Source organism: Cavia porcellus, unplaced genomic scaffold (assembly GCF_034190915.1).
Source record: "Cavia porcellus strain 051 isolate PalLab524CR breed Dunkin Hartley unplaced genomic scaffold, mCavPor4.1 scaffold_7, whole genome shotgun sequence".
NCBI lineage: Eukaryota > Metazoa > Chordata > Mammalia > Rodentia > Caviidae > Cavia > Cavia porcellus.
In genome coordinates, this window is record NW_026947490.1 from 17,567,946 (window position 1) to 17,637,441 (window position 69,496).

At 51.9% G+C, this 69,496-nt stretch overlaps 2 protein-coding genes across 4 annotated transcripts; both read left to right on the forward strand.

The window, feature by feature from the left end:
- Positions 1-2,367: 2,367 nt before the first annotated feature.
- On the forward strand, positions 2,368-42,906 carry Pak4 (p21 (RAC1) activated kinase 4). 3 transcript variants are annotated; one of them, XM_003467256.5, is made up of 10 exons: positions 2,368-2,540; positions 32,785-32,858; positions 33,482-33,712; positions 36,626-37,084; positions 37,198-37,635; positions 38,708-38,841; positions 39,131-39,257; positions 40,247-40,372; positions 41,374-41,508; positions 41,976-42,906. In XM_003467256.5, the coding sequence occupies exons 3-10, from the start codon at positions 33,509-33,511 to the stop codon at positions 42,129-42,131; spliced, it is 1,779 nt and encodes a 592-aa protein (XP_003467304.1). In that variant the 5' UTR covers positions 2,368-2,540; positions 32,785-32,858; positions 33,482-33,508; the 3' UTR covers positions 42,132-42,906. The 3 variants fall into 3 exon arrangements, with proteins under 3 accessions (XP_003467304.1, XP_013005366.1, XP_013005365.1); XM_013149911.3 differs by lacking the exon at positions 2,368-2,540 and adding an exon at positions 2,643-2,805; XM_013149912.3 differs by lacking the exon at positions 36,626-37,084.
- A 9,350-nt stretch (positions 42,907-52,256) lies between these two features.
- Nccrp1 (NCCRP1, F-box associated domain containing) lies at positions 52,257-54,978 on the forward strand. The gene is made up of 6 exons (XM_003467160.4): positions 52,257-52,609; positions 52,744-52,806; positions 52,887-52,938; positions 53,670-53,765; positions 54,289-54,427; positions 54,519-54,978. The coding sequence occupies exons 1-6, from the start codon at positions 52,321-52,323 to the stop codon at positions 54,657-54,659; spliced, it is 780 nt and encodes a 259-aa protein (XP_003467208.2). The 5' UTR covers positions 52,257-52,320; the 3' UTR covers positions 54,660-54,978.
- Positions 54,979-69,496: the final 14,518 nt, after the last annotated feature.

A 69,496-nucleotide genomic window follows, 5' to 3' on the forward strand; every position in this document is an offset into this window, starting at 1 on the left:
AGTTCTGTTCAATGATCCAATAAAACTCTGTGATATCATTTTCTATCTTATACACTTAAATATACATGCAGTTATATAGTACAGAGCACTTTCTTTTCCTCTCTTTTGTACAATGACTATTACACATTTTGGGTTTCATTGCTCCCATGGTTCTTATTACTTTTTTGGAAGAGAGTAAAACCAAATGTGACATAACAGAACAGAATCGGTCAAGTCAAAAGGGTGGACATAATAGATAATGTGAAAACATAATACAAGGTGATCAACAATGGTTACCATAATGCCTCCCGCTATCTCTAATAGAATTGCCTATATTGTTAGTTACAATACAATTGAACAAAACTGTAAAGAATAAAACCGACAAAACCAAAACATTGGAGACATTGTAGGTCTTCAAAAATAGATAAAAGTCAATGAGAATGGGCATTATAATGAATCTCATTATCTTCACAGCTGATGCCTAAATTTTCGAACCTGATACTATCCAGCAAAACAGAATGGGGGAACATCAGTTAAAAACCACATGGTGAGAGTAATACAGGGCTTTAAATTGAGGTAATGGAAAGTCAAAGTGGGTTACTATAATATATCCTGCTATTTTTTTCCTATTAAGATGTCATTTTGAGATAGAGACTTTCAACAATGAAATCGAGTGTGCAGTAGATGTTGATGCTGAGTTATGCAGTATGTTATGAGTGACGTCACTTGATGTCACTGGCATTGGCCAATGGTTGTGTTTTACTGTATTCTAAACATGTGTGGCATAAGTAATTGGATGATTTCAAAGAAAATAACAAGTGAAAAATATCACAGAAATTCTCTTAGAGGATTGGGACTGGAGCTCGTAAGAGATCATTTACAGCAAGGAAAAACAAAATGTTTCTGCCAAGGATACTAGACAAAAATATTGTGGCACACACTGGTGAGCTGACAGGTGAACAGCCAGGAGCAGCATCACAAAGACCTATTACAACAGGAAAACCAAAAAGATACCAACTGCGCCCTACAAGAAAGTACAGGAAAACAAAACATATGTCCTATCCATGTGTGTGATTCTTGTGCATGGAACATGCAGTTGTCGTGTGTGAAGACTGCCTTGGGGGTGACAGTTGAAGCAAAGCTTATTTTTGTAGTTGAGCTCTATTGGTATTTTCATAGTACATACATGAATTTATTTCTGATGCTATTGTTTAGGTTCTGTAAGGAAGTATACAGCTGATGTGAAAATTTTGACATCTGTTCTAAACACACAGCATGGGGCTGGGGATTTAGCTCAGCGGCATAAGCGCCTGCCTTGCAAGCAGGCAGTCGTGAGTTCCATCCCCAGTACCGATGAAAAGGAAAAAGACAAAAAAAAAAAAAAAAAAAAAAAAAAAAGAAAGAAAAAAGAAGAACTAAACACACAGCACATACTAAGAATTTAATAATTTATCTTTTGATTTTTTACGTTCCTGTTACTTACACACTATATAAGAACCTCCTGAAAAAACGGCAAGACCACTGAGATGTCAAGTATGTCTTACAAAGAGAACAGTAAAGCAAAAGACATGCTGTCAGTGTAAGTGTTGTGTGTGTATGGAGCACGCTGTTCTCATGTGTGCAGACTGCCTCAATTGTGATAATTGAAGTAAAGAATTTTTTTTCTTGTAAAGTGCTCTTGGTATTTCCATTGTAGTTCATATGACAATAATTCTGATGTTCTTTTTTAGACTTTGTACACCAAAAACCAGTCAATGTTGAAATTTTTTAAAATAAATAATATTAAAAACTCAATTTTTATTTTAGTGACTTTTCCCCTGTTAAGTACTTATTAATATAAGTCAGAATTAAAATTAATAATTCATCAAAGAAATCAGTCTTATGCTCTGAGAGCTGCAAACCTACTAAAAAGATTAAGGTCAAATAATATCAGGCTCCCAGGCTCAGATCTATCATGATTCTAAACTCAGCTACTTCTTGTGATCATAAAGTAGCTACTCTTCCCGCTTGAGCCTCAGTTTATCTCCAAAATGGATATTAATAGTTCAACAGAATTATGTTAAGTATCCAGCTAATGCAAGTAAAGCGCTTAGCCACGTGCGTGGAAGTGCTTAAGAACTGTTAGGGCCATTATAACCCATTACTGTTTTCCACCCCTTAACTCCTTTCGAGAGAATATGTGACAAGAAAGCAGTCTTTTTCCGTTTAAAAATCGGAGCGGACCTGGAGTCAGTTTCCCTGCACCTTTTCCAAATTTTCCAATCCCCGCTTGGCCTTTTAGGCCCGAGGTCTCTGATTGGACAATGTGCACCAATCGGGGGCTGAAGTGGGTGCTGCATGGAGTTTAGCTCCGCCCCTGCGCAGGTCCAGCCCGCTGCCTGGTCGGCGCCGTTGCTATGGGGACTGGTGGTGAAGGGGGAAAGCCCCGGATGTTCGTTGGGGATTCAACATGGCGGCGGCGGTAGCCGCTGTGGCAGCGGTGCAAGAGAGCTGAGGGCGGCGTGAGGGAGCGGAATTCCGGGCCGAATAGCTAGGCTGTGAGCTTCTGCGGCGCCGAGCTGGTAGGTTAGGCGGTCTGGCCAGGGGTTTCGGGTAGTCGGAGCTTGGTGGGAGAGTGATCACGCGGAAGGGGGCGGGGCCGCAGGGGTCAAAGTTTGGGCTTGGAGGGAAGGGTCTCCGCGGGGTCGGGGGTCAACCTGAGGAGAGGAAGGAACAGAAGATCTCTGAGATCAAACTAGCGAAGGGCATGCACGGTTTGAAATTTGAAATATGGATCCGTTTCGAAGGGATCGAAATGCGTCTCAAAGTAGAAGGGACGGACACAAAGTTAGTAATTTGAGAGGAGGGTGCGCCTGTAGTCAGAGTCAGAGGTCACTACCACGGTGGCGGGGGATTGGAAGTTTAAAGGCAGCAACCAGAGGAACAATGAGTTTTAGGTTGGGGGGCGTCTTGTGAGGGATCAAAGGTGGGGCGTGGCGCGAGGATAATGAGTTCACTGTCCGACGTCCCGGTGTTCTGAGGGACCGAGCTAACCCAGAGAGGCCATATTGCGGGAGAGGAGGGACTGGGGCATCTAGAATAGTGTCCTTCCTGGTGGTGGGAGAAGAGCAGCCCCTTTCCACAAGTAATGATGAAGTAGCGAACACTCAGGAAGCTCTGACCTTGTGCTAGACCTCCTCGCGGCGTCGCCGCTTTACATCTGTACTCATTTAGTCCGCCCCATAACCTTGTGGCGTCTTAACCTGTTACTAAGAAGTTAGGTGACTTGCCCTAGTCATGGGGCAGGAATTCCCACTCTGGAGTTCTGCCCCAGAGTCCTCCTTCCTTTGACTTCCTGCCTCTCAGGTTAATGTTTAATGAGCGTTCACGCCACTTTGCCCCCTGTGCCTGGTCTTGTTTGACTATGCCCTAATATTGGGAAATGAGTGCGAGGGATAAACCCACTTCCCAGAGTCGGAAAAGCCAGGTTCAGAGACCTTTTGCTACGGACGGAAGCAGATTCAAAACTGGGTCTGGATGATTCCAGAGCTCCTGCCCCCAGCTGCCACATAGTCTGCTTCCCAGTAGGTCTGTTCCTGGAAGCAGGGCCAGCCCCAGCCGCTCCCTGGGCAGGAACAGAGTGTCTGTTTGGCCTCCATGGAAGGGTGTGATCTGGGAGTGGTGGTTCCTGTGGGCCAGTGGGAGTGGGATGTTGGTGGGTGGCCCAGCACCCAGTGAATCTTGATGGGCTTCAGCAGGAAAGGCTGACCCTGTGCAAACTTGCTCTGTTCTTAAAAACCCCTGTCCCACTTTGATCTCTAGTAGCTCCTAGCTCCTTTCCTGCTGCTCTCCTGGTACCTCCCAAACTTTTCACCTCTAGACTTAAGCCTCTTTCCTGGCTTTGACCTTCCTGTCCCCTCTGCCTGGAACCTTTTCCCAACCTGCCCCCTCTTACTCATGTGTCACTGTCAGCCAGATCTGGACCACCCTGGTCCTCAATGCCACCAGGTACCCTCTGCCCCTCTCTTGGCCTCCCAGTGCTGCACTCTGTTCTGGGGTGCATGTTTGCTGTTGTCTGCCTCCTCTGCTATAAAGTGGGTGCTCCTGGAGTGTTGCCCAGCTGCAGGGAACGCTGTGTTGATAGTGTGTGACTGACTGTTGGGCACAGTGCTGGGTGCTGGGACTGCAGCATGAGACAAGATCCACAGATCTCCAACCAGTGCAATATAGCACCATCTCTACAAGTAGTGATGGGGGCTGGGTAGTGCACAGTGTCTTGGGCCTGGCTGAGGTCTATGCACCTGGGAAAGCCCCTTGAGAAAGGGCTCAAGGATGAGTGAGGGGAATGGGAAGGAGCTATGTGTGTAGAGCCCCTGGGAGTGATGGTAAGAGGGACAAAGGTGGGATCTTGGAGGCAGCATGTTGCCTGTGTGGTCAGGGTAAGAGCCTCAGAGGCTCAGCCTGAGGGGAGGGACAAGTGGGAGAAGGGGAGGGATGAGAAACTATTTGTGTGTGCTTCAGTTTTCTCCTCTGCAGAATGGGCATAGTGACAGTGGCTGCCCTGCAGAATTGCCATTAGGACATAGCATAGAGTGTTTAGTCCAAAGCCTGGCATATAGTAGGTGCTGTGTAAGCATTAGTCTTGTTGCCACTGTAGCCACCACCCCGGCTGGAAAGGCCTCTCCCCATTTGCCTCCTGGCTGCTCCACAGCTGCCCCGCCCCTGCCTGGCCCAGCAAGGTCCCAGAGCCGGCACACTGCCAGGGAACCCTGTGAGGCTGCCCAGGCTCTGAGTCGCACGATGTCAGCTTGGCACCCATATGGAAGTAATAGAGCATTGCCACTAGAAACCCATGTTTAGGTCCTTGCCTTGTCACTTACCAGCCTGGGACTTTGGTCAAGTACTTTCTAATTTGTCAGTTTTGTCTGATATATTTTAGGCTATTGATAAAGGTAGAACTTTGAGTATCACAGAACTTGGAGACATCCAACATGAGACCTAGGTCAGACCTCACTGTGGATGTGGTTAAATAAAGGCCTAGGGGCTTGTTTCTTCCCTCTCCTGCCTTCCCTCCTGTCTCCCCTGGCAGCCTGGGTTTGGCGGTCAGCATTGCCACAGCTTTTATTTCCCTTGAATGTATTCACAAACAATAGAGCGAAAGTTCTGTACGCTGGCTGCACCCTGCAGTTACCTGGAGAGCAGCAGAGTCTGCTGGGCCCAGGCCCGCCTCCGTGATTAGGAGCTAGACTCCCTTGGTCTGACCAGGGCTGGCCTTGGAACTGCTTGGGGGAGGCTGTCATAGCCAGCTAGGGCAACTACTGTCGTGTCACAGTGCCTGGAAACACTGTCACCATAAACATGTTTTTCTGTAGCTTGCTTCTTTTGTTCCCATTAAAGTCTAGAACAGGTCATTTGTTTTCTGTGTTGTTGGGATTTTTCTCTTTTGAGATTGTATCATACAGGAGTTATCCATTCCCTTTAGGTTGTCATTTGGATAGTTTCCTATAATGGTGCCACAGTAAGCATTCTAGAGTGTGTTCCTGTGTACTATGGTCAGAGTCGTTCTTGGGCAGCTGCCTTGTAGTAGCTGTGCTGGGACTCACAGCTTTCCCAGATGCTGCAAAATTGCTCTCCAAAGTGGTTCACATATGCTTCTCAGTGGCACTTTGAAGCTTCCCTCCCTCTTTGACCTGCTATGGGCAGTGCGTGACCCTAGCTGAAGTGATTTATTCAACCATGAGGAGGCAGGCTTTAGGGAGCACTCCATGTCAGCAGTCTAGATGGGAAGTAGTCTAGGTAGGGAGAGATTCACATGACTGTCTTAACAGTGCTTGACACCACTAAGTGCCATATTATAGGAAGAGGCAGCTGGTGAGGGCTTTGACCTTTACCTTCCAGGCATGCAGGACAGTAACTACAGCTTTGAGTCAACCCTCCTTGTTTTGTGGAATGATGTTTAACATTTGGCCGAGACTGACTTGACCCTCCTTGGGAAGGAGGACAGAGAAGGCAAGAGGTTGGACATCACCTGTTACACTCTGCCTGTGCATGTTGGTCCCAGTGGTGACCAGCACAGCCCCCAGCAGGCCACAGATCTGCTGTCTCTAGACAACAACAGAGAGGTGAAGGCAGGGGCTGTAGAAATCCATGGAAGGCCCCAACAGGGACTTTCTGGGAAAAGGGACATCCAATTGGTTAGAAAGACAGTCTCTAGCCAGGCCTAGAAAGGAGGTAGAAAAAAGAAAACAGGCAGGGCAAAGGCCCTGTGGTCCAGGTGAGGTTGGGACGTTCTAAGACCATCTTAGCTGCTGGTATGGCTGAGCAGGACCTGATTGTCTTTGAGGGGAGGATAGGGGACACAAAGCAGGGCTAATGGATGGAGGTGAAGAATGTGGGTTTTGGTCTTTGTGTAACAGGGAATCTTTGTAGGTCTGGAGCAACATCTGGTTTCCCACTGTGAAGATCGCCCAGGCTGCTGTGGGAGGGACAAGTCATGGGGCTTGGCCACAGGGAGCCTTGGGGAGGCTGCTCTGACAGTCCCTGTGGAGGAGGGTGGATAGGATGGTGGTATGGTAGTAGAAAAGGACCTGTGTGCCAGCTGAAATTATACCTGTATTTAACTCATATGATCCTCATGACAGCCTGTGAGTTAAGTACTTACTATTACATCCACTTTAGAGGTGAGAGAGGGAGACCCAGAGTGTTACATGGTTTGCACAGGGGCACACAGCAGGCAAGCGGCAGAAGTGGGATTTGAACCCTGGCCTTCGGCTCCAGAGTCACTGCTCATTGTGGCCACACTTCAGTGACTTGGAAGTAGCTTTGACAGATAAGGCCCATTCCTGTCCCCTTGGCTTTTTCCTGGGCTCATTTTTAGATAGAAGCTCCCTGTTGTTTGATCAGTCTCTGGGCACTGCACCCTCTGCCATTTCTTGTGCGTGACCTCACCCCACCTTGGCCTGCTGATCCATGATGAGCTAGACTTCCTGGCCAGACACCCGTCAGGGGTATCCCCAGCAGCTGTTTCTCCCATCTCCTAAGCAGGTGGCCACAGATACTGCCAGCAGGAAGTTGTCCCCGTCCAAGTCACGGCTGGGGAAATGGGACCTTTCCCGCCCCAGCCACTCATCCGGGGCCAGGGCTCATTGTCTGCCAGATGCCTTGGCCCACAGGAGATTTGAAGGGGGCCAAGGGAGGTCAGAAGGGAAACTCTCCCAGGTCCCCGGGGAGCCAGGTGTGGCAAAAGTGACAGAAACCTTCACTCCTTGCAGCTGGTCTCTGTGCCCTCTGATCCTACCTTGCCCCTCCCCAGGAACTGGAGGGATCTTAAAATCTTTCTGCCAGTGCAGTCTACCCCTCCCCCAAAACAGGAGCCCCCTGGTGGCTCGGCCACTTGCAGAAGAGGTGTTTGCAGCTCCCCTGGGTGCAGAGGGAGGATTTGAAAGGATCACACATGTAAAAGCACTTTTCCCAGTGCACGGGGTACAGGTAAGCCCTGGGAGAGCTCTTGCTAAGCACTGAACTTAATGGCTTTAACAGTTACATCCTGTCACCCTGTCCTTGGGCCCCGAGTGGAGCTGCAGTACCAGGCTCCCAATATGCCCTGTGCATTGTGGCCATGTGTGCCTTTTGAGTATCATCATCAGGCACTGCTCACAGACCCTGAGGACCAGGTGCTGTTGGCCTCATTTCTTTTCCCTTGCATTCTCATTTAAAGAAGGCACATTTCGCTGCATGCGCATCGATCACCTTGTCCCCTACATAATCACTGAAAAACTGCACCTCACCTAGAGGATCTAGAGCAGTGAGGCAGTCCCTCCTCCAGCTGTCGGTGTCTTTCCCAGAGACAGAGTGGTTTCCCCTGGTTCTTCTCTTTCTCTTGCTGTGCTGGTTCCTGAAGGTGTGCTCCCTGCCTTTTGTTTTCACTTATGCAGAACTAACTTTCATGGTCCTGTCCATCCTGCCCTTTGCATTTTCACATCAAAGTTCTGGTTCCAGACAGAGCCTGTCCTTGTCCTCCAGTGTCCCATGGAGTGTGTGCCCCGCTGACCCTCTTCACTGCAGGCAGCACCGGTCTTTCCCTGCTGTGAACAGGGCTGTGCTAGGTGTCAGTGCAGCCTGGGACACCTCTAGAAGTGGACGTGTGGGTCTGAGATGGGCGCCCCTTAGTGCTGCCGACCTTAGTGCTGCCAACTGCTGCCGACAGGTGCCAACCAGCCCGACAGGGTGGCTGTTTACACTCTCACCTCATCATCTTAGGGTAATGTGGAACTTTGTGAATTTTTCCAGTCCTCACTGTTCTGATTTTAGGTTGTTGAAAGCCATCTGAGTGTTCTTTTAAAAAATTATTATTTATTTTTTTTTTTTTAAATCTGAGCATTCTTTTCTGGGAGTTGTCAATACCTAATAATTTTCTTTGCTTGAGTAGGGGAAACTGAAGCACATAACCTGACAGCCAGGAAATAACAGATCTGAGCTTCAAACCTAGGCCTTCCTGGTTGTAGTCTGGAGCTTTAATCCGTATGGAATAGAGGTGGAGACTGTAGGTTGTGGGGCCAGCTTTGTCACTTACTCACAGTTGTGGTCACAGACAAGTCCCTTTACCTGTCTGAATCTTGATGTCTTTGTCTGTACAATTGGAATAATAATGGTGCCTCCTCGTAGGGTTACTTTGAGGATATAAGTTCATATTTAGCAGGCAGAATATGTGATGTCAAAGATCATTAGCTGCTGGCTTCAATACTTAAAGTATTATTATTCTCAGTTACTAATATTGGCAGGCACTGTCCTAAGTGCTTTCTTTGAACTAACTTTCAAGTCCTTCTCATGAACCCCCAGGATACAGGTGTCATTGTTATCTCCTTTAAATAGGGGAGGCAATTTAGAACCTGGGAGATTTTACCTACCTGGGGTTACAGAGCAGACAGGCTGGATTTGTACTCAGGTGGTCTGGCTGCTAACCTTGTTGGCCCCTCCCTCTGCCCCTTAACTAGGAAGGCTCTCCCTCTGTCACTTCCGGCCAGGCCACATCCCCTGTAGTGTCCTCCTTCCAGGAAGCTTGCAGTAGAGCTGTGAGCGTGGCAGGTGGGGTCATGGGCAAGGTCTCACACAGGGAGTCTGCCAGTTCCTCCCTGTGCCCAGCCCTGGAGACTCCTGATAAAGCAGCATTGTGTGCAGTTTCGAGCTTGCTTCCTCAGTCGGGTTTCACCACTCCCACATAACACAAAGTGGCCTGCCATCCTGAGCCAGGGAGATGCCAGGGTCTCCCTCCCCTGCACCCCCCAGTCTGCAGTCAGGACTGGGCATGGGGAGAAAGTAGGACCCTGTGTGCTGCTGAATCCTCTGCAGGCTCATCCCCCAGGTGAGGACCCCCAGCAGCTACCTGTAGGAAGACCTTTTAGGACCCCTTCCTGCTGCCCGCAGGGCCTCTAGCCCCTGTAGCTCTTCCCTACAGATCTTCCACAGTAGCTTGGCCCTGGGTTATTTGATACAAACGCTGTATGTATATACTTACGTGTATGTATACATATGTATGTGTGTATGTGGTATCTTTATAATTCTATTTTTTAAAGAACTTTTAATAACTGTAGAAAAGGGCATAAAGTGCCCACATGAATATAACAAAAAATTGTGAAGTAGACAAACACTTCACCCCCCACCTGGGGGAAGACAGAACGTGATACCCTGGAGGCTTCTGTGCTCCCTTCTTCCCTCCTGACTGTGACCTCAGTGGTGATGACTCTGACCTTGCTGGCCTTCAGCTTCTTGCTCCCTGGTAACTTTTACCTCTAGGTGTGCACATCAGAGCTACAGAATGCCATTTTCTATCTTGCCTGCCTTTGAACTTCACATAATGGAATCTTCCAGGAATCAGTCTGTCCACCTCTAGTTTCTTTCATCCTGGGTTCCTGTAGTCCCTTTGGGTGGTTGCATGTATCTGCTCTTACTGTGTCCTTGGGTGTGTAGCACCTGTTTCTCTCTCTCCTACTGCACTGGTGTGATAGTCCCGTGTTGGTGTCTGTCATGTCCCTTGCTGTGTACACATTTGCCCAAGGTGCACCCCTAGAAGTACATTGCTGGGCAGGGCAGGCAGACCCACCAGTCATGCTCCCAAAGTGGCAGAGCCATGTGTGCCCAGTAGCCATGGCTAAGTCTGCAGTTTTCCACATCCTCAGCAGCAGTTGGGATTGTAGGCTCATTTTTATTCTTTTCTCCTGCAAAAGTACTCTGTTGGTTATTGTCAGGGTGTCCTTCCCGTTGCCGTCTCTGCCCCAGGCTTCTGTGCATTCCAGTACTCACTGCTCCGGTGACGAGCAGTTACATGATTAGTCCTTGCTGGGCCTGTGCTGGGATCCGGGCTGGTGGGGGGAGACCCAAACATCGGCAGCCTGTTCTGAGCTGTATCCAGTAGGGGAAGCACACCTTCACCAAGGAGTGACACAGAGCCAGGGAAAGGAAAAGAGCTTTTTGACTCCCAAGCCCCATTTTCCTAAGGGTTCCTATCTCAGTAACAGGCATCCCTTCCTTTTGCTCGAGCAAGAGGCCTTGTCTTCACTCTTCCTTTGCTCTCCTCTGTACTGCAGACCTCAGACACTGTTGCTGTACCTTCTGAATCCCTGGTGCCTGGCACTTTTCTTCATTATCACCTCCTAGTCAGGTCACCTTCCTCTCCTTCACACATGTCCTCTGTCTGCCTGCATCACTTTTCCAGGGACATTCCAGGCTGGGTCTTACCTCAGGGCCTTTGTTGTTACTGCTGTCTGTGCTGGCATTGCTGCCCATCCCTCCATTCAGGGAAGTTTGCTGATTGTCCCCCTCCCAACAGGACCCCTTACCTCTCCCATCCCACCGCTGTCATTTTCTGGCCTGCAGTAATATAGCTGTTTACAGTACATGGTGATTTGCTGGGCTGTTGGTTTATGGTGCCTCCTTTCCCTAGCATAACTTCACAGGGTTGGGAGTAGGAGTGGAAGGACAGGGCCATCACTGTGTCTCTTGCTGTGTTCCCATGGTTTGGTGAGCCATAATTTCTTCAGCAACTGACTGTGACAGCTGAGGGTCATTGCCATCGTGTCAAATGGGGAACCTGTTGTGAGCAGAGGCAGGCAGGCTTTCCCGAGAAGGAAGTGCCATGTGAAGGATGAACTGGCCTAGCTAGCTAAAGTGGGGATAGAGGATATGGGCACTTGAGAGCCAGAGCAGCTGCCCAAGCAAGAGTACACAGGCAGGAGAGCATAGGGAGCCTTTGAGGAAGTAAAGGAACACTGGAGGTCAGGCCTCAGTTGGTCTGGATTCAAATCTTGACAGCCACTCCAGGCTCTGCAAGCCTCAGTATCTTCCTGTTTACACTGAGGCTCGTCAGCTGGCCTAGGAGTTCTGTTTCTTTGTTATCCATGATGCCTGGTATATAAATATAAAGGGAATTGTTTATTTTTTTTTTCCAACAAAGACCTGCTGGCCTGTCTTGACCTCACCAGGGGACACAGTAAGCAGACTTGGTTGCTACCCAGTGAAGTCTGTCTCCTGGTCTTTGCCTGTCCAAGGCTCACCTATTAGAGGCTGAAGGCCTGATGTGACCCTGGACATGGGGCATCCTCTTGAGGCTGACTAGTAGGGGAACTGACTGAGGTGTGCACTGTGGCCCTGTGCCCTTCGCAGTGCTCCCAGGTTGCAGCCCAGCCTTTCCTGAAGCCTCATCTGACCCTTTTCCCAGATGTGGAGGTGAATGTGGCACCAGATTGAGTCCATGGTACCAAGCAGCTCTGTGGTATCCTCCTATGGAAGCGGCGTTTCCCTGGGCTGGTGGAGCAGCTGTCTGGGTTCGTTGAAACTCTTCTCCCAAGGGCCTGATTGAGGTCACTTGACCAAGTTTCCTTTGAGCTGTCTACCTTTTTGATTTCTTATTTCTGAGTTAAATTCTGGATTCCAGGTAAAGCGTTTGCTTCTAAGGCAGTGCACTTACTTTCCAAGGTGGCTTGTCTTTTCACTTTTTATACTGTGTCCTTTGTTGGACAGAAGTGCTTAATTTTACCCATTTATTGTTCATTTTGTTTGTAGTTTAGCTTTTCAGATTTGGCTTTTAGTGTTGGTGTATGGGTGTGTATACAAGATCAGCATCCACAGCATATTGTCCACAGGGACCCCGTTACCCAGGCATCACTGAGTAAGACAGTCTGACTTTCCCCACCCGTCGTGTCTCTCCTTCGCAGGGCTGTTCCTGGGCACTTTCTTGTTTCCTGGGCTATTTGTTCCCATCACTACCATTGTCCTCTTTCTTTAGTCTCTGTCTAGATTACAGTGAGCACAAGCCCTCCCGCACTTCTTCTTACAGTGTCTTCCTGGCCATTCTTGAGGGCGGTTTGTCAGTCAGTGTCTATATACACATGTGCATTCGCGCACACGAGGCTCCAAATCCATGAAGGTGGTGTGCTTCCCTACTGCCCTCTTCCTCAGTGCCCCTAGTGAACTGTCATCCTTCATCCACCTCTGGTTGGATTTATTCTGAGGTACTTCATGACATGGCAGGAGTCTGTGCCCTCCACTGCCACCAGGTGTGGCTCCCTGGGTTTGTCTTGCAGGGAGAGTAGGGGTGCACCTACCCCATTCCCTGCCTTTTCCCTGGTACCAACGTTAGGCCCTGGCAGAGGGTGGGCAGGGTGCCCAGAGAGGAGACTATAATTTTCCTAAATGATTTCAAGGGCTAATTAAAGATTTTCCTTGACTAATCAGCTTCTGGTTTAATTATCAAGACACAGGCTCAGGGATGTGAGAAGCAGCCCTACTGGGGTCTCCTAAAAGTGTGGCAGGAAGGAGCCTGGGGCAACAGGAGCTGCGGATACCCTAGTACCCTCTAGCAGGTCAGCAAGGTCACCATCCTTGTGAGAACTGAGGTGGAGAACAACAGGTGGGTTTGAGGTTAGAGTAGGACCTTTTCCTGCTGTAGACGTTTCCCTGGCTCCTATTGCCAGGGAAGGGGTCCAGGCCCTAGACATCCCCACCAATGGCCTGAACAGCCCCCATCTCCCTTTGCACTTGCCTGCAGCCCTCTGGCCACTGCTTAGCAGTCTCATGGCATTCCTCGTGGGTCCATTAGGCCCTCTCAGGTGGCCCCCTCCCAGCTGGGGATTGGCATTGCTGCCCTGTGCTGGCTGGCTGGTGGGCAGTCATAGTTGCACTGCCACTGTCATTCTGCCCACACTGATAAGTGCAGTTAGGGATGCCAGGCCCTGTGGTTGAGGGCCCCTTAGGGAATAAGGGGTTCCAGAGCAGAGATACAAAGAGAAGGCTTGGGGGAAGAAGGGGCAGATGGGAAGATTGGCTTGAGTGATGGCTTGGGCCTTCCTGAAAGAGATGGTGAGCTGCTGTGGTAATAGGCTCCTGAGGGGTTGTGAAGGGGGAGGGGGCCTGGAGATTGCTGTACCAGGCTTGGCTTCATTCCTGGCATTCCAGCAGGCCCTGGACTCCTGGTGGCTCTAGATGGGGGAGGGTGGGCAGCAGGAGTAGGGGCTCTGGACATTGCCTCTGCCCCTCCACCCTCTCCCTCCCCCACCTCATCAGCCTGCCTCATTTGGCACCCTCCCCTCCCACAGGGTCTGAGGCCTGGCTTTGCTGGCCAACCCATCCTCCATAGTCAGGGCTGCATGCAGAGCCACATGGGGCAGGGTGAGTGGACACTGGATCCAAGCCCAGGCCATCTGAATCCCAGTCTCTGGCCCTGGGGTTCTTAAAGCTTCTTCAAGCAAGTGAAAAGACAGCTGTTGGCCTGAGGAATGATGGCAAACTTGTATTAACTTTTGTGATATTCCCGGCACTTTTCTAGGCTTTTGACATGGAGTGATTATGTCATAGCATACTCTAGGGAAATAGGGCTGTAACCCCCCAAGTCAGAGATAAGGCAGCGGAGGCCCAGAGCGAGGCTTCTGTGCTTACTGATATGGCTGTTGCCATTGCCCTGCTTTCCTATCCCTGGGCTGGCCAGATGTCTGGGCAGCTTCTGCAACCCCCACCCCGTCCTGTTTCTCTGCCTCTTGTCTTCCCCTCCTCTTGGGGTGCTAGAGATTGAACCAAGGACCTTTGCACTGAGCTATATACTCAGCCCCAACCTCTCCCCAAGTCACTGAGGTTCAACTGAGCTCAAATTCACAATCCTTCTGCCTCAGTCTCCTAGAGTACTGGGATTGCAGGTGTGGTCCACCCCGCCTGGCGTTCGTCCAGCGTTTGTTTCATCTTTGCCTGGCAAAAGCTTCACAGGCTAGAGGGGAGATGGCTTCTGCAGGCCTGAGACATCCTTCTGATGGGAAGGATGTTGATGTCACCAAGCCTCCTTTGCTGCTCCTGACATCTGGAGTCTGGGGGAGCAAGAGGAGAGAGCACACATGGGGCTGATGGTTGGGGGGTTACGGGACAACCTGACAGGGAGGACACCCACACCCCTTGCGGCCACCAGAATCTGGTCATCCACTCTTGGTTGTCATTTCCAGCTTGTATGGGGTCAGACTGCCTGTTGGTCCGTACTTTAATTCCCAGAAAGGCTTGTGCTGAAGATGTGAGTATTGCACTGCAAGAGCCTTAATTGTGGAATGGGGATAAGAGGAGTGATAGCTAGTGTGTCTGTGTGTCCCAGCTCACTGAGGGCTCAGCGTTGAGGGTTGTACTTGCCTTCTGTCTCCTGGACCCTCTCTAGGGAAGGCTGGGATCCAGCTCCAACACAGCTTTCTCCCTGACCTCCGGCAAAGCCCTGAGCCTCAGATGTCCCTGAGTTCCCACATCTGGAACAAGAGGGTAATGTCTTTTGCTGTGAGCTGGTTGCTAGAAGATAAAGTGTCAGAGTATGCGTGCGGTTCAGAACAGGCTTCTGTCTTCGCATCACTGTGGTCCCTATTGCTGTTATTACTATTACAGTTATTAGAGAAGCAGGTTCCAGGCTTGGATCTGGTAGTGAGGATTCACAGTGTGAGTGATCCAGCATTCTTTATTCTATGATTAAGGTCATATCTCCTTTTATAAACTTTTTTTTCCTGTGCATTACTGGAGGTTGATTTTATTTTGAGACAAGGTTTTGCTGAGTTGCCATGCTGGTCTTGAATTTGCAATCCTCTTGCCTCAGCTTCCCTAGTAGCTGGTTTTACACATGTGCATCACTGCATGAACACCTTTGTTCATGGCAGTATTCACAAAAGAATGATCTCCAAAAAAAAAAAAAAAAAAAAAAAAGAAAAGAAAGAAAGAAAGAAAAGAATGGTCTCCAATCCTTCCTAGGTCTTTGTCACCAGCTTCATAGGTCAGAGTCACAGCCAAGCTTTCTTATCTGTTCCCCCAGCTCCCTCCCTGATTATATTAAAACAAATACATTGTATACTTAAGCAAAGAATATTTCGGATTTGTCTATAAACAAGAATTCCTTAGTGTCCTCTTATTTCATGATTGTTCTAAAATGCTTTTATCTCTTTGTTTGATACTGGTTTAGATAAGGTATGCACTTGACACATGGTTGAAAGACTTTTTACGTCTTCTAGATCGCATTTCTGTGATTTATCCGTGGGGGAGCTAAGCCCTTTGTCACAGGCAGTTTCCCACAGTCTGGATCCTGCCCCTCCAACCCTGTGGTATCTTTTCCTGAGTTCCTCTGTCCCCTGTGGTGCCTGTAGGCTGGGACCTTAGGTCCAGAGGCTCCATCCGATACAGACTCGGTTTCTCCAGAGACACTTTTTTTGGGGTGGGGGGTAACTGGAATCAAACTTACTACCTTGCGCTTGCCAGGCAGGTGCTATGCCTCTAAGCTATATCCCCACCCCCTGAAAAAAAAAAACTACTTTCAAAGGTGGTGCTGCACAGGATATTAGGGTGGACTTAATGTTTGTGTGACTATCAAGTTAGCTTTAAAAATAAAAACTAAATTTTTTAAAAGTTAAGAAAAAATTGAGCTGGGTATGATGGTACATACCTCTAACCCCAGCAATCCAGGAGGCTGAGGCAAAAAGATCATAAGCTCAAGGCCAATCTGGGTGACTTAGAGAGACCCTGTCTCAGAATAAAAAGTTTCATAAAGTACTAAGGGTATAGCAGCTAGTGAAAGCACTTGTCTAGCGTATACAAGGCTCTGAGTTCTGTTCCCAGTACTGTGGTACTGGAGTACTGTACTGTACTATACTGTACTGTAGATAAATAAATAAATATGAGTGGATTAAAGAAAAAAAACCCTTCAGTGTCACTCCAAGGGAGACCAATACCAGAATACAGGAGAAGTAGAGCAGGAGGGCCTGAAGGACCTAGGCCTGAAACTACCCTGGGGCCTGCATGTGCCAGCCCCAATCGCCTATAGACAGTTGTCCCTGGTGAATGGCCTTGGGTCCCTGCTCTGCTAGAGCTGCAGTCCCCAGTGAAGAACTGTCCTCCATGTAGCCTGGCCGTCAGCTTTTGGGGAAGAATGGATTCCTGCCCAGCCCCACCCCTGGCCAGCTGTGCCACTGGGCAGTGTTCCCAGTCTCTCCGCCTCTTCCTCCTCTGTAGCAGGCTGGTGACCGCACGCCCCTTGGAGGACTGTGGTGAGGACTGTTGTGCTTAGGGAGCTGCTGTTATTCTTCTGGGTTTGGGGGCAGATCCCTTTAACCTTAGCCGCTCCCCTTCCTCCCTCTTAGCCTCATAGCCACTGTCCACCTCAGGCCTTCTCAGTGACTATTGCCTTCACCCTGAATGCTCGTCCCACCCCCAGGGGTCCCTGGTGCCGTCTGGCCCCTGCTTATTTGTCACTGCTCCAGGAACCTCCTTATTCTGCCCTGTGTGGAGCACCTGTCACTCTCCATCCCCACTCCCGTTGATTTCCTCAGGTGTGCTCTTACGTCCCCCACTAGAATGTCAGCTCCAGGAGGGTAATTTCCGTGTTGCTGCCCTGTCCCCACTGTCTGGAGCAGTGCCTGTCACCTAGTAAGTGGATAATAAAAAGGTTCGGATGCGTGTATAGTGAGAGAAAATTGCAGCTAAAGGAGCAGACTTTGGCCAGTGTCAGACCTGCACAGGATCATGGCTCTGGGAAACACTGTGGGTTTGGCCCGGCACCTGCCTGTCTCAGGTTCATTGTCATCTTCTGTGAAATGGAGCATCACCAGCAGCTTCCTGGGACTCTGATTCTGCAGCAGCATGGAGCCTGCACGTAACGCTTTAACTGGCCTCACTGCTGTGCCACAGTCTCCAGCATGGGACTCAGATGAGCCAGCCAGGGCTGCTTCGGCCTTGGGAACACTTTTCTTCTGTCTTGTATGGCCAGCTGTGGTGCCCCAGGGCAGGCTGGGGCAGGGATGCATTAGACTGCCGTTTTGAGGGCTACGAATGCTTCTTGGGTTTGATGGCAGGACTGACAGTGCTCAGTATACAGAAAGGCCTGGATATTGTGGCCACAGCCTGAGGATTCAGGGGCTGTCTGTGTTAGCCTTTGTATTCCTTGCACAAAGCAGGCCAAGAGCTACAAGGAGCCAAGGTGACTGCTATGTTTGTGGCAGCAGCTATACCCTTGGTGAGAGAAGGGACAGAAACTGAGAGAGACAGGGACTATTGGCAATGTTACAGACATGGAGAAAGCTCCCGGGGTGAGGTTCACACTCCCTGGTTTTCTTACCTGGCATTGTAAGACCTGGAGTATACGAAAAGTGCAGAAAACCTTCATGTTCAGTTTTGTGAATAATTATCAAGCAAAAGCTCCTGAAACTGCCACCCAAAGGAAGAGGACTGGTATTGGCAGCCCCTAGAAGTCCCTCCTCCCTGAGCTCTTTGCAGTAATATCAAATATATTCAGCTTCTTTCCCTCCTCCCTCTTCATTGCTTCTTTGGTGAAGGGATTTCAGATCCCTAAAGAAACTTAAAAATCACTGAAGCCCCTTGGACCGAGAGCCAAGCTAAGAGACAAAGCTGGCCCATTGTGGTTCTAGTCCCCAGGGATTGTCCCCAGGTACCTAAGCTTCTCTCATCCCTGCCTGCTCCTCGAGCAGCGCCAGCATCATTGGCCAGGTGTAGAACTATATGGAGAAGGTATGAGGTTGGTAGCATTGGGCTGCAGCTTGCTCTCAATATTTTGCTCTTGAGATTTCTTTGGGTGGTTAAAGGAAGGCTTGTGCCAAGAATGCTCTGTAGCAGAAGGCAGAGGTACCCCCCCTCCCAGCCCGATGAAAGCAGCCAAGCTGAGGGATGGAGGTGGGCTCTTCCTGTCCACAGAGGGCATGCCTAGCTCCAGGTGGGAGGTTGGGACTTAGATAGATCCCAAGAGCCTGTGCAGCATACTGGGTTTTAGTGGTGCCCAGATCTGTCTACAGGGGGAACGGGTTGGGAACTGGGGGCAGGAATATCTTTGTCTCTTCCCCAGACACATGTCACCTTTTATGTGGAGACCCTTGGGTAGAGATTACTGTCAAAGGCTCCAGATCAGCTGGCTTGATTTTGCCACCTGGCTCTGCTCCCTACTAGGTACAAGGGAAGGTACAGATTACAGGGTTGATTAACTTTGGATAGGTAGCAACCTCCGCCCCACTTCTGTTGACCTTAGTTTCTCCTCTTTGGAAACTGGTGGTATAGGGCTATTCATGTAAAGTACTCATAAGAGCCAGCAGGTGAATCTGTCAGTGTTAGCTGTCCGTGGTGTTATCATTATTGCCATTCATTCATTCATTCATTCAAGGGCTATTCAGTGTGTATATACTTTGAAACCAATCCTGGCAGCCCCCACACTAATAAGCTGGTTGTGGGAGACCTGTCTAGCTCCTCTGATGGAACTTGTAGTCCAGGGAGACAGGCAGACACTGTGGTGGCAGCCCAGAGTGACAGCTATGTTGGGAGAAGCCCAGAGCACTGTGAGAGGAGGAAGGCATGGCTGTAGGCTAAAAAATCAGGGAAAGCTTCCTTGAGGAAACATGTGGGCTAAGAAATTAATTTCTGGAAGAATGTTCCAAGGAGAGTGAATAGCACATTGAAAGGCTCACATGGGAAAGGGTCTGGCATTGTTAATAATTTGTTTTTGTTTTTTGAGACAGGCTTTTGCTATGTAGTTTGCTATGTAGTTTGCTAGCCTTAAACTCATTGTGTAGTCCAGGCTGGACTTGAACTTGAGGCAGTCCTCTTGCCTCAGCTTCCTGAGTGCTGGGATTACAAGCATGTGCCACCATGCCCAGCTTTTATAATTATTAGTACTTTAAATAAAAATCTTACTTAAGATACTGATAGATTCACATACAGTTGTAAGAACTGTGTAAGAGATATCTGGTACATACTTTACCTAGTTCATTGGTAACATCATGCAAAACTATGTGCCCAAGATCACAGTCATCATGTTGGCCTCCGCATGATGAAGACACAGCATTCCATCATAAGCCTCCTCTTTTGACCTTCCCCTTAGCAGATACCGCCTCGATTTTCCCCAGGTTTATACTTGTGTTGTTTCAACAGTGTTGTGAAAGTGGAATGGTTCCATATGCAGCCTTTTGGAATTGACTGTGCTCATGCAGCATGAGTCTCTGGAGACTCAGGCAGAGATAGCTATGTGTACCAGGAGTTCACTCCTCTTTGTGGCTGGATGGTACTCCACAGTGTTTAATCATCCACCCAGTGAAGGACATCTGCTTGTTTCTAGCTTTTTTACTATTATAGAAAAAGCTGCTACAAACATTCACACACAGCTTTTTGTGCGGAACATAAATTTTGTTTCTGTGGGACAGATACTCAGAAGTGCAATTGTTGGGCAGGATGGCAGTTGCATGTTTTAAGAAAGTCTCCAGACTGTTTTCCAGAGTGGCTGTACCACTTCGAGTTCCCACCAGCGATGTGTGAGCAATTCTGTTTCTCTGCAGCCTCATCAGCATTTGGTATTGTCACTGTTTTTTATTTTAACTCTCCTAGTAAGTATGTGGTGATATGTCATCATGGCTTTTATGTGCATCTCTTTAATGGCTAATGATGTTGAACATCTTGTCCTGTGCTTATCTGCCATCTGTGTCCTTTGGAATGTCTGATGTCTTCTGCTCCTTTTCTTACTGGATTATTTGGTTTTGTACTATTGAGTTCTGAGAGTGCTTTACCTATGCTAGATGCTAGTTCTTAAGCAGATATGTGGTTTGCAAACATTTCTCTGAGTATGCTTTTTATAAACTTCTTCACATAGACTTTTGCAGAACATAAGTTTTATCTTTGATTGAGTCACTTTATTAGTTTTTCCTTTTGTAGGTCATGGTTTTAATGTCAAGTATAAGAACCCCATGTTTTGTGCTAGATCTTGAAGTTTGTTTTTTCTAAAATGTTTAAAGTTTTACATTTTACATTTAAGGCTATGATCCATTTTGAGTTAATTCCTGTGTCAAGGTTTAGATCAAGGTTCTTTTTTTGTCATCGTTGCGTATGGATGTCAAGGTAATCCAGCACCATTTGTTGAAAATGCTGTTTTTTATTTCACTGACTTTTCTGTGCATCTTTTCAACTTACTACAGTGAGGGACCACTTCACATCTATTGAGGTGGCTACTATCAAAAACCAAATCAAAACAGAATTAACAAGTATTGGGAGGCTGTGGATAACCCTGTACATCACTGGTGGGATTGTAAAATGGTTCATCTGGAGGAAAACAGTTTGACAGTATCTCAGAAGGCAAGTATAGAAGAATTACCACATGATCCAGCAGTTTCACTTGCAGCAGTTTTTGCATCCAAAAGAAGCGAAAGCAGGGACTTGAACAGTTACCTGTAAACCCAAGTTCAAAGCAGCATTATTCACAGCAGCCAGAAGGTGGGAATGACCCAGGGTTCATCATTAGATGAAAGGAGAAGCAAAATGTGGCACATACGCATGATGGAATATCATTCAGCCATAAAAAGGACTGACATTGTGAAAGATGCTATCATGTAGCAGGACACTGAAAACACGCTCAGTAAATTAAGCCAGACATAGAGGACAAATAGTGTATAATTCTACTTGTGTGAGGGACCTAAAATAGGCAGATTCAAAAGGACAAAAAGCAGAAAAGAGGTTATATAGGGCTAAGGGGGCAGGGGAAGCAATTTTTTTTTTTTTTTTCAACTGGGTACAGAGCTTTTGTTGGAAATGATAAAAAAGGTTTGGCTATAGACAGTGGTGATGGTTATTCAGGATTGCAAATGTATTTAAAGCTACTAAAACACAAATGTTTGAAATGATAGCTATTGTGTAATTTAATTTGCAAAAGCCAGCTAGGTGCATTGGTATGGGTCAGTTTTGGGGTTTTCTGTGCTGTTCTGTTGGTCTGTGTTTGCTCCTCACCATCTGGATGACTGTGGTTACATGGCAGGCCTAAGCATTGTGTGGAGAGATTTCTCCCACTTTATTCCCTTTTTCCTCGAGTTGGACTCTTCTCAGGCCAGGGCCTGGCATTACTGGAACCCTTCCGGAACCCCCTTATGTGCTAGATGGCACTGTGGTTTGAGCCATTTTAGAGTCATCTTTGCCATATCCTCTGTCTCCAGCCTGGGTGTCTGACCCACACTGCTCTTTCTTGTTATGCAGACCATGTGGCTGCCCCCATCTCAGTTCCTGCTGTCCCTGTGGCCATCTGCAGTTGCCACAGCCAGTGGTATAACCTTCCCTCTCATCCCCACACCTGCTCAGTACCCTTTGGTCACATCCTGTAGCAGGTAGTCAGTCTCATCATTGTCCTGGCCCTCCTGTGGCCTGTGGGCCTCGCTGCTCTCCCTTCCAACCCTGTTCTTGGCTGTCCGGGCAGTGAGCCTGTGTCAGCTGGAATTTCACATCTCATTTGTGTGATGCTTAAGCATAAGCCCTATGAAGTGGGGACCATGCTGTGCTTTGTCCAGCCTGGACAGTGTGTAGAGGGCGTGTGTTGGATTTTGCTGGGGCCTGTGAATGTCAGAGGAAACTGTTCTTGGCTGGAGCAGGCTACTGAAGGGAGAGCAGTATAAAGAAATGAGAGTAGAGATAGATATGGTTTGGGATCCTGATGAGGAGGTGGTCTTAACTGTGTGGGCTGAGGTGCAGTTTCAGTAGAGAGGATGTAGGCAGATTAGGGTTACAAAAGTTTCCCTGACCCAGCAGAAAAATAGGCAAAGGCTTTGAATAGATACTTAGTGGAAGAGGATGTGCTGATGGCTTTTATAACCTGAAAGGATACTCAACTCACTAAGTGGAAAATACAAATGAAAACTAGGCTAAGAGGGCCAGACTGCTCCTGTCTGGCAGAGGTCAGGATTGGTGGCACCCTGTGCTCCTAGGCAACAGGAGGGAGGACAGGCTGTCTTCCTTCAGCTGAGTGAGGCAACTTCGTGCAGGGCTTGGCAGTCCCATTCCAGGAATTTACTCTTGTGCTTGCTTCCACACTTACGAAATGACAGCTGACGTGGCTAGTACCACTGTGCTGTTTGTAAGAGTGAAAGACTGATCCACCAGTAGGTCCCCATGGGGCAGGCTCAAGGCGTCACGGCCCTTCCATATGGATGCTGGAGCAGCAGGAGGCACCTTGCCAAAAATAAGAAACAAGAAGATCACCAAGACATGCATATATACATAAGTTTCACTTTAAAGTTCTGGTTTGAAATTGTTAGGATTCAACAGTAATACAAGTAGATAACATAACCAGTTACTTTAAAGAGGAACCCATGTCACTCCCCTCTAGGTGAAGGGACAGATGGTACCCACCCCACCCTGTACCCCAAAAGCTCTTAGTCCTCTGGTCCTTCTTCTGAAAGGATCCATTATCCAGACTTGAGGTTGTCCCTTTCCTTCCTCTACATCATCACCGAAGTGCAATACAAAATAATTTAATTTTTAAAACCCACTTGATCTGTTTGCCTGGTTCTGTACTTTATCTGAACAGAATCGTAGGACACATTGTTTTATGTTTTACTGCTTCTGGTTAGTGTTGTTGTTTGGTATGTACCCACATGCAGTGCCGATCATCTTTCCCATTCCGTGTGCCATGCAGGGAGCCAGTAGGTCTCAGCAGCACACTTGCCATCCCGTTGATGAGCCTGTCTTGTTTTTCAGTTTCCAGCAGATCCAGACTGTGCTGCCTGCCATGAACTGATGGGGCCCATGTTTTGCTTGTGTTTGTACCCAAGAGAGCCCTTGCAGGTCCCCACTGTGTCTTACACTCACCTAGGTGCTGCCAAACTCCTCCTGAGGGCCAGAAGTTTGGAAAAAGCAGGGTGCCGAGTAGTGTGTATGGTATGCTGTCATTTGTGTTGTTTTTATTTTTTGGGAATCAAGCTCAAGACCTTGTGTTTGCCAAGCAGGCACTTGTGCCTCTGGGTTACATCCCCAGCCCTTGTGTTGTTTTTAAAGTATTTTCCTTTCAGGAAAACCTCTAGCAGGATGATCTGCTTGCCCTGGTGGGTGCGGGGCCACAGGAGGCCTGCAGGAAGAACACGCGACAGATTCTGACAGTGTGCAACCTTGCCTTTATTTATCTCCACGTGGGCCCCGAGAGGCCTCCACTCTGCCACCAGCCCTTTCTCGCCGGTGGACTTTTTCTATCTCTCTCTGTGCTTTCTCTGTGCTTCCTCTCGTGGCGGGAGAGGCATTCACTTTTATAGGGCAACAGTAGCCAATCAGTTCAAAGCGCGCGATGCGGGCTGACTGGCTAACATCAGCTGTTGCTAGGCAGACTATCTTACAGAGCGGGTTGTTTAAGTCGCCAGCGCAATCAGGGGGCAGGAAGCAGGCGCCAACTTGACTCACTCGATGGGAGGGGCAATCTAGCTCAGGCTCCGCTCCCACCCACAGGCCCTACGTCCGCCAAGTAAGGCGACCGGTGTCGGCGGCTCCCAACACAACATGGGACAAAACTACGATCAACCAGTACGTTTAGCCACCTCAGTAATGTTGATCCAGTGGGGAAGCGAATCACATAGTAAGTGTTTGTGGAAAGAGCAAGGGGCCTTTTTGGGAAAAGATGAGTCAGGAAGTCCTGATCACCCACTTGGGTGACTAACACTCATCTAGACTTTATTGGACCAGGTAGTAGTGGTTATTCCTCAAGGAGCCATGCAGGCCTGGCAATTCTGGCTTTATCTTGAGACCTGGCCTTGGATGGATTTGCCTCCAAGTTGTAATATATTCTCATCTTCTGTACTGACTCCCTTGAGGGCCTAGCCCTGTCTGATTGCCAAGGATATTTTTACCTAACTTAGTTGTTTTTAATACTGGGGAGACTCAAAGGCCGTTATACAAGGGCATTCTGCTTTGGAGCAACCTTTTTCTTGTTCTGGATGGAGGTTTTGAGCAAGTTACCCTCAGGCTCAGAGCAGCTGTTTCAGGGTATAGGTACCAGGACTGATAGATGAACTGCCTGGGAATCCTGGCACCTGACCTCCCTGTGGTACCTTGGACAAGTTGCTGACCCTTCCCAGGCCTCAGTTTTTCCTGTTGCAAAATGGATTTGCTGAAATACCTATCCCGTCTAGGGCAGTGGTTAAGTAAAATGACAGCCCATGTTTTTGCTATGAGCAAGGCCATATATGTTCAGTAGGGTTAGTTTCACCCTGTGAAACAGCCAGCATGACATTCGAGACTCCCAGGTGCCTCCATTCCTCTCCCTCTGTGATCTCCCATTCATCCCTTGTGCTTCTGGCAGTGCTCTCCCAGCCTAAGGGTGGGGGACACAGCCAGCCTGCATGTCAGAGAGCTCACTGATCCCTAACCTAGACCCTGTACCCCACCACTGCTGAAGCTTATTGTTGCCCTACTGATCCCTGGCTTCCTGGGCCCCTGGTGCCCAGCCTGATGTTAAGGTGAGGCAGAGTGTGCATACGTTACTGGAGACTGAGCCTGCTGAAGCTGGCTATAGTTTCGGTTCCTGTTCCCAGGTAGTCCATTTTCTGTCCAGCAGCTGTGGGCTATGTGGCCCGGGCCCACACAGCTAGCTCTGGTCCTGGCTTGCCCCGCCCCGCCTCCTGCCCTCTGTGGGAGGAAGCCTCAGTCAGGCTTCACTGCTGGCAGGGCAGGGCCACATCACCACTACTGCCAGGGAGGCTGGGGTGTAGAGCCAGCTGACTGCCCTTGTGGGAGCCCTGGATCCTGGCTCCCTGCCTCCCCACTGAAAGCCTGTGTCCACCAGCAACCCCCATGGCTCAGGAGGTGAGCAGGAAGGAGGAGAGGGCTGGACTGGGAGAGGGGCCATACCTATCCTGAGGCCAGGGGCAGGGCCAGGGTTATTTCCTGTGTGTGAGGTAGCGGTGCCTATCTGCTAGGAACATTCCAGGTACTGAGCTGAGCCCAGCAACTCCCTGAGTGGAGTGCAGCTCCCCAGCTGAGCACAGCTTCATGAGCTGCTGTGCAAACATGCTTCTGGAGTCTGGTTTGCATGGGGTCTCTTGGAGACTGTGGCTCATTGAGTGATTCTGGCTGACCCTGGAGTTAACTGGGGACCTGAGGTGGGGTCTTGTTCCATACTGAGTGGATCTGGCCTTGTGTGGTCTCTTGGTCTAGCTTTGTATCTCAGGGTGTCCCTGGGCATGTGAATATCTGAGGGTGGCAGAAAGGCTGGTAGTCATGGAATGTCCTTGGGATTGTGTACCTACGAGCACGTCCCCTGTGTTTATAGAAGCTGTCTGGGGTTTTTAGTGTGTCTGTCCTGGGGCTCCCTGTGGTCTCTAGGGTTTGCCTATGGTCTCTGGTGTGTGGTCATTACATGTCCACAGAGGCTCACTCTGGGCTGCCTGGGTGTCCCCCTCCACTTACCTGTGTTCACTGAGCCCCCTACCTTTCCCACTGGAGCCTCTTTAGGTCCCCTCCAGGGCATCTGCTAGTGCCCAGGTTCTAGAGGCAAGAAGTTTGGCTCAGGGCACATGTCCCTGCCCCATGTCTCACAGCAAGGAAGGCACTGACTTGCTTCTGTAATGGCCACCACCTTGGTGCCTGAGATGTGGATACAAGATAGGTTGCTACGATCTCTGGCTGGTCAGGCAGCTGTGTGACACTGTGTGTGACTGGGGCCCATGGTCATGTGTGGCTAGCCTCAGATGTCCCATGCGCACATGGTGGGGGCAGGTCGTCCCTGTGCTCGTTTAGGTTCCTGCGTGTTGAGTGATGAGAGACTACAAGGGGGTCTCAGTTGCTGCATAGTGTGTCTCCCATGTCCGTGGGTGACCCTGACGGGGCATAATGTGGCAAGAGGTAGCCTCTGTGAGTGCTTATGTTCTGGTCTGGGAGGGGCTGGGAGCTTCCTTTCCGATTACCTCCTTCCCTGTGGCCTCAAGGAAGTGGTGAGGGAGTCTGTTGTCCCTAGTCCTGTGCCCCTCCTCCCATTTCCAGTATAATCTGCACCCCTGTGCATCTCTGGGAATGAGGGTGATGACAGTGCCCTTTCCATCTGTGCTCTATGCACCTGCAGATTGGGGCAGGGGCTGGATGAACCTGGCTGGGTAGTAAGTGTAGTCTTCTCATTCAGCCACACTGTACCTTATCCACCCCTGGTGCTGGCCAGGCTGGGGACACAGATGGTGGCCTTTGGTCCTGCCCTCCTGGGACACCCAGTTCAGGTAGAGAAGCAGACCTCTTCTCAGGCAGTGGCAGCCAGTCATGCACCCTTGTCCTGGAGAAGGTGAGACTGGCACATTTGCTTGCCCTGGGGAGGACTGTGCCCAGTACCTCCTTGCATGTGTTTATTTGTTCATTCATTCCTTGACAGGAGCAGTGATAACAGGGGCTCTGTGAACTGAGGGACTCTGTAGCCTGGTCTGTGTGGCTTTACTTGTGTCATCTCATTCACTGCAAATCTTCCCAAGAAGTAGGGACTGTCTCTGTGCTGGATTTGCAGATGAGAATGCTGAGGCCCAGAGAGGAGGCTCAGTGACTTGTTGAGGCACATACAGCTTGAGATGGTGGAGCCAGGATCTGAGACTGGACCATTTGGGTTTTTTGTTGTTGGTGGTGATGTTGGTTTTTTTTTTTTTTTTTTTTTTTTGTTTTTTTTTGTTTTGAGACGGGGTTTCACTATGCAGTTCAGACTGGCCTTGAACTCATTTTGTAGCCCAGGCTGGCCTTGAACTTGCAGTGGTCTTCCTACCTCAGCCTCCTGAGTACTGGGATTATAGGTATGAGCCACCACACCTGGCTTGGGCCATTTGCTTTTAAGAACCAGCCATACCAAACCCTGTACTGGGCCAGCCCTGTGCTGGGCAGTGGCCAAGAAAGGCTGTCTTCCTGGAGGTGCCCAGCCATTGAGGAGTCAGTAATCAAAGGATCACACAGACAAATGTAAAATTGTACTTGTGATAGGTGCCCTCGGAGAAGGTGAGCGATGCAGTAGTTTGAGGAAAGAAGAAGGGATAAGAAGGCAAAGGCTGGGGTTGGAGGTGTTCTGGGACCCAGGCCAAGGTAGAGTCTGTGCACAGGCCTCATAGGGAGGATGGTGCTGCCCCTGCTAGAACAAGGTGAACAGGGCTGCCCAGGCTCCTAGGAGGACTGACTTTCCAAGGCCAGGGCACCCTGGAGCTGTGTCATTTGTGAGGTTTCCTCAGTGTGAGAACTGGTGTGTCCCTGCAAGTGTCTCCTCTATGGTTTGCCTGTTACCTGTAGTTGAAATACGCAGCTGCTTCCTCTTATCACCCACCAAGGCCTCCTTGCAGTGAGAAGGGCAGATTTTAGGACATGCATGAGGCTTACCCATCCTTGGGGTGCCAACTAATGATATAGGCAGCAGTATCACTTATTTACTCCCCAGATATTCATGAGGCACCTGCTGTGTGCTAGGTAGTGCTCAAGATGCCAGGGAGCCGCTACTGTACTGGGGGACCAGAGAAGGGCTCCAAGTTTTTAAGAGGTTTTATTGGCACTGAGACCTGAATATCAAGAAAGGATGAGCTGTGCAGTTCTGAGCAGTGAGGACAGTAGGTTCAAAGGCCCTGAGGCTAGGACAAGCTCTGATATGTCCAAGACAACAGCAAGGAGAAGGCCAGCATGCCTGATCCAGGAGAAAGGTAAAGGTGCTGGCTGCATGGGCAGGGTCTGGTTAGTCAGCTGCTCCTGACAGGTGAATTTGTTCATCTGCTCTCTGCTGCTTCATCTGCCCTTCTCACCAAGGCAAACTTTCCGTTAGTCATTCTGGTGGTTGTTAGAGAGTTCCTCCTACCCTAGTCCTATGAGTCCCCAGGGTTCTTCCTCTGGAGTGGAGGCCTCAGCTGAAGTTAGGACCACTGAGAAGTAGGAAGCTGAGTGGATATCAACAAGAAGCAGAGTTAGTGCTTTTGTGACCTGGTACTGGGTCACCATGGTCAGTGACTTCCCATCTCTGGGCCTCAGTTTTCTGAGTTAGGAAGCAGGAAGGAAGAGGATACCCTGCCCACCCAGGACTGTTTGGCAGGCCCAGCATTGCCCTCTAAGACTGGGGCTGGCCTGCATGCAAGCCAGCAGCTATGCAGGGGCACATGCTGCCCTGATTGCAGCCACAACTGACTAGGTTACTACACCTGCCTTCATGTGCTGCCAGTAGAGTGGGCAAGAAAGCAGGAGGCAAACCGATGACTCCACCATGTCAGGAGCCAGCAGCGCTGGAGAGGTGGACTGTGTGCCACGCCTGCCACCTCCACTTTTAGGGAAGCCCGAGACCTGCCTGCTTCTGCCCCTGTGCAGTCTCTTGACCACTGTAGCTCCCACTGGATCCTCTTCCCTGGTTCTTTTCCCTGGTTCCCTGCTCTTTTCTTGCCCAGCACTCGGCCACACACCTAGCAAGAGTGAGCCTGTAAGGAGCCCATGAGGCCAGAGTCATTGCACCCACCCTGCACAGAGAGTCACACCTCCACCACTAAGAAAAGGCCCTGCCTCACCTGCCTCCCAGATGTGTCTGTTCCCTCTCTCCTGCCTTACAGCAGCCATATCTGCAACTCAGCATGAGCCTTCCTTGGGATCTTTACTCTGGCATTTCCCACTGCCCAGTATGGTCTGTGCTCGGGTGCTTGCCCTTGGTGCAGCCTGGCTGCCACTTTACTGAAAATGCCACCCTCACCTTCCCCAGCACCTCCTGAATGTGGCTTCAGTTCCTTTGCACACCACCTGCCGCCATACAGACCTCCTGATGCTGCGTGCCCTGGCTGTCTCCTTCCCTGGCACAAGCTCCCAGGGCCAGGATGCTTCTGGCCATCCCATCCACCGCTGAAGTCCTGGCCTGGCTGAGCCTTCCTCAGTAATGATCCACAGGCGCCTCGCTCAAGGGGTGGGTGCTGTGACTTGTGGGTTCACTTGTGGGTGGAGAGTATACTTGCCCAGGAGGGATAAGAGGATGTGTCAGTGCCAAAGCCTACTGACTTCTTAGAACTGGATCAGAGTAGAAGGCCTCTTAAGAGACTGCATGATGGGGGGTGTGTGGGGTGATGGTGAGAGCTGGCACAGGGGTGGAGGCGGCTGCCAGGCCCTCAGGGCAGAGTAGGGCCTGCCATGGGCTGCATAGGCAAGCCAGACTTCCCTCTGTTGTCATGGCATAGCTCTTTAAGGCAAGTGGTAAACTGAGGTAGAAAGAGACCTTCCCAGAGCGAGCGGGAAAAGATCACATGTGATAGAGAGTAAGCAGGACCCACAGTGTAGGCTTTGGACTGTGGCTATTTCACCCTAGTGACTAAAATGAAGGCTGCGTCCTCTGTGCTTCCCTGGACCCTGATTCTAGCTGGCCACCCCACCCTCCCTCTCCTCAGGGATGCTAGCCTTGGAGCCCAAAGGGCTGCTGTGGGGGTCAGAAAGTAAGCAGTTTTGCTCAGTCATGTGTGCGCACACACTCAGAGTCTTGTTTTACGAGTAATCTTAGCCTTCCACTGGCTGATGGCAGGGGTGGAGGGGTTGACGGTGGGTCCTGGTTTTTTCTCATGAGGGGGCAGAGGGTAGAACAAGTGAGTGTGGGGGAGCTTGAACACTTTGGTAGCTTTTGGTAGGCCAGGTCAGAAACAGCCTGTTCCACATGTTAACAAGTTCAAGAGATTTTTTTTTAATTGAAATAAACATTTTTATAGTAGGATACAAAATGTGCCTGCATTTTGAGGATCAAACATTGTACTTCAGAGGTGACTGTGCCCCTGGCTGGGACTGCAGCCCATGTGTCTCCATTTCACTTCCTCTCTGCCCTCTAGGGTCATCAGGTCGCCCTAGCCTCTGGTGCTGTCCATGTGTTTCTCCAGACTTTTCGATGTGGCTAGAGTGTATGCCGGGGCAGATTGAAGTATCCGAGCAGGGGCAGCGCCGCCCGTAACAGTGATCTGCACGAGGGATGGGACAGTATCTGGGGTGTTGGGGGACAGCAGGGAGCAAGAGGATGATGGCCATTGCTCTTGAGGAGCTGACCTGCTAGGGAAGAGAGACAGATTTAAAGGGGTGCACACATGTGTATACACCCCATATAGACGTCTGTGTGGTGAGTGCAGGAGGCAGTAGAGCAAGAGCCAAGGTGGCAGGGACAGGAATATCTGAGTACAGGACATGTGTGGGCAATGCAGGAGGTTCCAGCTGGACAGCCCCTGCCAAGGCCCAGGGGGACGCATGTAGGACTTGATACTAAGCAGGGAGGCCACAGGCTAGACAGAGTGAGCAGGGGCAGGGAGGAGAGGAGGACAGCAAGGCGGCAGGAAGATCCCTCGGGACTCGTGGGCCGTGTGAAGTTTCGGGAGCCAGTAAAGGGTTTCAGCACGTGGACTCTGAAGTGTTTCAGACGCCGCTAGGGCCTGCTCTACCTGGAGACCTTAGAGAACGAGTTCACCTCTGTGAGCTTCCGTTTCTACATATGTGAAGTAGGCTCAGAATGGCCACTTCACTGACGGTAAAGGGAGCCAGTGAACTCCATGTAGACATCTATCTACCTGGGCCCCCTGACATGGTGATGGCAGGGTCAGGATTGGAGCTGAGCCCTCAGTGAGACATGTTTAGTGTCAGGGACTTGTTTTCAGACATCTGATCTGCAGACTGACCTACCCAAGGCCCATGGAAAAGGTGAAAATCATAGAGGTGGCTGCTTGCAGTGCCCAGCCTGGAGTCTGATGTCCAGCCTGTTGCCTTTGCTGAGTCACTTGGATTAGTGGCTGTCCTCCCTGGCTTGTTTTCCTTGTCTGTTGCATGGGGTGGTAATGGCCCCTTCCTCCTGGATTGGATGCACAGGTTACAGGAGGGATGCTGGGTAGAGTGCTGAGAGGAGCAGCACCCAGTAGGCGCTGAGTCTGTGGGCTGCTGCTGAAATGGTGGCAATGTTAAGCACTTTCTGTGCGCATGTGGCTCTGATCGCTGTGGCTGTATCTGAGCCAGGCCCTTGGTGCCTTGTGCTCCTGTGTGCTGTGCGATTTCTTGTAAAAACTTTCAGAATCAGCTGCTGTCATCACCCTCTTTTAAAAGAGGCCAGCATTGAGCTCCCTGGAGTGCGGTGGATCAACTCACTCCACTTTACAGATGAAGTGAAGTTTCACAACTCTTGCAGCAAACATTTTTAAGGCCAGGGTTGCCTGAATATGAAGTTCTGAGCTGACCTGGGACTGGGTTAGCTTTGGGGTCCCTGCCTTGGGAGCCTGCAGGGCCAGGAGCTGTGTGGGAAGGACCTGAGTGGCACTTTTGCCTGATCATTATAAACATGGCCAGTTCCTCTGTTTGTCCTGCCCTCCATATGGTGCCTAGAGGAAAGGGTCGGCCCAGGCAAATATCCGGAGGTGTGTTCCTCCGACCCTTTGCCTGCTGGGTCACAGGAGTGGCAGCATGTGGGGAGGCAGCCAGTGTGGGTGGGGGATATGGTGGGAAAGGCAGCTACCCTCCAGTAGCCTCCCATCTCTATCCTGAGTTCCTCCTACTTCAGGACCTGGTGCTTCCTCCCCTGGGTTTAGTGAGCAGTTACATGGCTGACCCTGGTCCCACCTTAGTGCTCTCAGGTGGGGAGGGGGTTTATGCTGGCAGAGCCAGGAGTTCATGGTGAGGAGCTGGCTACACAGAAAGCCAGGGAGGCCGTAGGACCTGGGGCATGGAGCTAGTGCTTTGCAGGAAAGGACAGCCCCAGCAGCTGGAACTAGAAAGATCTAGAGCCAAGAAGGAAACGATGGGGCAAAGAAAGGTCAAGGCCACTAAGATGGATAGAATGAAAGGCTGGAAGGAGGGATAGGCAGTGTTCAGGAGCTGACACTGAGGAGAGGCACTCGAGGGTCTCTTAACCATGCAGTGTCCCCTGCCCCTCTTGGGGCTGTCCCACCTAACATCCAGTTATGTAGGCTAGGGCAAATGGACTCTGGGCCAGTGCGAGAGCCCTGGCCAGTCCTGGCTCTGACCATCACTGGCCCCAAGGGGCTAGCTGAGACAGGTTGGCTGCTGCGTCCCTACCCACCTCCCACTGGGCTGCCACTGCCAAACCGGTTCTCCCAGATGGCTGCCCATTGATGGTCCTTCCTCTGGGATGGGACCTCCCTCCCTTCTGATCTTCTGCTGACAAGACTGGGTCCTCATGGGAAGGCCAAGCTTGGAGGGGGAGGGGACACGTGGTCAGAGGTATGTTGAGGTTCACAAGATTGGAGGCTAGCCCTGTGGCTAGTGCTGTACCAGGAGCTGGGGAACTGCTGGGCATGAGAAAGAAGTCCCCACAGCATGTTTCTCCTTGTGCTGTGGCCTTGACTCTCCTGGCGCCTCTCCTGGGAAGTTTCCCCTTAGCCTAGCCTGCTGTCCCTCTAGGGCTGGGACTGTGTCCCTTGCATGCCAGCCCTGACCACTCTGGAGGCATGTCAGTCTATCTCACATGGATCCCCAGATCAGAGGCTCTCCAGCTTCTCAGCTGGTTCCACATGCAGCCAGCAGAGGGCTGGATGGTGGGTTACTGAATGAAGCAAGAAATGAACTTGTGGATCTTTTTCCTTTATCTTACAGATGAGTAACCCGAAGCCCCGAGGGGAGACATCACCTGCCCAAGGGCACTTCTAGCCCAGCCAGCCTCAAACCAGGTCTGTGTGACCCTAGGACCCACATGTGGGACTTCTGAGATGAGGCTGCAAGGCACAGGGCCATCCGAATGTTGTGGCAGCACACCTGGCGGGCTCGTCTGTCATGCCTGGGACTCTGTTCATCTGTCTTTTCTCACAGCAGCCCTGTGGGCTCAGGGTGTGGAGAGCGTGGAGAAGCCCAGTCACTTGCCCTGGGTCACCTGTGGCAGATGGCAGGGGAGAGTTGTCTTTACCTACTGACTCCCCTCAGGCCTCTTGGACTTCCAGAGAATTTACTCTCTGCCAGGGGCTGTTTAAAGTGCCCAACTGAAAACTAGACCATAAAGCTTGGGGTGTCATGGTGAGGACACCTGGACATCTGTACCTCTGTACCTACCCTCATCTTAGTAGGCAGCAGAGCCGGGTGGCAAACGCAGGTGACAGGGATCATGTGGGCCACAGGGGGGCTCTGAGCAGGAGAGGTTTGTGACCCACCCTGGCTGCCCAGGAGGAACCCACAGGGTAGAGGGCTGGGGCTGGGTCTGGGGCAGGTGGCTGGCTATAGGCAGAGGAGAGAGGCAAAGGATGTGGGTGAGTATCCACCTCCCACTCACCCCACTGCCCACCATGCTTACCCCCAACAGCGCCTCAAGCGCAGAGGCTCCGGCACCATGTTTGGGAAGAGGAAGAAGCGGGTGGAGATCTCAGCACCTTCCAACTTCGAGCACCGTGTGCACACAGGCTTTGACCAGCATGAACAAAAGTTCACAGGGCTGCCCCGCCAGTGGCAGAGCCTGATCGAGGAGTCAGCTCGCCGGCCCAAGCCCCTCGTGGACCCCGCCTGCATCACCTCCATCCAGCCCGGGGCTCCCAAGGTACACCATTGCTTACCACCGCCTCCCCCAACCTGTGCTACCCCCAGTGGCCCCAGCCCTTAACCCTGTCCTTGACCCTGCAGCCAGCACCTCCTCACTGACCTTCCCACATCTGCAGCCTAAGGCTGGCCTTCTACCCTCCCCTTCCCATGGGCCCCATCCTGAGAAGGTCTGTCCCCTTCTACAGATCCCCACACCGGCCTCTAAGTCCTGCCCTCACTCCAAGCTGCATGCCCTGAGCTCCGTGTCCTGTTCCCGGTACCACATAGCTGACCTCTAGCCTGCCCAGAGCTTCCTGACAGGAAGGGAAGGACCCACTCCCAGATGGTGACAGCCCCAAGTGGTCAGCCTGAAGTGAGAGATCTGAGATGTGGCACCTGGGCCAGGCAAGGGCTCCCAGTGAGCCTCCTGGAGGAGGGAACCTTAGCTGCACCCGAGGACTGAGAAGGAGGGGGAAGTGAGCTAGCAGGAGAAGCAGGGCGTGTATCAAGGAAATGGCTTTTGTGACACGTTGAGCTTTTGGTTTTGTGGAATTTTCCCTGCCATCTTGAACAAAAATGTCAGGGTCAGGATTGGAGCTGAGGTCTGTTTCTGTGGCCCATACTCTTCACCCCTTCATGCTCCGTGGGTGCTATAGGAGCTGTGGCCTGCAGCCAGGCTAGCCAGTGCAAGATTGCCCATGCCAAGCCTGTTAAGCCAGCGTTGGAGCACAGACTGTCCAGGACTGATGGGGTGTGGAAGGGCTGTGACTGGGGGAGCTTGGCCAGGTTTGTCCCCAGAGGGTGGAGAGGGGTGTGCCTGTTGGTCAGCAGGCCAAATGCCTGGGCAGGACGTGGCTGACTCATCCTCTCTGGATGCCCAACCCAGGCCTGGCAAGGAGGAGGCCCAAGGTCAGTGAGTTGACCCTGGGCACAGTGCTGCATCTCAGGCTGAGGCCAGCAAAGAGTGTATGTGTGACCCCTGAAAACTGCTCTGCATATTTGAACTTCTTTCCACTAATTTAAAAGCAGCATTGCTACACACCCATCACCCCAGCTTCTCCAGAGGCCGAGGTGGGAGGTGTGCAAATTTGAGCCCACCCTGGACAACCTAACAAGACCCTTTCTTTTTTTTTTTTTTTTTTTGTGTGTGTGTTTTTTTCCTTTTTATCGGTACCGGGGATCGAACTCATGACTGTCTGCTTGCGAGGCAGGTGCTTATGCCGCTGAGCTAAATCCCCAGCCCCAACAAGACCCTTTCTTAAGATAAAAAGGGTTGTGGATGTGGCTGAGTGGTGGAGTGCTTGCCTAGTGAGCATGAGGCCCAGGGTTCAGTTCCTGGGTACTGAAATAGAAAAATAATAAAACTGCTTAGCAAGCAGTACACTTCACAGCTGAAGCTCTGTTTGTGGCTTCTCATGGCAAACCAGCTGGTACCCAGTGACAGCTGTCTCTAGGTGGGCCCTGGCTCTTTTGGACCCACAGTTATGTTGTGCCCCACCCTCCATGTGTAGAGCCACTACACACAGGTTGTGCCCATCCCCAGTGTCTGAGAATTCAGGCTTTGCTTTGCTCACAGCCAAGAGCCTTACCTGCAGCTGGTGCCTCGAGTGGGAAGAGTGTCTCACCCTAGTACTTGTGCTTGTTGTCCTTGGCCAGCAGTATCCTCATTCTAATGTCACGGCCAGACCCTGTGTCTTCCTTGCTTCCTTAGGTCCCTGGGCTAGGCCAGGCTTCCGAGCCAACAGCCAGGGCCCAGGAGAGGCAGGGGCAGCAGCCTCTGTGGCCTGGGGTGTGTGTGTGGAGTGTCTTCGGCACACCAGAGGCAGCGTGAGCCCATATTGCTGTGGGCCAATGATCAGCAGCAGGCAGGGCCCACATTCCTGACCCCTCATGGCTTCTGCCAGCCTGCTTCCCTCCCTCCCTCCCTCGCTGGTTAAGCAAATGTTTACTGAGCACCTTCTGTGTGCCTGGCACCATTCTGGGCCGAGATGTAGTAGAGCTGGAAGCAGATGGGAGAAAACACTCGCTGCCTTTGGGATTGTTTGGCTGGGCAGAGCCATACAGTGGCAGATGTATCCGTGCTTTGTGTCAGTGTGTGCTGAGTGCCTGGGGTAGAGAGAAAGCAGGGAAGAAGGCAGCAGCTGCTGTTTTAGACTGGGTGCTCAGTGAGCCTCACTGAGAAGCTGGGTTCTGAACAGAAGCCTTAAAGGAAAGAGAAAGAACCATGAGGACACCCAGGGCAGTGCGAGCAGCCAGTGCAAAGGCCCTGAGGTGGGCATGTGTCTGGTGTGTCAGACGAGCCAGGAGTGGGCCTGTGTGCTTGGAGCTGAGGGCCTGCAGGGAGACTGGAGGCCACAATTCAGTGCCCAGGGGAGGCAAGGTGGCTGGATCCAGGATGCATTTGCATTTACATGACCCCAGGGCCGTCTTGCCCTCTACTTTGACCCACAGTCACATTCACTCTCCCTATACCCCACCTCCTTCTCCAGGAAAGCAAAGAGTGTTGTTTTGGGGTTAATGACCCTGGCAGCTTATAGGGGAGGAGGAGCTGAGCCAGGCCCTGGCCTCAGCAGCCTATAATTTGCAGCTTCCAGAACTGATTACAGGGTGGGCTGGCCCCCACCCCTCCCCCCAGCCAGGATTCTCCTCCAGTCTGGGGAGCCAGGGGACAGGGATGTCACCAACCTGGGCTGTGGGATGACAGCCTGACCACAGAGATTGCTCTTGAAGTTCCCCTTCACTGTGGCTGCAGTGAAGTGGCTGCAGGGTGCCCTGTCCTGCCCCCACCTGCCCCCCCATCATCACCCCATGGCATTTCTTCATTGTGTCTCTGTCTTGTCTCTGTGTGTGTTGTGTTGTCCTGTCGTATGTTGGTGCACTTCCTGTGTCCCCCTCCCTGCTTGGCCCCCACCCCCTTTGCCCTGGACCCCAGACCATCGTGCGTGGCAGCAAAGGTGCCAAGGATGGGGCCCTCACGCTGCTGCTGGATGAATTTGAGAACATGTCGGTGACACGCTCCAACTCCCTACGGAGAGACAGCCCACCACCCCCAGCCCGTGCCCGCCAGGAGAACGGGGTGCCAGAAGAGCAGGCTGCCGCAGCCAGAGTGGGCCCAGACAAGGCCAGCAGCCGAGGCCGGGTCACCACTCACAGTGAGGCGGGTGCTGGCAGTGGTGACAGCCGGCGAGTGGGGCCAGAGAAGAGGCCCAAGTCCTCCAGGGAAGGCCCAGGAGGGCCCCAGGAGTGCTCCCGAGACAAACGCCCTCTCTCCGGGCCTGATGTTGGCACTCCCCAACCTGCCAGTCTAGCCAGAGGGGCAAAACTGGTGGCTGGCAGGCCTTTTAACACGTACCCACGGGCCGATACGGACCACCCATCCAGGGGTGCCCAGGTAACCTGTCCCCCAGGACCAGCCCCATGCATTGCTCATCCTGACCACTCATGTGTCTGTCCCACACCAAGAGCAGAGCATCCCCTCACAGCCCCCTTTCTCTTCTGTTGCAGGGGGAGCCTCACAATACAGCTCCCAATGGGCCATCCATGGGGGGCCTGGCAGCCCCCCAATCCTCTTCCTCCCGGCCTCCTGCCCGAGGCCGTGGTGCTCCCAGCCCTGGAGTGCTGGGCCCCCATGCCTCTGAGCCCCAGCTGGCCCCTCCAGCCCGCACCCTCACTGCCTCTGCTGCACCCCCAGCCCCCGGCCCCCCTGGCCCCCGCTCACCCCAGAGGGAGCCCCAGAGAGTGTCCCATGAGCAGTTCCGGGCTGCCCTGCAGCTGGTGGTGGACCCAGGGGACCCCCGCACCTACCTGGACAACTTCATCAAGATTGGCGAGGGCTCCACAGGCATCGTGTGCATCGCCACTGTGCGTAGCTCAGGCAAGCTGGTGGCGGTCAAGAAGATGGACCTTCGCAAGCAGCAGCGCCGTGAGCTGCTCTTCAATGAGGTGGGAAGGAGCAGGGGCAGTGGGATCCTCCGCTTTCCTTCTCTCCCCACCCTGTTCTTTCTCCCCCTGGCCCAGGCCCGTCTTCACTCTTCATATCCTCCTGGGCCATATCTGCACCCCCCCCCTCCAGCATGGGCTTCCCACTTCTTTCCTGACCACCCAAGCCCACTTTACTGTTTCCTCCACCTCCTGAGTCCCAGCCCACCTGCAGAGTGCCTCCAGGCTGGAGCCCTGATCCCTGCTCCATGCGGCTTTGTCTTACCCCACTCAGCTCCTGCCCGGCTGCCCCCTCAGGCATTCCCCTGACAGTCCCCACATGGCAGCCAAAGGAATCTTTGACATTCAGACCTGCTTGTCCCTGCCTAATGGGCCCTCAGGCTCCCCCAGTGCCCTTGGGGTAGGGTTCACCCCTTTGCTGCCATTTCAGGCCCTGCACCATCCGGCCCCCAATGGGTGTTTGGTTTCATCCAACTTCTAGCTGGATCTTGGTGGCCTCTCTGACAGGACTTGTTCCAAAGCAGCCTCTGGGGTCCAAGAGGGGAGTCTGGGCATGAGAAATGTTCCCCGCCTCTGGTTAGGAGCGCCAAGGGGAGGCCCGGCCTGAGGCTGCCTGGACAGCTCCCACCTGCCTCTTTCCAGCACTTTCTCCACTGTCCCATAGCCAGCTCTCACCCACATTCCCCTGGGCCAGCTGCACAGAGGACTCAGGAGTAATACCAGCCCCTGACACAAGCACAGGGCCCCCCAGTCCAGCCCCTGACAGTGGCTGAAGTTCACCATCCTCCCCAACACACATCCTTTCCCTGCTTATCCTTCTTACTTCAGCTCTGTACCTGGCCTTCCTCCACTCCTGTCCCAGCACAGCCTCTGGTTAGGGCTGCTGAGCCCAGCCTAGGCCAGGCCAGGATGGTGTCCAGGTGAGGGCGCACCCCCAGAGTACAGGCATTGGGCTTCAGGCTGGCCTTATCGGTGGGTCCCAGCCACCAGGGTCAGTTGGCCAGGCTGAAGAGGGAGGTGGGAGGCTGGTGGGGGCTGGGCTGAAGGCTGAGGCTGGTGCTCCCTGCCCCGGCAGGTGGTGATCATGCGGGACTACCAGCACGAGAACGTGGTGGAAATGTACAACAGCTACCTGGTGGGGGATGAGCTCTGGGTGGTGATGGAGTTCCTGGAGGGTGGCGCCCTCACTGACATTGTCACCCACACCAGGTAATGAAGGGGGCGGGGACCCTGCTGGCTCTTCAGCACCCTTCCGATCTCTGCCAGGAAGGGACTGCATCCCTCCGGAGGGTTTGGTAGGGTCATGTCTCCTTGGAGCCAGCAGAACTGTGGGGCCCCAGGATAAGAGTCTCAGGTTCCTTTGGCAATGGGTCGGGGTCCCCCATTGACTCCCCAGGATAGGCGCTGTCTGCTCAAGTCTGCTACCCTATCCCAAGGCAGGGCTGGTCCTTCTTGGATCTGGGCCGGCACTGTCTGCCCGTCAGCCCTCTGCTCGTAGGATGAACGAGGAGCAGATTGCTGCCGTGTGCCTGGCTGTGCTGCAGGCCCTGTCTGTGCTCCATGCCCAAGGTGTCATCCACCGGGACATCAAGAGTGACTCGATCCTGCTGACGCACGATGGCAGGGTGAGGAGGGGGTGGCAGGGACTGGCTTCCCTGCCTCACCCAGTACCCTCTGCTGCTCAGTGACCACAGAGCAGTGAACAGATCTGTGCCTCATAGAACGGTCCAGACTCTGGGGGCCAGGTTGGTGGGCACCAATCAGCACACAATTAACAGCTATAGACTAGCACCGGGGCCCTGTGACAGCCACAGCTCTGCCACATACTTCTCTGTCTGCTGCTGCTGACCCCCTGTAAGCAGTGGATGGGCCACAGACCCTGGGCCTGCCTTCCCTGTTTTGGGCTGAAGTTTGGACTCTGTGGCCATGGATGATCTACACAGCGCCCAGCACTTGCATTTCTAATCCAGGGAGTTTTCTGTGGGACAGGCCCTGGGACCACCACATTCTTGCAAAGCTGGTGACTCTGCCAAGGAAGGTCCATCAGTGAGGGCAGAGGCAGCACATGTTTCTACTGAGAGGATGAGAAGCCAGGGCTGTCTGCAGATGTCTCCACAGAACATCTGTGAGCCTTCTGAAATCGCACCCACCTGTGTGGGCGTGTGTTCTGGGGGCGAGCAGATCCATAGATATCCTTAGGCATCTGAAAGGGCCCACAGCACCCAGAAAAAGTATAAATCCTTGGTTCTGGGAAGCTGGTTGTTGCAGAGGCAGTCTGTATGTGTGTGTGTTACACATAAGTGCACACACACAAATGCACTCCTCAGGGCTGAGTCGTGTTCGTATCTGCCCTGTGTACTGAAGACCTGCTCCCTCCAGAGGGGACAGCCACTTTCCCAAGACCCCTGTGGCACATGGTGCCTCCACTCTGTCAGGCCAGCAGATGTGAGACCCTGAGGCTCCCCTGCCAAGAGGTGAAAGAATCACTTAGTGACTCCAGAGCCCAGCTCTTGCCTCTGGGCTTCACAGTGGAGCCAGAAGTGAGATAGGGACGCATCTCTGCTTGTCCTTCCCCAGCCACACCTCTGACACTGCCCGCTCTGCCCTGTCCCAGGTAAAGCTGTCGGACTTCGGTTTCTGTGCCCAGGTGAGCAAGGAAGTGCCTCGGAGGAAGTCACTGGTAGGCACGCCCTACTGGATGGCTCCAGAGCTCATCTCCCGCCTTCCCTACGGGCCAGAGGTAAGCCCATTGTGGCCTGGCTGTGTGGGAGCAGCCTCGGCCCGGGGGGTGGTGGGCGCCATCTGAGGGAGGGGTTGCAGGGGTTGCAGGCTTCACGGAAGAAGAGAGGGTGCATGAATTCGTTAGTTCATTATCGACTGATTACTGATTCCGAGCCAGGCGAGTACTTGCAGTGGGAGCAGAAGTAGCCATGGCCCTCCGTGGCAGTGTAGTGCAAGGCCACAAACTGGACTTTTCACTGAGTGGCCTGAAGAGACTCTTGCAGACATTTTTAATTGAGTTTGCTCACAGCCATCAGAACCTTCTGTTGAAAAGCCAGATTCTGTTGAATCTGCCCCTCTGTAGAGGCTGCTTGAACTCTTGGCAGCGATGGCTAAGAGAGACTCCTCACTTGAGAAAGGGCAGGTCCCTGTGTTTTAACTGAGTTCCCACCCACCCTAGTTGCCCACCCTGGCCTGCTCCACTCACTGTGGCTCCCTGACTGGTCCTGGGGATTCTGCTGGCCTTGCCCAGTACCTGGCTAGGGGAAAGGGTACCTCTGACCGAAGCGGGGTCACTGGGAAGGAGACTGGTGTGGAGTCTGAGAGGACTACCCACGAGTGAAAGAACCAGTACAAACTTCACCTCGACTGTTCTAGGGTGGACAGCTGTCCATGTGATTGTTCTCGTCACTGTCTTCGGTGACTTTGCTCAGGCAAGGGCCCCCTCGTGGAGCCGAGAGGACCCCTGGCCACGGGGATACTCCTCCCACTCTGGGTTCCCCAGAGGAAGGCTGGGAGCAGGCAGCAAAGAGCAGAGCTTGGCACTCGCCCCTCCAAGGACTTCCTGGAAGGGGAGCACATGGAGTCTGGCCTGCTGGCATCCTGGGCATCAGAGAAGGTGTTCTGGGCTCAGGGATTCTAGAAGCAAAGAAGCAAAATGGGGAACCGCCCCCGCTCGGGATTGCCGAGGACTGGTTTGCCTTCTGCCACCCAGCCTTGCCACTCCCTCCCCTACTGCAGGTGGACATCTGGTCGCTGGGGGTAATGGTGATTGAGATGGTGGACGGGGAGCCTCCCTACTTCAATGAGCCACCTCTCAAAGCCATGAAGATGATTCGGGACAACCTCCCACCCCGACTGAAGAACCTGCATAAGGTGGGTCCTTGCCAGCAGAGGGCTGGCACTCGAGGCTATATCCTGGATGGTTCTTAGGGTAGCGTCCCATGCACCAGGCTTCCATGCCCCAGGCCCTGTGTCTACACAGCCTGTCGGGAGAGCCCAAGACAGCAGAGCCCCGGGCCCCCTGGGCCCTCACAATCCAGAGGTTGAGGCTCCGCTGGCCTGACTGGAGGCATGCAGTATGGCCAAGCCCTCTCCTTGGCCTGTGCCAGAAAGCATTGCCTATTCAGAGGCAGAGGACAGTTCTGGGCCTGCCTGAGGGGGCCTCACACCATGGGAAAGGGCTGCCAGCCCCGTTCCAGGTGGTGAAAATAGAAAATAGGCCCTGGGGGCAGGCCATAGACACCAGTGAGCTCTCAGCCCCTCCAAGGCAGTAGATGCCCCTAGACAGGAAGAAAGTGAACACAGTGCCTTGGGCCTCTCCTGGACCCCCACCCCCACAGGTGTCGCCATCTCTAAAGGGCTTCCTGGACCGCCTGCTGGTGCGAGACCCGGCCCAGCGTGCCACAGCGGCCGAGCTGCTGAAGCACCCGTTCCTGGCCAAGGCGGGGCCGCCCTCCAGCATCGTGCCCCTCATGCGCCAGAACCGCACCAGATGAGGCCCAGCGCGCTGGCCCTGCACCAAAGAGCCCCTGGTCACCTGCTCTGCCAGATGCCAGTAAGGGCCAGCCCACTCCTCCAGCCCACAGGACACTCCATGCCGCACTGCCCTCCTTGCAGGGCCTCTCGGGTCCCTACTACTGAACTTCAGTTTTGACTTTGTGACTGTAAAACAGACTCATGGGAGTAGTGATGCTCCCAGGACCCCACTGGGGGATGGGCCCTTTAATGTCCTCCTGTTCCCCGGCAGGAGAGTGGCCCACCCATCACTGGAAATCTGCATTTGAGTCAGCAGGGCTGGAGAGAACACTTAGGAACATGTGTGTTCACGGCGTGTGTGTGCACACATGGAAAGCTCAGCTGCTCGGCCCTCAGCCGGCACGTTGGTGTCCCTGGAAGCTTGCCTAGCATCCAGCCCCTGCCCCGGAGCCAGTGCAGGGTCGCTCGTGCTCATGAATATCTGAGGAGTGGCCTTTTCCTGGGGGCCCTGCACACCCTTTCTGCGGCAGGAGGGGGCTGGTTGTTGCCTTCCCCACCCCCAGCCTCTGCAGCAAATGACTACTGCGCCCAGACAGCCTCCATTTTCTAGAAGTCTATTTATATTGTCATTTTATAACACTAACCCTGCCCCCGCCTGGGGATGGGGAACCCCTGTCTTACAGGTGGCACAGGGCACAGCCACTGCCTGAAAAATCAGGTTCTTGCCCTGGTGGCACAGCCCTGCCCTGCACTACCCTCCCTCGTTAGTTTTACAATTAAAACAATTCTCGTTTTTGTGTGGGTGTGTGTGGGTGTGTGTGCGTGCACGTGCATCTCTGTCTGGCCATCTTGGGGTGGGGGCCTAGCTAACGGAGGCTTCTGCCACCCAGGACCCATTCCCCTCCCCAGATGGGGCCAGGCTGATCCCAGGCCCAGGAGCGGCATGTCATGGTTTCCTGCAACCGCAGCTTGTTTTGAATGTGTTTGGTGGAAGGAGCTGACCCTTGACAAGTTGACATTGGTAAATCAGCCACTTGACAATTGGCCAGTGGGCAGATAGATGGCCTTTTGAAGGACAGGAGCTGCTCTGTGAGCAGGGCCACCCTCTAAGCCAAGGCGGGAATGGGTGGACATGGAGCTGCCCACACGTGCCGCCTCTTTCCCGGCACCCAGGAGGTGGCAGAGTTGGCAGGAGGATGCAGAGTGGACCCCTTCCTCTAGGGCCCACTGGGTGCCCTGCTGCCAGCACCTCGGTGTGTCTGATGCTGAGCCATGAGGGTCCAGGCACAGATGTAGGTCAGTCAGCCCTCACTTCTCCACAGAGCCCACTGTCACCACTGTCCCCGAAGGCCAAGGCGGTCTGGCAGCACTCTGCGAAACGGGACAGTAGGGCACAGGTTCACACCCAGTAGTGCAGGCATTGTGCCTCACACAGATGAAGTGGATTCATTTCTGCAAAGAAATCTGTCAGAATCAGAGTATGGTGGCACATGCTGCAGGAGGACCTGGAGCTGGAGTCCAGCCTGGACTGTTAAGCAAGATCCTGTTACAAAACTGTAAAAAGGGCTGGGGCTGTAACTCTAGCAGGGCACTTGCCTAGCATGTGTAAGGGAGGGTCCGTCGCCAGCTGGGGGCGGGGTAGATGCAGATACAGCCAGTAAGCAAAGGAACAGAGAACTCACCCACTCAACCCTCCAAGTAAATAGCCTGGGGTTCAAACGTGTTTATAAAGACACCTGCCAAAGGTGAAGGAACAGGTAATTCCTACTCTGTACAAGCGTCCCAGAAAATAGGGCAGGAGTGATGAGCTGCTGTGGCTGGCAAGGCTACAGGCTCCCTCTGATGCTGCTGGGCACTGAGCGCTGTCTTAGGCAGTGCCCAGCCTCTGGGTTACAAAGCGGCTGTGGACAGGAAGTTGCCTGCTTGTCACGTGTCTGACTCAGAGGTCACTGTCACTGCAGCTGGCAGGAGTGGCTCTAAAGTGGTGTGGTGGGAGCCTTTCTGGAACTGTCTCGGCACTGCCTCCAGCTGCTGTCACCAGTGCAGAAGGGTCACTGAAAGGGACATGTGACCCTTGGCTGTTTCAAGGGGGGCGGGGGAAGTGCAACTGCATGGCTGGGTTAGTCCCACATGGCAGCAAGGCTGGAGGAGCCAAACAGTGAGTACCCAGCAATCAGTGGAGGCCAGAGGTTGCCGTCACCCATGCAGCTGGGTGCCAGGGGGTCAGTGGCACTATCCAGACCCTGGAAAGCCACCTTTGCCTCTGCAGAGGCCAGAGCACAATGACTTCTCCCCCTTCCTTCCCACACTTCAAGTGTGTATGGCAGAGCCTTCCTGACACGGCAGGCGGCAGCTCTACAAAGTGGCTTCTCAGCCTTCTGGGCTGAGCAGCACAGGGACATTCTGGGGGCAGTGTGGGCCTGCAGCGGCCTCATCTGCTGTGATGGCCCCCCAGACTCCGGGACTCACATTGTACAGAGGTAACCAACCCAGGCCTCTGGTGCTAACTCAGCTGGACAGGAGAGCACCCCAGAGTCCAGGCAGCAGAGTCAGGTGTGCTAACTTGTGGGCCACCAGGGATATTTATGGAGAACCAAATGATCAGCTGAAACAGGTCAGACCAGTGGTTCCTAAACTAGGCACAGCTCTGAGAACTTGCTGGAAATACAAATTCCTGGGCCACACCCCAGGCTGAATCAGACATCCGGTGTCTGCAACCTGTATTTTGACACAGTCTGGTGGGATCTTCATTTGTTTTTTTGAGACAGGATCTTGCTATGTAATTCAGGCCAGCCTTGAACTCACCCTGTAGTTCAGGCTGGCCTTGAACTCATGGCAATCCTCCTGCCTCAGCCTCCTGACTGCTGGCATTACAGGCTTGTGCCACCACACCCGGCAGTAGTCTTCTATCCGAGCAGCTGTGGCTTTCATACTAATGCCATTGCTAATGAATTGTGATCCTCCACCCCTGTAGATTTGCTAGCTTTGGTTTAATGATACCACAGAGGGCTCAGAGGCTGAGCAGAAGTGTGCAGGGGCTTCATGCGCAAAAGATGTCACCTGCAAGTCTCTCAGGGAAGGGTAAGTAACAGCACTGGGGAGACTGGCTCGTTTTATAGACAGAAGAAAAGTGAGTCTCTGCCTAATACTATAAAACAGGCGGCCTAGGCCGCATGTAGCTATTTAATTTTTTAATCTTAATTTTAAAATTTTTTTGTACAGTCATTCCTACAAGTTTTATGACTGTTTGGTCAGTGAGTCTGCCAAGAAGACTCAGTGAAAGCCAGGAAGTAAGGATGGGAAAACTAGCAGAAAATAAATAGAGTTGTCATCCCAGAAAGAAACAGCCCAACAATAAAATGGCTCCGTATTTATTTCTACCTCCAATTTGTGGTGTTGTACTGTGAGCTGAATACACAGCCTTTGGACTGAGCTACATCCCTAGCCCTTTTTGAGACAGGGTCTTACTAAGTCATCAAGTTGCCCAGTTTGGGCTGGAAAGAGGCTGAGGCAGGGGGCTATTTAATTTTAAAGTAAAATAAAATTAAGCACGCAGCACCTGCAGTGCACAGGGGACGAGCACATTTGCACACTCGGTAGCTGCATGCAGCCAGAGGCTGGCCGCAGACAGTATTGCTGCAGCACATTTCCATGGTCTCGGCTCTCCTGGACAGCATGGCTCTAAATGGGTCAAAACGCTGACGGTGAAGCTGGGCAAAGTGGTGGATACCTGCGGTCCCACCTATTGGGGAGGCTGAGGCAGGAGGATCTCAAGTTCAAGGTCAACCTGGACAAATCAGCAACTTAGGGAAACCCTATCTCAGTACATAAACAAAGCCAAAGATGTAGCCGAGTGGTTGAAAGCTTACCTAGCATGTGTGACCCAGGGTTCTGCCCCCAGCACCAAATCCCCAAATAAACTGCTGCTATCCCAGCAGTCTTAGGAAACAGATCGTCTGAGCCACCCTTCAAGAAAGCGCCTCCATTGTCCTGTTTCATGGATGACAGACTGAGAACCCAAGATGTCAGAGGCAAGAGACAGCGGAGGCAGGGTTTGAACCCAGGTACTTGGTCCTGGCATCCTGCACGTAATCACCACGCCACACTAAACCCTCAGGCTCCCTGCACTGTGCCGCCAGAGGGTTCAATCTAGATGGGAAAATGTCAACCTCTTTCCTAGGATCAGGAAAAGGCCTGGGACAGCCCAATGAGGAGACTTGGGGTTGAGGGGCCTTGGGACTGGGGGACAAGAAGGGGTGGGTTTGGGAGGTGGGACCCCTCAGAGCCTTTTCCCAGAAGACCAAAGGAATCTTCAGAAGTTTAGGGTACGCTGCATTAAAACTAAATTCAGGGAGTGTGATGGAACACCTCCGTCACCTCTGCACTCTGGGAGGCTGAGGCAGGAGGATCACAAGTTGGAGCCCAGCATAGGCAATTTAGTGACATAATGAGACCCTGTCTCAAGACAAAATAAAAAGGGGCCAGGGATGGAGCTCAGTGTGAAAGCCCTGGAGCCCCAGTCCTGAAAACAAAAGTTAAGTTCCTCCCCTCCCCTTCCTCCCTCCTCTCCCCTGCACCTTTGTCTCTGATTTTCTCTATCACCCTTTCCTTCTGGTTTAATGTGGTTCATTGTTGGAGCGGGTTACCCAGGCCTATGACTGCAAAAGGGGACGCAGTGAAAAGTCAGCTCTGCCCTCACCCCCACCCATGGCCTCCCGCGTCCCTCTGCGGAGGCAGCCACTGCTGTAGGTTTCTGGTGGCTCCAGGAAGGTAATATCCCCTCGCCCACGTGCAGATCTGTACTCAGCCTCAGCCCAGGGCAGCCAGCTAACAGTGTATCTTTTTATTATCTTTATTTTCTTGGTACTAAGAATCAAACTCACAACCTCGTGCTTGCCAGGTGGATGCTATGCTCCTGAGCTGTATCCCAGCCCAGCAGCATCTTGATGGTCATTTCCTGGTAGAGCCAAAAATGCAGCCTGCTCCTATTAACAGCTGTGTATTATTACATAAAAACAACTTGCTCCTATTAATGACCATGTATTATTCCACGGAGCAGTTGTACCATGACTGACACAGTCTCCGATGATACGCAAGGAGCTGGAGTTGTCGGCCTGTTTCCGCTGCGCGGGGCACATGCTAAGAGTAAGCATCTGCCACTGAGCCACATCCCACGTGGGCCAATTTGCCAAATGTGTCTGCAGGTCGCCTACTCCCTTCCTAAGGGTGGATCCTCAAAAGTGATGGGGCCTCCAGATCCCTCTCTGGCTCTGGCAGACCCTACTTCAGCCTCTTCGGCTCCCTGGGCCTGGGCCTCTCAGTCCCTACCTTTCTGATTTCAGGCTTCCTGTGCTCCCTCCCTACACCGCACACCGTCTTTGCACTGAAGTGTGACGCCTTCCTCCTGTCTTCCTCCTACCCCACCTCATTCCTGCCCATCTGTCGCCCCCTACAGGACAAAGGTGGATCACCACCCAGTTCCCTACCAAAGAGCACGAACCCAGCCCCCTTTCCGCTTACCTGTTGCTCCTCCCACCCTCTGTTGTCCGGTGCAACCCAGGATCTGCTCCCCAAGGCAGAGTGCCTCTAGCAGGGCCCGGGCCTGGGGCACGCTGGCTTCCGGAGTGACACTGGCCTTGCTGTAGGAGCCGTGGGAGCCAAATGAGGTTCCTCAGCAGGATCCTCCCGCTTTGGGGCCAGTCCTATCCAGCACAGAGAGCCACGGTGCTTGTCAGCCCTGAGCTGGAGACAAACAGGAAACGGCCCTGCCCACAGCCCTGCCCCAGCGAGGCTGCCATTCTGGCAGGATGAGCCACAGGGTGACCAACCAAACGCATCCCCACATTCACATGTATTTACAGAGCACAGGAAGCACAAGAAAGCAGGAACAAGGTGTGGCGTCGCCAGAGCAGGGTGAGAAATGACCTGGGCTGGGAACGACCAATAGAGAGCGATTGACAAGATGCATCCTTAGGTAGGAAAAAACCAGAAAGGCGAGACTGGCATGAGCGGATGACAGACAACCCTGGAATCAGCAAGGGGGAGGCTTTTGCATACACAGAGCAGCATGTGCAATGGCCCTGGGGTGGAGGGCCAGCAAAACTATAGGACACTGAGCACAAAGAGGAGCACTGAGCTTGGGACTGCCTCAAGTCAGCAGGAGTAAGACCCATACAGTACTCCATGATCCCACTATTGTCATTTGTATTATTCCCCCCTCCAGTCACTCAGGCGACAACAGCCTGGTGCTTCCTAGCCTCTCTGACCTCCAGCCTTGGACACTATATCCCCAGAATTGTCCCTATAAATGTCCCCATTCACATCTCTTATGCAATACTTGATTTCCCCCCCAGATGCCTCTAACCTCACCCCTTCATTCCCTCTGCCCCACACTGACTTTCCTGCTGGCTCCCAAAAACACTGAGCTCAGTCCCACCTCAGGGCCTTTGCACTTGCTATTTCCTCTGCCTGGACATGTGCACCCATGTCTGAACTATGTACCAAAACCTTGTCTCAAAAAACCAAACAAAGAAGGGGCTGGGGATTTAGCTCAGCGGCATAAGCACCTGCCTTGCAAGCAGACGGTTGTGAGTTCAATCCCTGGTACCAAAAAAAAACAAAAAACAAAAAACAAAAAAACAAAAAACAAAGAGGGCCAGGGATTTAGCTCAGCAGCATAAGCGCCTGCCTGACAAGTACAAGGTTGTGAGATTGATATCCAGCGTAAAAAAAAAAAAAAAAAGCCGGGCATGGTGGTGCACTCCTGTAATCCCAACACTTGGGAGGCTGAGGTTAGAGGATTGTTGCAAGTTCAAGACCAGTCTGGGGTACAAAGTGAGCCCAAGACCATCTTGAACCACATAGGGAAATGCTGTCTCAAAAAGACAAAAAGAAAAAAAAAAGGCCAACTTTTTTTCTAAAATCAGTAGTGCACTCAGTGGTACAAATCCCTAAACATATAAAGCACAGAATTTCTTTTCCTTTTTTTGTTTTGAGACAGGATCTCATTATGTAGTCCAGGCTGGCCTTGAACTCACAATGTAGCCCAGGCTGGCCTGGAAGTCACTGTGATCCTCCTGCCTCAGGCCACTGAGTGCTGGGATTATAGGCATTCACCACCACACCCAGCAAAAAAGCCATTTTTCCTCTGTTAGTGCTATTTGGAAGAGGTAGAGCCTCCTGGGAGGTCGTAGGTCATTAGGGGCATGTTGCAGGAGTCAGGGGGCAGTGGGACCCACCCCTTCTCTTCCTGAGGTGACCAGGACAGTGAGGTGACCGCCATAATGTGCCACCCCAGGCCTGGAACAGCAAGAGCAGCCAGCTATGGACCGAAAGCTCCGAGGCTGGGGCCACAGCAGCCTGGTCCCAGCCACTGTCTCAGTGTTTGTTGCAGTGGCAGGAAGCTGAAGGCCATGGGCCACCTTCCGCAGAGACTGACAACCTCGGCTGGCCGTGGTCTCAGGGCCACAGCTCGCTGGGCTTGCTTATTCACAGCCATGCTCTGTTAGAATGCAAAGAAAGCTGCCCCCTTCCTTTTGTCTCTTATCAAAGTCTGACTTACACACAATACAATGTACCCACCTAAAACACACAGTGAGACTGGGGTCAGATGGCACACGCCAGTACCCCAGTACTCAGGAGGTTGAGACAGCAGAATCTCCGTGAGGTCAAGGCCGGGGGCCAGGGATTTAGCTCAGTGGCACAAGCACTTGCCTGGCGTGGATGACTGGGGTACAGTGTGGATGCACACTTGCTTTCTAAGGTGCTGCTAAATCCTTTCCCAGTGGCCACATGGTCGCTCACACGCTGTCACACGCATGATGTGTGATGTGTGGCTTTGGGGGAGGCTGCTGCGTGGGCTGCCAGGCCACAGCCAGTTAGGGAAAGCGTCTGCTCGAGGCTGGGTCTCTGCACTGGGGCCTCTCTGCTCTCCCCATGGGGAGAGGGGAGTTTAGGATCTGAGCTGGAACCCACCTGGCTTCCAGGACACAGGCTGGGCCCTGGGTCCCTCAGATTAAATAGAAGTTGCCCCCATAAGTTCCGGGCCCATCCCAGACTCCTGGGGTGGGACTCGGAATCTGCATTTTTAATAAGCACCCGGATGATGCTGACATACCCTCATGCTTGGGAACCACAAGTATGGGAGTACAGATGAGAGACGAGGGCATCCCAGCTAGAGAGAATGTCACAAGCAAAGCCCTGGGGCTGGAGATATAGCTCAGCGGCATAAGTGCCTGCCTTGCAAGCAGGCAGTCGTGAGTTCAATCCCTGGTACCGATAAAAAGGAAAAAAAAAACAAAAACAACAAGCAAAGCCCTAAGACAAGAGAGAGCAACAGAAATCCAGGGCCTTGAATGCAGCCAAAGGGTTGAAAGGTTCTTGGGAGGGCACTGGGGATCCATGGAGGGTTGAGGTGGTTGATGTGGCTTTCAGGACAGCAGGGCGAGGCGGCTGGACGGAGATGATGTGCCAGCCATGGAAGAGAGGTGCTCACGCCCCGAGACTTCTGTCCCCAGCCACACCCAGCCCTGGATTGTGACCTCACTTGTCAGTCACCCCTCCTCCTGCCCCTGTGCGATGAAGAGGCTGAGGGTGACGGGCCAGGGCAGGCAGGTGGGCAGCAGGACAGGGCTGTGGTGGCCGGGACGGACTCTGGTCGCGGGCGTGTTGTGTTCTCTGCCAGTTTCCCCAAGGAGAACTTCTGGGGACTTCCGGGTTGGGAAGGTTCCATCTGGCATTCGGATGAGTGAGCTGCCCCCCGGTAGGGGTCCCCACTCCCTCCAGGGTCCTGGTGGCTCCTCAGCTCCCCCAGGGCAGGTCATCTCACCTCCTTTGCCTCAGTTTCCTGATCCATAAACACAGGTCCTATTACCCATTCCCACTTCCTCAGGGGTATTAAAGGTTGATGAGTTCAGGACGCCTAATAATTACAGGCAACTCCTGGGCTGATATTTAGAGTTTATTTTTGTGGGGTTTTTTTTTTTCTTCTTTTTTAGACAGGGTTTTGCTATGTAGTCCAGGCTGACCTTGAACTCACTATAATGACCCAGCTGGCCTCAAACTCACAGTGATCCTCCTGTCTCAGCCTCCCGAGTGCTGGAATTATAGGCCTGTGTCACTACACCTGACTCCCAAATTGCTGTGCAATCCCCAGTGAGCCATGAGACCTCTCTGAGCAATGGACACGGCATTCACACATCCTTCCTAGGGTGGATGTGAGGCTGAATGAATTACCAACCTACAGGCCTGGGGACAGCGCCTGGTACCCGGCAGCCCTCATTACAGGAGCCACATCACTGCAGCATGACCTCTGCTCCCAGTGTTGTAGCAGTCAGGCTCGGGTCTCCACGGAATGTGGGGCGGCAAGTACCCATGGGAGTGTAGGGGACCAGGCCTGGGAGGCGACCTCTATTTCCTCATCTGTAAAGTGGGGTTCACAGTACCCCTCACAGGGTCACCATGGGAGTGACATCAGGAGGCACACAAGGCCCTTCTCACCCACTTACTGTCTCCTTTCCTCGCTCTACTAACTGTAGTCACGGTCACCCTGGCTCATCTGTGAGGACATGAACCCACCAAGTCAGCGCATACCTGGGCCAGGAAGTGGCCCGCGGGCATCTGGTCCTGCAGGTTCTTCGCCCCACCTCCTGCCCCATCCCTCACTCCAAACGCCCTGTGAGGAGACCTGGGGGGTGGAGGACACCCAGGAAAACAATGCTTACTGCCTCCCCCAGCCCCGGGAGCCCCTGCTCGCCCCCATCCCTGGTGCAGGGTCTCCTGCTGACCTCCCCGCCTTGCTTCCAGGACAGGCGTGTGGCACAGAGGCAGCGGGTCCCTTGCCAGCCCTGCACTCCCCAGAAGCAGGGTTTTCACTAATCAGCCTTGCAGACCTGCTGCCGGATCCTAACCAGGCCAAGAGGCCTCATTAGCGGGCAGAGGCCTGGTATTAGCGTGTTTGTCACATCCCTCGCCTAGGGCCAGTGCGCGGGTCCTCAGCTGCCCTGGGAAACTGGGGCAGGAAGGCTGGGAAAATGGGGGGCAACCGGAGGTCCAGGACCCCTGCGTCTGTGGGCGGTGGCGGCCGAGGGAGGAGGCCCAGCCCGCTGGGGAGGAGCCGCCCGGCCTCCCCTCCCGCCCCGTCCCCGCCCCGCCTCCCCGTCCAGGTAGCGCGGAGCGGGCGCCGCGAGGAGCAGTCGCTCCCGCCTGGGCATGGAGAAGACGGGGGGCCCGGCCGCCGTCGGGGCGGGCACGGAGGCCGAGGGGCCCGGGAGCGCCCGGGAGCTGCCCCCGCCGCCGCCCTCCCCGCCGCCGCCCGCGACCCCGGAGGCCCTGGAGCTCCCGCAGCCCGAGCCGTCGGAGGCCAGCGCCCGGCAGCTGCTGCTGGACGAGTGGGGGCCGCTGGGCGAGAGCCTGCTGCTGCCCGCCACCGTCACCTGGAAGCTGCTGCTGCTGCGGAGGCCGCTGTACCGCAACCTGCTGCGCTCGCCCAACCCCGAGGGTGCGCGGGACCCGGGCTCACCCTCCGGCCGGGCTGGTCCGGCCTGGCCCAGGCTGCTGCCCTCCGGTCCGCCCGGTCGGGGAGGGCGCCTGTGTCAGGAGCCGGCCTAAAGTTCCCTCCCTTCTGCGTTTCAGGCATCAACATTTACCAGCCGGCACCCGCTAGGGGTCCCACCCGGCAGCCCCTGGAGGCGCTGGGTAAGTTCCGGGGCTCAGGGGCCACCCGGGGAGGACTGTCCCTAAAGAAACACTCTACCCCTTTCTCCTCTGCTCTCCAGGCAATTTCCAAGGATGGCGCATCGGGACGGAACAGCTCCAGCAGAACCTCAGGTGAGTGGACCTCGGCAGGCTCCCCGCTGCACCTGGCTGCTGTGGAGCTGCACAAGCAGCCTGGGCCTCCCCGGGCCTGCCTGCATTTCCTGCTCCGTGCACCAGAATTAGCCATGAGAGAGATGCTCACAAAACTCAGCACAGGGGCCAGTGAGGTCGGGTGCTCAACAAATAGCAGCAGATTGTTATCCTTAGGCCCAACCTCTTTCCCTAGGAGGGGAAGGCACCGGAGGAGACCATTAATCCTCCATCCACCAACAGTGGATGAGAGAGTGTGACAGTGGCTCCAAGTCACACATGTCAGGATTTGGATCCTGGCTCGGCCACTTTTTGCTGCATGATCTTGGACAAGACCCATGTCTCCCCCTGCCCCGTCCCAGGACCCCAGGATCAAAGCCAAGGCCTACACTGAGCTGCCACCTGACCCCTTTTCTGACCCCTTTTTACTTTGAGACTGGGTCTCACTAACTCACAGGCTGGGCTTGAATTTAGGATCCCCTTGCCCCCAGCCTCCCAGAGTGCCTGGATCATAGGTATGCACTACCATGCCTGGCTTTGCAAGACTTCATGTTAAACCTCAGTTTCCTACCTGGATTCTGAATGGCGCTGAAGGAGCAGGAGGCTTGGATGGTATGGTTTCATCACTATGAGAGCGCCATGATCAGATAGCAGCCCCCTAGGGAACTCAGGGTCACTACCTGTGCCTGCCACGTCTCCATCCTGTTTTGTAGCTGGACGGTAAAGCAGCAGTGTGTGAACCTCCTGGCTGAGGGCCTGTGGGAGGAACTGCTGGATGATGAGCAGCCGGATATCACTGTTATGGACTGGTAGGTGCCCTGCTCTGTAGCCTGACCTGGCCCCCAGAGCCTCCTCAGCGCACACCCCAGGGTACTGCGTTCTCAGCCTAACCCTGGTACTGCAGGGCTGCCCTGCCTCCACCTCTCCGGCCACTGCTTTCTGCCTTTCTTGTATCTTCAGACTTTCCTGAGGCTGTTGCTACCTCCCTGGATGCTTGTCCTGCTGTTCTCCAGAGGAATAAGAATTCCTGCTTATTGCCAGGTCTTCCCTGACCAGCCCAGCTCCAAGCCTTTGCTACAATGCCCTGCGAGCCCTACCCTGCTGCCACCTCTGCCTGCTGCCCTGGCCATATCTGGCTGTCCCTGCTGGGTGACATGTCTGCCTCCCACTAGACTGTGCCTCCCATGAGGACAGGGTGTGAGGCTATGGTCACTGCTGTGGCCAACACTGCCCAGCCTGGGTCATGCTGCCTAGACACCGGCCAGGGTGGGACAGGCCAGTGGTCGGGGCGGGGATGTCTGCGTGGCAGCTGAGGTCTGGTCCCCCCTCCAGGTACGAGGACAGCCGCCTGGACCAGTGCGTCTATGAGCTGCACGTCTGGCTGCTGGCGTCAGACTGCCGCACGGTCATCGCACAGCACCACGTGGCCCCCAGGAGCTCTGGGAGGGGCTCACCTGGCCACTGGATCCAGGTGAGACAGGGGCGTTCCCAGGACGTCACGGGGGTAAGAGAGGTCTGGGTCCTACAAGCACGCCTTCCTGACCCTGTGCTTCCTAACACAGGTGTCACACGTGTTCCGCCAGTACGGCCCTGGGGTGCGCTTTGTCCACTTCCTGCACAAGACCAAGAACCGCACGGAGCCTGGGGGGATACGGCGGACGAGGGTGACAGACTCGTCTGTGTCTGTGCAGCTCAGGGAGTGAGAGGCTGCCCCTGTGCCTCCTTGACCCACCGCACCTGCTTGACCTTTAAGTCCTAGGGCTCCTTCCTGCTCCTTTCTCACTTCTCTGACCTCTAGTGTCTCGTTCCCTGACCCTTTAGCCCCACTGTGTCCCCTTGACACCACGCTGGCCCCTTCCTGACCTCTCAGCACCTCTGTCCCAACTCAAGTCCTTACATTTTGGCTTCTCTTTGACCTCTGCACACATCCTCCTGGTTTTCTGACACAGAGGCCACTCCTTGCGAATTCAGTGCTTGTCCGATAGTAGGTGCTCAATAAATCTTCACTGAATGAACACACAAGCCCGCGGTTGCTCAGTGCTTCTGTGGTCTGTGCTCCTTAGAGCTTCGCTCATGTGCACCCATGGGCACCTCCTCCAGTGCTTGATAATCCAGCACTGTTGGGCTATTTGTACCAACCTTGACTCTGAACTCTTCTCACGCCACCATTAGACAGCCTCTTGCCTGTTCTCCTTAGCTCTTCCCCCATGTTCCCGAACCTGGCAGTTTCCCCAGCCCCCACCTGCTTCCAAGCAGTCTGTGGTTCCCGCAGATCAGTCCCTCACTTTTCTTCCCAGAATCCATTGGGTGTCTTCTCTGTTTCCACCAGAGGCCTTGCGTCCAGACAGCCCTCAAGGGTCCTCATCCCTAGGGGTACTGGGGACACTGATTGCAACCTGGACAGAAATGTGAAGGCTAGAACCAGAGTGTCCTCTGTGTGTCAGGGCGGGGGATTAAAAGTATTGAACAAGCTAGCTGTGCTGACACCTGCACGTAGTCCCAGGCTCTCGGGGGCTGAGGTAGGAAGACTGCAAATTCGAGACCAGCCTGGAAATTTAATGAGACTGTGTCTCAAAATAAAAATTTTAAAAGGCCAGGGATATAGCTTGGTAAAAGCTCTGGGTTTAGGCTGAGGTGGGAGGATCATTTCGAGTTTGAGACCAGCTTGGGCTGCAAAGTGAGCTCAAGGCCAGCCTGAACTGCATAGTGAGACCCGTCTCAAAAAAGACAAAAATAAATAAATAAAAAATAAAAGCTCTGGGTTTAAATCCCAGTTTAATTTTTAAAATATCACTGAACTGACCCTGACCCTAGCTTGGGACAGTGTCCTAATGCTGGAAAAAATGCCCCTGTTGTCCCAGGCTTGAAGGGCAGGGCCTGGAGCTTCCTGAGAGGCCAGAACAGCTCAGGAAAAGGCTATTATTGACCAGCAGGTGAGATTTCAATACCTAGCACCCAGCTGGTGGTGCCCTCCCAAGCCCCACACGGTCCCTCTGTGTCTGTGCACACCGGACTCCAGTCAGATCTGTGTCCCCCTCTGCAGCACTGTCCTGCGGATGAGCTGACCCAGGCCTGACCACCTGCCCTCTCCCTAGCTGCATCCCCCCCTGTGTAGATCTGGGTTCTAAGCATGAGCGGATGGTGACGGGGACAACATCACTGGCTGTATTGCAGGGAAGGAGGGTGGCAGGCAGATAGAAAGCTCTCTGCTTCCAGGCCAGGGGCCTGCAGCAGTCCCGGGGAAAGGCCAGGTGAGGGGCTCAGCACTGCTGGGGGAACTTCAGGGGAGGGGCCCTCGAGGCATCAGTAGCGCCTACAGCACATCTACCATGGGCTCAGAGATCCAAGGTGTGGCAGGGGAGGGAATGGGGGGCTTTTGGAGCTTGGGCGGGGCAGCACTGGGGCTGGTATGGAGGGTACTGCAGCTGGATCTAGGGTACCAGGCTCTGGAAGTCTGGGACCATAAATGCAGGCTGTGCTCTGGGGACCCCAGGAATGGGGCTGGGTACTCTGGAACTGGTTTTGGGGAGTTAGAGATGGGTGGGGAACCTGCAAGCCAGACTAGACTAGACACCCTAGAACTGGGCCTGGGTCAGTCTTAGTGTCTGAGAACCCCAGAGTGGAGTCTGAAAGTTTCAGATGGGATGATTTGGGGTGGGTTGAGGGCTGGCTTTAAGCCTTTGGCACTGAAGGTGGTTTGGGGTGCACTCTGAGGTAGGGGTCTCCAGGACCGGCTCTGGAGTCTGACTTGGGGTCTCAGAGGCTTGGGTGGCAGGGTTAGGGGCTGGGAACCGGGTAGGGTGTCATTGAGGGTTCAGAGTGCCAGTGCAGTACAGCCTGGTGATGACACTGGACCAGTTCCCCAGGAGGCCCTTGCAGGACTCCGCCAGGCACAGGTAGGCGCTGAGGTGAACTTTCGCATCTTGGCGAAGAGTTTGGCGCACGTGAGGGTCCCTTCCAAGCTCCTGAGATCTGCGGGCGCTGGGCAAGCTCCTTGGACACCAGGGGCAGCCGCCAGGGCCAGCGCCAACAGCAGCGGGCACAGCGGAACTGGGTGACACTGTGGAACTGCACCCCAGTGGGCTTCTATGCATCTGACTGTGGGAAAGGAGACTTGTGAGATGAGGACTCTGGAGAGAGAGAGCCTGGCGAGGGTGAACGCAGGGTCGACCTAGGGCATTATTTGTGTAACACTAAGAAAGTCATTAAGTAGTCAGTCAGTTGGCAGGCATTGAGGACATTGTGTGTGTGTGTGTGTGTGTGTGATACTGGAGGTTACAGTTAAGACTTTTGTACTGAACTAAATATCCCACATGCATACTTTAAAAATTTTTTTTTTGTTTTGAGACATGGTCTTGTTAAATGGCTGAGTTGGCCAAGTTGGACTCAAACTGACAATTTTCCCTGGAATTGCATGGACCACCACAGTGGCTTACATACAGTACTTGTATGACTCATTTGTTTCTTTGAGGCACATTCTTACTGTATAGTTCAGGCTTGTCCTGAACTTACAGTGTAGCCCAGGCCTGGCACTCACTATGCTCCTCCTGCCTCAGCTTCCCAAGTGCTGGAATTACACACCACCGTGCCCAGCCTTGAATAAGACTTTTTAAACCTTTGCCAGACAAAACATGTGAGAAAACTTTTGCCACACTCTGCACAACAGAGCTAATAGCTATAATATATAAAGAGTCTTAGGAGTCGAGAAGGAGAAGTCAGCCCTTCCTCAACATGCACTAAAGCACAGGCCTAGGAGGGGAAGGAGGAGGGGCAGGAAGCTGCCACCTCCAGCCAAGAGGCTTTTGTCCTTTGTCTTCTGTTTTTGCAATGCCGAGGATCAAACCCACAGCCTCACACATACAAGCCAAGTGCTCTACCCGCTGAGCGACACCCCACCCCTACCTACAGGCTTCACTGCCCGGAGTGGAAAGCTTGAACCTGCAAAAGAAGTGGTAGGCCTGTGTCAAACTGAAAAACTTCTTTGTAGTAAGCAAAGCAAAGCAAAATAAAAAGAACCCAAATGCAGGCATGAAAACACAATGTTGATTCACGTCATATACAATGAGTTCTTTCCAGTCAGCAGGCAGAAACAAAACTAGCCAACGGGCGAGTTCAGGGTGGGAGGGAATCGAAGGTCCTAGGTCTACACAGAGACTCCTGGTATTGGAACCCTGGCCAAAGCACTTTGGAGACACCTCAGAGCTCTGAGACTGGTGTGGATGAGAACAAGGTCCACAGTGTGATGGGGCAGACAGGATCTGTGGTTCTGTAAGTGTGGGCCTCAGTTTCCCCATCTGCAAGGTGGGTGATATTTCATCCTCCACCACCGGATTGATGTGAAAGTGGATTGTTGTGAATCTATATATACAGATATGGAGGGTGGGGGAGGGCAGCCTAGGGAGCCAGACCCTGGGCCCAAGTCCCGGCCACCCATGAGCTGGTGCTCATCACTGCGCCTCAGGGCTTCCTGGGGACACTGTTGTCCCCAGAAGTCATCTACTTCAGAATGCTAGTGTAAGGGACAAATGAGTTAATCTAGGTATCAGCACTGCAGCCAAGCAGTGTGGCCTATACCTATAATCCCAACATTTAGGAGGCTAAGGAAGGAGGATTGCTGCAAATTTGAGGTCAGCCTGAGCTACACAGTGAATTTTTTTTTTTTTTTGTCTTTTTTCATTTTTATCGGTACCAGGGATCGAACTCACGACCGCCTGCTTGCAAGGCAGGTGCTTATGCCGCTGAGCTAAATCCCCAGCCCCTACACAGTGAATTTAAGGCAGCCCGAACTGCATAGGAAACCCTGTCTCCAGCAACAACACAACACAAAACAAAACCGTGGTCACTGGCCTTCCAATAAAGCCATAAAACCTTCAAAATTGCTCTGTTACACGGATACTAAGCACCCGACATTAAAAAATAAGAGGAAAAAGCTGTGAATACGAAGAACAGAAGCAATTATTAGAGGCCACCACTTCCTCCAATGTGTCTGTACTGGGCGCGTCACCCTTAGTGGGTTAGCACATTGCTAAGGCTGAGAAGCCCTATAGCAGAGGTAAAGAGTTGATCCTGCCTCCTAAGAACATTTGTCATGAGCTTTTAGGAGAGGCTGCAGTTCAAAAGGTGCCCCAGCATAACTAAAGGAACTGATGAATTAGCAGAAAGTCTGAGCCTCGGTTGTTAGACAGGATTAGTGAATCACTGTGGTCTGCTAGCCGGGGTGAGCAGTCTACCCAGGGTGACCAGGCAACACTGCTTGCTTTGTGCAATATCTTTTGCAGGAAGATGTACGTGAAGCTATGTCATGTGCACTTACGATGCCAGCCAACACCAAAGCTGCAGAGCTATTCAAGTCTTAAGTGATTACACAGGAGGAAAACAGAACTGGTGGCTTTCGTATTGGTATCTGCACAGATGGAGTGGCTGCCATGCTTGTTTCGATACTCAGGTGAAAGAGGCCACTTCTGAATGTGGGTCTGTCTACACTGTCATCCGTAGAGAAATGCTGGCTAGCAGGGATATATCACCTGAGCCTCACAACGTTCTGCAAGATGTGATTAAAATTATAAACCACACTAAAGTACATGCCCTTACCTCACATCTGTGCATGTACCTCTGCGAAGACATGGATGCAGGGCACACCCAGAGAAGGGAGGTGATTTTTATCATTTATTTATTTTGCAGTGGCTTTGTAAGGGTATATCACTGGTCAGAGTTTTTGAGTTATGAGAGCTGCTTCAGAGATTTCTTTTAGAAAAATAATCATCACTGGCAGCATAGTTCAGTGACATAGGATGGGTTGAAATTTTGTTGACTTCTGTGACATATTCAGCCTGCTCAGTGAACTCAATCTGTCACTTCCAGGAAATATGATAACTGTGTTCAAGTTGGCAGATTAAGTGGCTGCATTCAAAGCCAAACCTAATTATGGGGCGACAAATGAACATTGGGATTTTGGACATGTTTTAAACATTAGCAGAGCTTTTGAAAGAGACTGAGCCAGGGCCTTATTTTTCCCACAATCACTTATTTCAACCAGCAAAAGAGTGTGAGCTTTACTTCCTGACTACAAAGAACCTCCACGCTGGGAAGGATGGACCCATGACCCAGGGAATAAGCCAGATGAATCAACTCTGTCCAATTAAAAGAGGATCACTGCTTGAGATCACAAAAGACAGTGGCCTTAAAGATATGTGAGACAACTTCAAATCTCCATATGTTCTGGATTGAAGTCAACACAGAATATCCTGAGATTGCCACAAAAGTACTCAAAAATGTGCTCCTATTTCCAGCATCCTATCTTTGTGAACTAGGGTTCTCTGCAGTGGCAGCAATCAAAATGAAATTATGAAACAGAATGGACACCAGCAACACTTGGCCGCATAACCCCCTGCATGGGACCATGTAGATGCAGGGAAACAAACTGACTGCCCCAACAAATTCTGCGTTTATGATGAGTTTTATAATCTCATTATATACTACAGTATAATAATAACACAAAGTGCACAATAAATGTAATGGATTCAAATCACCCAGAATCCACTACCACCACCCTTCATGGAAAAATTGTCTTCTGTAAGGTCAGGCTCCACTACTATTAGTGTTTGTCATTGTCATCATTATTAAAGCCCTTAGCACAGTGCCTGGCATTTAGTAAGGGTTCAATAAAACTAGCCACCACAACTCTGCGCCAGCCACCTATACTTTCAGGGATCCTTCAGCTCGCCCCCCTCCCTGCGGGCACCCCTCCAAGCACTGTGTCTCCCACCTGGGGCCACAATAGTGTAGTCTCAGAAGCCAAAAGCTGGAAGCACTTGGACATGAGCTTACATTTGGAGTCTGCCCTTTATCTGCTGAGAGACCTCATGCAAGCTAACTAACCTCCTGGGTTTCAGTTTCCTCCCATCTTCCATGGGATAACAGAAAACAAGGTGGATGTAGAGGGTAATTTGTGACTAATAAAGCCCCACCTCCTGATCAAGAGCCTGGGACTCGGGATAGAGACCTATAAATGTGGTACACTAACCTACAACCTCACCTCCTGGAAGAGTCCAGAAGCGTGAGATACAGGGCAGAGGGACCCCGAAAGGGAGGCTGATCTAGGAGCAGGAACACAAGGCACAGCACACAACAGGTGTCACCTAGAAGGGGTGGAGAGCAGAGTGTGGGCCCCCTGATTCGTATAAGAAATTGTCTTTTCAGATCACACAACAGGACCCCCATTCAGCACACACAGATGGAGCAGGGATGCCCCTTTAGACGTCTGTCAGTCAGACTGTGTTGGTCACTGGAAAAGAGTTGTTTGTTTTGTTTCTGTTTTCGTGGGGCTCGGATTGAATTTAGTGTCTTCGCACTGATCTTTAGCCCTCTTCCTTTTCATTTCATTTTATTTTATTTTATTTATATTTTATTTTATTTTATTTTATTTATTTATTTTTTTTGTCTTTTTCATTTTTATCGGTACCAGGGATCGAACTCACGACTGCCTGCTTGCAAGGCAGGTGCTTACACCGCTGAGCTAAATCCCCAGCCCCTTTATTTATATTTTAAGACAGGGTCTCAACACATTGCCAAATTGCCCAAACTGGACTTGAAATTGCAATTCTCCTGCCTTGTGACCCCTCTTCTCCCCAAATTTCTGGGGTTACTGGAGAGCTCACCTAGAACCAGCTTTTTTTCTTTCTTTCTTCCTTTTCTGGGGCAGGGAGAGGTGGTTGTGGTACTGAGGTGGAACCCATGGCCTCCTGCAAATCCCAAGGGCTCTATCACTGCAGCGAGTCTTTAGCCCCTCCCTGCTGAATTCTAAAGACCTGCACACTCTGAGTGTAGCCACACACTTGATATGCAAACCTGGAGGAGCACGGTCCCAGGTACCCTCACTGGGATATGTGCCCCGATGGAATCACAAAGGCACCACCACTGACGAGCACCCTACTGCAGCCCCCTCCCCACAAGATCTCACACATGCAAGGCCCCTTGCACATATGTGATTGGCTCATATGAACATGCAAATGCACAAATTAGCATGCAGCATCCTTACATCCGGATGACCTTTTATTTATCAATGCAGACAAGACAAATAGCTGAAAAGTACACATCTCTGTATTGCACAACTTTTTTCTTTAAAATGCAAGAATGTCCTGCCCTTGAGGAACCCATGAGCCTTGAGAAAGTCAGCCGGTAAATCAATAATTCGAACATTGTGCGAAGAGTTCTAACAGGGCGTTGCAAAGCACTCTGGGAATGCAGTGCGAAGAAAGCATTGTTTGCTTTTTAAATCTTCACTGGTATATTCTGATTCGTATAAGAAATTGTCTTTTCAGGTCACACAACCTTGATTTGACATTTTCCAACAGAATATATGAAAAGAAAACTCTCCTGAACTTGCCACTGGAGGAATATTTGTCACACGCAGGGTGGAATCTGAATGTAAACCGCACTGTGGATGGCACCATCATTGAAATGAAAATTTTGGGTGTTGCATAAACACAGGACATCACTCAGATCAGGAAGGAGGTGCACACCAGGCCACTGGAACTCATTACAACTGCATCGTGACATGTCACTGGGTAGGATTATTTCCACGTAAGTCACTCTTCACTTAACAATGAGGACACATTGCAAAAACTGCTGTAATTTTGTTGTTGTGCAAACATCACAGAATACTTGCACAAACTAAAATGATGACCAGCCAGACACGGAGGTCACACCTGAAGTCCCAGGCTCTGGGAAGCTGAGGCAGAGGATGAGCACGTTTGGGTCCAGCCTGGGTAATTCAGTGATAGCCTGTCTCAAAATAAAACTATTTTAAAAGGGCTGGATGTAGCTCAGTGTGAAGGTCCTGGATTCAATCCCTAGTACCATAAATAAATACATAAATATTTTAAATAACTATAATGTCACTAGATAATATAATTTAGAGGATGCCATTGTATATATATATATATATTGTGCCCTGTGGATGCTATCATTCTTAGGGCAGGTATGACCGTAAAGCAGCTGTAACTTTTGTCTTTTGAGACAGGGCCTCACTAAATCGCTGAATTGCTCGGGTTGGCTCATATTTACAGTCTTCCTGCCTCACCCTCTCAAACCGCAGGGATTATAGTAAATGAGGTTGCAATCTGAGTCTTAACAAGCCCTCCCGGTGACAGCGATGCACACTCCAGCTTGGGCCGTATTTGTGAAGTTTCCGCATTTTCTGCACGTTCATTGTTTGAGCAGCGTCTCTCTCCAGACTGACGCAGCTCGCTGAGGCAGATTCGGACCCAGCGCAAACTTGGAACCCGCCACTGCTCCGGGTGGCAGGACTGCAGGGGGCGCTGGCACTGGCCGAGGACGCGGTCTGAACCCCGGGCCCTGTGCTGTCGCCCAGGGGTTCCTGCTGGTCCGGGGGTGACCGGCCAAGGAACAGGGATCGCTAGTAGCAGGACCCAGGAAGAAGGCAGGGATCGCCCGCGAGGTGGCGCCACAGTGCAGACGCTGAGCAAGCGGGCGCTGGAGGCCGGACAGGGGTTCAAATCCTAACCCTGCTATTTAATGTGCTGCATGAGCTGAGGAAAGTCACTCCACCTCATGTGTGAAGGTGCACCTGTTGGCATTTTGAAATCTGTGGAGGGGTGTGTGTGTGTGTGTGTGTGTGTGCGTGTGCACGCACATGCACGCGCACAGTAGAACTCAAGGTCTCGAGCGCAGTGGGTGAGGGCTTATACCACTGAACTTCATCGCAGCTGTTAAATTTTATTCGGAGTCAGGATCTTGCTAAATTGTACAGGATGACCTCTAACTGGTGATCTTTCCGTCTCGGCTTCTCAGAGTGCCGGAATCGCAAGCATGGGTTACCATGGCCAGCCCCTCCTCTCTTTTGCTATCAGTTTTGATTTATAAATGCAACACTTTGTCCGGGCTGGTGGTGAGAGGCTAAGACAGAAGGATGGAAAATTTGGGCCCGGCCTCTGCAATTCAGTGTCTCAGAAACCCATCTCAAAATAAAAGATAACCACAAAGGGCTGAAGAATGTAGCTCAGGTGTGGGCCTTCACCTCAGCGTGGCCTGGGGGAAAAGCTAGTGTGCTGAGGTTGTTTCAGACACATTTGGAAAGTGTTCAGCACATTTGTTAATGGGGGTGTTGGTTTTGATTATATTTACTAGTCAGAGGCCTTAAAAAGAAAAAGATTCAAAAGAAGCCTGGGCCAGTTATGTGTTTGGTTTCTGTTGCTGCCATAACAAATTATTGCAAAGAGAGTAATTTAAAACAACTCAGATTTATTGTCTTACAGAAGTCTGAAACAGGTCTCCTGGAACTAAAATCAGTGCAGGGCTGTGTCCCTTCCAAAGCTCCCGCCCTCCTCCCACATCCCCTGCTGCTAAAGGCCCCTGCTGCCTGCCTTTCTGCCTCCTCCTCCCCCTCCTCCCCCTCCTTTCCCTCCTCCTCTCCCCCCTCCCCCTCCCCCTTCTCCCCCCCTCTGCCTCCCCCTCCTCTCCCCCTCCTCCTGCCCAGGCAAGCCAGCAGCATGCTGCCCTGCAGTCCCTTTCTGGCGGGTCCTCACCTCGGACTTCCTCAGGGTAGTTTTTCAGCTGAGTCCTGCCTTGCTATGGTTTGGATTGGAGTCCGTGGTGCACGAAAGGCTCAGTCCCCAGCCCATGGTGCTCCTGGGGAGTGGTAGAACCTTCAAGAGGTGGAGCCCAAGGAAGCCTATGGGTCCCGTGGAGCTGTCACCATGAAGAGGGTACTGGGAGCCTGGCCCTCCCCAGCTCTCTCACTTCCCACTCACAGTGAGGTGAGCAGCTTCCTGCCATCAGGTTCTGCACTGCCACACCCCAAAAGGAATGAGCATGGACTAAGCCCCCAACACTGTGATCCAAAATAAGCCTTTCTTCTCTCTCAGTTGATTGTCTCAGGTGTTACAGTAAAGGAAAGCAGAGCAGCACGCTCCTTACCCTGAGATGATGCGTTCCAAGACCCAAAGCGCCCGGTGGTAGCTGTATGTGCTCTTTTCCCCTATAGAGACAAGGCTCTGATAGCATCTGGTGCCTTTTCCATCTTAACTAAACTCTTAACGTATACTGCGCCGTCACTTTTGCAGTTTGCAGAGCTGCAGCAAAACTAGCATGAATTTCCTTTTCCTACTTCACAATTTCACAGATACGAGATTTGTTTTTAATAGATCTTAGCAACGTCAGCATAAGGTTCTTTTGGCTTTCCTTACTAGGTTGAGAATGTGCACCTTTTCACTAAAGGCAGCACGTTTTGGCTTCTCTTTTGCAAGTCCACAATGGCCAGCACTGCTACTTGTATGCTTTGAGACTATTATTAAATAAAATAAAGGTGATGGCACATAAGCACTGTGATACCATGACAGCGGATCTGCTAACAGGGCAGCTATGAAGTGACTAAGAGGTGGGAAGGGAATACAAGGTCAGCACTCTGGGCAAAGGGATGATTCATGTCCCAGGGAGGACAGCAGGACGCACAAGACTTCATCCTGTCATGCACAAGAGTGTGCAAATTAAAACTCAGGTATTGTTTACTTCTGAAATTTTCTATTTAACATTTTCAGACCCATGGTTGACCATGAAGAACAGAAATCATGAAAAGTGAAATCACAAATAAAGGAGGCATCTTACATTCTAAGAGCAGCTTATTAGTAACTTAATTATATCTATAACCTTAACTCTCTCTTACTTCCCAACGTGACATGATCGCAGCCTTTGGAGACATCTCTCGGGCCATAATTATTCTGCTCACCGGTTAGGATTTGGTTGAAAAATATTCATTCATGTCAAAAGAGGATGCTGTCCAAGCTCTCTGGAACTCCACGGCGTCGGAATCCAAATTCTCCTTTTATCTTAATGCTCTAAGCATGTGTCTTTTGCTTCGGAGTCCAAGATGATTGCTTAAGCTCTGTCCTTCACGTCTGCCTCCAAGTCAATGTGTGGAGAAAGTAGGAGGGAAGGAAATGGGAACGTTCTTTGCTGAGGCCTGTGCGTTACACTGCTGTCTACATCTTGTCGACAGAACTTAGCTGCAGCCAGGTCTGGACACATGTTAGCTATATCTCTGGTCCAAAATCAAATTTCTTGTTAGATATTTAGGCCCTGTCACAAAGTCCAAGTAAGCAGCAGGTTAAGAGGATGACAGAGCATCACCAAGAGAAGAGGGAATACAGCCTTTCCATAGCCTGGGTACGGGAGAGGAGGGGGCCGCGGTCACTAATGGTCTCCAAAGATGCCACCTACTCCCAGGACCCGCGTGTGTGCTTTTGCTCGGCAAGTTGTTAGGAGCTTGAGCGGGGACTTCCAGAAAGCAAGGGGTGCATTTGATTGATGGGGTCAATTCACTTAAAAGAACAGCAATGTGGGCTAGGAGTGTGGCTCAGTGGTAGAGAGCTTGCCTAGCATGTCTAAGCTCTGGATTTCATTCCTAGCATTGGGTTAAAAACCACGGTAGCAATAATAAAAAGAAAACCAGGAACAGCTACCAGTTTATGAGCCCTTGCTGTGCACTGGCAGCTGCTTAGAGATCACACGCAGTTCTTCTTTGTCTGCGTACCCTCTGGTGGCATATGACAGTCAGTTAGGACAGACAGTGTTTTCCTGCAGTAACAAATAACTCCAAGTCTCAGCAGCTTGCACCTACTGCTACAGTTCGGATAAGTGGCTCCCACAAGGCTCAGATGTTAAAGCTTGATCCTCAACCCATGGTGGTGCAACCTTTGAGAGATGGAGCCTAATGGGAGGCAGCTGGAACACTGAGGGTGTGTTCTTGAAGGGAATCGTGGTGTTATGGCTTGTGTCTGGATGTCCTCCCCAAAGGCTCGTGCAGTCACAAGGGTGAGCCTTTGGGAGGTCGCTAAATCTAGAGTTTGTGACTGATTCCTAATCCCAGCGCTGGGATTGTGGGTGTGAGTGCTATGCCCACCCTCGGTGGGAGCCTGCGTGCACTATAAGGGGCAGGAAGAGATTTAGCTTGCACGTTTCCTGCTTTTGCTGTCCTCTGCCACCATTAGCTGTCGCCCTCTGCCACACCAACCTGCCTTGGAGCCAGCTAGTTACAGACTGAAACCTCCACAAGCTGTCAGCTAAATAAACCTTTCCTCCTTTAACTTTGGGTGTTGGGTATTTTGTCTGAGCAACAAGAGGAAAGTAACCAAGAGAGTGGGACACCAGACCTGCCCCCTTTCTTTACTTCTTGCTTCCCATGAGGCAAGCAGCTCCCTGCCCTGATGTGTATCTTACCACAGGCGCAGAACAAAAAGGCCAACCAGTGTTGGACTAGAAATCCAAAACTGTGGGCCAAAGTAAACCTTTCCTCTTTTTAAGTTGATTTCCTCACATATTTTGTCATAGTAATGGAAAGCAAATACATCTGCAGTGTTCTATTGCTTGCTCACAGTGTGTACGCATCACAGGTCAGTCTGGGTCTCTGTTGCCACTGTTCTCATCTGGGTTGACTGAAAAGTCAACACCAGGGTCATTGCCAGTCTCTGACCGGGTGGAAGACCAGGTGAGGCATGCACTGGTCCTTGAAACTTCAGCGCAGATACAATGCATGCCAGCCCGCTCACTGTCTTCTTTTGGACGAGGAACCTTGCAGACTTGACAAAGCTCATCGTCCTTATGAAGGTCACATTCCTGTAGAGGGAGACAGGCAGGGAACAATACAGAGTGCACGACATAACTGTTATGGAGACAAGGGAAGAAGGCTAGAGAGGGATGCGTGCCGTTTTGCATGGGGTAGTTAGTGGGGCTTGTGAAGAAACTTTTGGTCAAGGACTCTGTGTGGCAGGCACTGTTCTGGGTGCTAAGGACAAGAGGGAGCAAAACAGGCAAGTACTTCTGCCCCAGGGAGCTTCTATGATAGGCCTGGGAAATGAATGATAAGTACAAACTTACGGCACGTTGGAGATGATACGGCAAAATTTAAGTAAGAGAGTAGAAGCTCTCAAGGGCGCAGTCTTTAATGGAATGTTAGTGTAGCTGGAAGGGAAGTGTGTGTGCTACGTTGCTTCAGAGAAAGGTTTTCCTCAGTGAGAGAAAAAGGGCAGTCAGAGTCTGGCCCTTTGTTCTTTTTTGCAAGAATGGGGGTTTAACGCAGGGCCTTTGCACTGAGCTACATCTCCAGCCCCTCGTACTGTGGGACAGAGTCTTGCTAGGTTGCTAATGTGATCTCCCTGCCGCAGAGTACCAGAGTCTAGGACTGCAAGTGTGTGTCATCACGGCCAGCTCATGCTGTCCGCTTTTTCTTCTCTTGGGTATTGCCATGAGGATGTAATGTCTGAAACTGTGACAGCTGCCTTGTGACATAAGGAAATCTAACCTGAGTATGAGGCTGAAATGTGGAGGGTGGTGAGAATGAAAGATGGAAAGAATCAGAACTATTGGTGACATTAGTATGGTTTCCTGAATTAAGCAACACTGATCTATCTTAACCTCTGATTTGCTGTTACGTGAGATTACAGATGTCTGGCAGTTTAAGCAGTTGGATTGGAGTTCCTCATATTTAAGAAAAAAGTTCTAGTGAATATAATTGCATTTAATATACATACAATAAGATGCTTCTGTTTGCTCTATGACCACGTGTAACATTTCATTTAAAAACGAAACAAGCCAGGAGTGGTGGCTCACACCTGTAATCCCAGCACTGGGAGGCTGAGGCAGGAGGATCGTTGCGAGTTCAAGACCAGACTGAGCTACAAAGTGAGCTCAAGGTCAGCCTGAACTGCATACAGAGGCTCTGTCTCAAAGATACAACAAAACACAAAACAAAACGTTGTAAGTACCGAAGGTATTAGCAGGCAGCATTCAAAATCCCAGGGATGAAAGGAACCACCCTCCCCTCGCAGTAGGGGTCTTCAGCACCACGGAGAGCGGTCCGGAAGCCAGCTCATCCCTCGGAAAACAGCAAGGGCTCTCTTTAGCTTTGTTTCCTTTTTAAGTGACAAGACAGCCTAACACATCCTAAATTCACATTTCCAATTCTGAGTTCGAGAAAGTTTTGTTTTCTCTTTCTTTTTCAGTTTTTTACCTCTTTTCTTTTCCTTCTTCCTTGTTTCTTCCACTTCCTTTTCTTCTTCTCCTTAATTGAACTAGGGATTCAACACAGGGCCTTCACACTGAACTACACCCTCAGCCCTTTTTATTTAATTTTATTTTATTTACTTTGTTATAAGAGGCTGAAGTAGGAAAATTGCAATTTCAGCTGTTCAAGCCTGACCTGGGCAAGTCAGAAACTTAGTGAGACTTTGTCTCAAAATAAAAAACACAGTATTAAAAGAGTTGAGATGTAGTTCAGTGTGAAGACCCTAAGTTCAAATCTAAGTACCACAAATCTCTTTTTTTAATTTTAAAAAGATTAAGACAAAAGAGGACAGAACAAAGCAGACCAGAACAGAACAATGTAAGCAGCACAGCACTTCCAACAAGACAACCAGATATTAACAGTAGCTACCATAATGTCTCTTTCTTTGAAATAGTTGAGCATACCTTCACATACAATAGTATCAAACATAGCAAAATAGTATAAAACCGTTACTCAAGAAAA

What these genes read in the sequence shown, in the direction of transcription:
- Nccrp1 (XM_003467160.4), top strand. Translation starts at nt 52,321, where the DNA reads ATGGAGAAGACGGGGGGCCCGGCCGCCGTCGGGGCGGGCACGGAGGCC. An exon ending in GCGCTCGCCCAACCCCGAGG is followed by an intron (nt 52,610 to 52,743) that starts GTGCGCGGGACC and finishes TCTGCGTTTCAG; the next exon opens with GCATCAACATTTACCAGCCG. An exon ending in GCAGCCCCTGGAGGCGCTGG is followed by an intron (nt 52,807 to 52,886) that starts GTAAGTTCCGGG and finishes TCTGCTCTCCAG; the next exon opens with GCAATTTCCAAGGATGGCGC.
- Pak4 (XM_003467256.5), top strand. Translation starts at nt 33,509, where the DNA reads ATGTTTGGGAAGAGGAAGAAGCGGGTGGAGATCTCAGCACCTTCCAAC. An exon ending in GTGAGCTGCTCTTCAATGAG is followed by an intron (nt 37,636 to 38,707) that starts GTGGGAAGGAGC and finishes CTGCCCCGGCAG; the next exon opens with GTGGTGATCATGCGGGACTA. An exon ending in GCCTTCCCTACGGGCCAGAG is followed by an intron (nt 40,373 to 41,373) that starts GTAAGCCCATTG and finishes CCCCTACTGCAG; the next exon opens with GTGGACATCTGGTCGCTGGG.